At 28.8% G+C, this 56,413-nt stretch overlaps 5 protein-coding genes across 10 annotated transcripts; 3 read left to right on the forward strand and 2 right to left on the reverse strand.

The window, feature by feature from the left end:
* Positions 1 to 26,898: 26,898 nt before the first annotated feature.
* On the reverse strand, positions 26,899 to 28,334 carry LOC111317980 (uncharacterized). Of its 4 annotated transcripts, none has more exons than XM_022920564.2 (2): positions 28,182 to 28,334; positions 26,899 to 28,068 (listed from the first exon to the last, which is right to left on the reverse strand). In XM_022920564.2, exon 2 carries the CDS (start codon positions 27,592 to 27,594, stop codon positions 27,043 to 27,045), a length of 552 nt encoding a protein of 183 aa, XP_022776299.1. In that variant the 5' UTR covers positions 27,595 to 28,068; positions 28,182 to 28,334; the 3' UTR covers positions 26,899 to 27,042. The 4 variants fall into 4 exon arrangements, with proteins under 4 accessions (XP_022776299.1, XP_022776316.1, XP_022776291.1 ...); XM_022920581.2 differs by having other exon boundaries at positions 26,899 to 27,772; positions 28,182 to 28,332; XM_022920556.2 differs by having other exon boundaries at positions 28,165 to 28,329.
* Positions 28,335 to 38,540: 10,206 nt separating this feature from the next.
* Positions 38,541 to 40,125, forward strand: LOC111317997 (protein TAPETUM DETERMINANT 1-like). The gene is made up of 3 exons (XM_022920594.2): positions 38,541 to 38,651; positions 38,901 to 39,008; positions 39,672 to 40,125. Exons 1-3 carry the CDS (start codon positions 38,573 to 38,575, stop codon positions 40,013 to 40,015), a joined length of 531 nt encoding a protein of 176 aa, XP_022776329.2. The 5' UTR covers positions 38,541 to 38,572; the 3' UTR covers positions 40,016 to 40,125.
* A 105-nt stretch (positions 40,126 to 40,230) lies between these two features.
* Positions 40,231 to 41,541, forward strand: LOC111314011 (glutamate-1-semialdehyde 2,1-aminomutase 2, chloroplastic). Its single transcript, XM_089766103.1, has one exon. It carries the CDS (start codon positions 40,378 to 40,380, stop codon positions 41,419 to 41,421), a length of 1,044 nt encoding a protein of 347 aa, XP_089622229.1. The 5' UTR covers positions 40,231 to 40,377; the 3' UTR covers positions 41,422 to 41,541.
* A 137-nt stretch (positions 41,542 to 41,678) lies between these two features.
* On the reverse strand, positions 41,679 to 44,353 carry LOC111314031 (membrane-anchored ubiquitin-fold protein 3). 2 transcript variants are annotated; one of them, XM_022915009.2, is made up of 4 exons: positions 44,197 to 44,353; positions 43,877 to 44,063; positions 42,591 to 42,761; positions 41,679 to 42,031 (listed from the first exon to the last, which is right to left on the reverse strand). In XM_022915009.2, the coding sequence occupies exons 2-4, from the start codon at positions 44,004 to 44,006 to the stop codon at positions 41,976 to 41,978; spliced, it is 357 nt and encodes a 118-aa protein (XP_022770744.1). In that variant the 5' UTR covers positions 44,007 to 44,063; positions 44,197 to 44,353; the 3' UTR covers positions 41,679 to 41,975. The 2 variants fall into 2 exon arrangements, with proteins under 2 accessions (XP_022770744.1, XP_089622230.1); XM_089766104.1 differs by having other exon boundaries at positions 43,877 to 44,117; positions 44,197 to 44,302.
* Positions 44,354 to 44,462: 109 nt separating this feature from the next.
* On the forward strand, positions 44,463 to 51,261 carry LOC111314018 (RNA pseudouridine synthase 7-like). Of its 2 annotated transcripts, XM_022914977.2 has the most exons (12): positions 44,475 to 44,646; positions 44,745 to 44,788; positions 44,925 to 45,002; positions 45,085 to 45,185; positions 45,424 to 45,511; positions 45,692 to 45,770; positions 45,927 to 46,009; positions 46,532 to 46,597; positions 47,390 to 47,446; positions 48,075 to 48,200; positions 48,615 to 48,847; positions 50,931 to 51,261. In XM_022914977.2, exons 1-12 carry the CDS (start codon positions 44,532 to 44,534, stop codon positions 51,031 to 51,033), a joined length of 1,173 nt encoding a protein of 390 aa, XP_022770712.2. In that variant the 5' UTR covers positions 44,475 to 44,531; the 3' UTR covers positions 51,034 to 51,261. The 2 variants fall into 2 exon arrangements, with proteins under 2 accessions (XP_022770722.2, XP_022770712.2); XM_022914987.2 differs by lacking the exon at positions 48,075 to 48,200 and having other exon boundaries at positions 44,463 to 44,646.
* Positions 51,262 to 56,413: the final 5,152 nt, after the last annotated feature.

The raw sequence follows: 56,413 nt of genomic DNA on the forward strand, positions 1-56,413 counted from the left end.
ATTGACGATTTATTATTAAATTATGACTGAGTAGCAATGAAATTATTAATAATTTATTATTAAATTACTAATAATTTATTATTAAATTATAATTGATTTACTATTAATTTATCAATGATTTAATATAAAATTATTAATAGTTAATTAATTTACTATAAATTATCAATAATTTATTACTATATTATTATATATTTACCACTATGTTATTATTTATTTACTACTTAATTATTGATTATTTATTACAAAATTATTACAAATTAAATTTGTTATTAAATTATCCATCACTATCAAGTTATTATTGATTTATATTTAATTATCAATAATTTATTATTAAGTTATCATTGATTAATTATTAAATTATCAATTATTTATTACTAAATTATATTGATTTACTTTTAAATTTTCAATGATTAACTACTAAATTATCATTGATATACTACTAAGTTATTTATGATTTTTTAAGTTTATCAATTAATTACTATTAAACTGAAATTGATTTACTGTTAAGTTATCATTAATTTACTATTAATTTATCATTAATTTATTATTAATTTATTAATAATTAACCATTTAATTATTATTTTTAAAAATTACTAAATTATCACTTATTTTTATTAAGCTATCATTGATTTATTAATATGTTATTATTTATTTACAACTATAAAATATAAAATTTAAAAAGTCCACTAACAATATATAAGATAATTTTTTATATAATAATATTATTACTTTATTCAAATTTAGATTTTTTTTATTGAATAGGTTCATGATAAATTTATCCTCATACTCTAATATTAAAGTTTTGACTTTGTTTTTACAAATAACCGATGTTTAATCCTTAGCAACTGTAAGTATAAAAAAGATTATCATGATTAACAATTAAGTTATTATCGATTTACAACTATGTTATTAATGATTTACTATTATGCTATGAGTGATTTACTATTAAATTATCAATTTACTATTAATTTACAAATGATTTGTTATTAAGTTATGAATGATTTATTATTAAATTACGAATGATTAACTGTTAAGTCGTCACTAATTAAATATTAAGTTATTGATGATTTACTACTAAATTATACTAATTTATTTTTAAAATTTCAATTATTAACTACTAAATTATTAATTATTTATTATTAAGTTATCATTTATTTATCACTAAATTATTTATAATTTACTACTATAAATTAATTACTATTAAATCAAAACTGATTTACTATTAAATTTACTATTAATCTATTATTAATTTATTACTAAGTTATCAATGATTAACTATTACGTTATCACTTATTTTTTTAATAAGTTATTATTAATTTACTAGTATATTGTTATGCATTTACAACTATAATATAATTGATTTACTACTAAATTATTATACATTTGTTATTATGTTATTGTTGATTTACTACTAAGTTATCGATATTTGACTACTAAATTATTATTCATTTATTATTAAGTTATCACTGATTTACTATTAAGTTATCACTTATTAACTATTAAGCTATTGATAATTACTAGTAAATTATACCTATTACTTTTATAATTGATTACTAAATTATCAATTGTTTATTATTATGTTATTATTTATTTACGTATATCCAAAAAAATAAACACAATGTATGTTAAATGATATTATTTGTAAAGTACAAAAAGAAAATAGAAAAAGTTCAAGTATAAACAATTTAAAAAGCAATTTGTAAATATTCTTAATTTGTTATAAGTAGTTTAACGCATAATAATAAATTAAAATCATATGTTTTATTATAATACAAGTATAAAAAATAATTAAATAAATTTATACAATATATATTGAGTTAATATTTCTAAGATATTTTTCACATTTTTAATTCATAGTAAATTAGTACATACTAAGATAAATTTTATTAATGATTTGATTAAATAATTAATATATGTATTTTTATCTCTGTAAACGAAAAATAGTTGCATATAAAAAAATCAAAATTTTTTCAAGTTTTTGCCAACATTGAAAGTAATAAACTTTGCCCTATATTTATTATTTCAATGACTCAATTATAAACAAATATACTTCATTGACTATCCCTTTGATAAGTTGTCATGTCATTGGAGCTGGTACTTAAATGTTGTAGGTTTAAAAGAGTTTAGGTGCGTAATATTCTCTTCAGCTACGTATGCAGTAGGTAAGAAAGTTTAAGGGTAGATTAAAAATTTTTTTAAAAGAAAAAACTTCAATGATTTAATTATTATTATTTTTAATGAATTTATTTATCAATATAAATTACATGTGCAATTATTTTTATAACACTAAAGAAACAAATATTATATAATTGTTTTATTCCTATGAACTCTAATAAGTTTTGATATAATTATATTTGTATTTTTCTTTGATGTGAAAATCATATTTTTTGTCTCAATATAACAATATAAAATTTTATTTAAATTAAAATTTATAAAGAATTTACTAATGGTATTTTACTCAATCACTTTAATATTTTTTAAATTAAAATTTTAATAAATGTATTTTAATAAATTATTTTTTAGTAGTTTTGAATCTAATTATAAAAGAGTCTATTAATAAAAAGTTCATTTAAATTAAAATTTATAAAAAAATTTACTTAAGATATTTTAATCAATCACTTTTAACATTTTTAGAATTAAAATTTTTAAAACTTTAAATAATTTATTTCACATAATCTCTATTTTTAATTTTAGTTGATTTAAATTAAATTTAAATAAATTAGTAAAACTTATACATTTAAAGATAAATTTATTAATTAAAAAATTTATAAAAATATTTTAATCGATCACTTTTAACATTTTTAAAATTTACTCTCTTGCATAGATTAGAATATGTAATAATTTATATTTAAAGTGATTAGAAATGTGGTTTCCAAGAAGAATGATTTTCTCTTCATTTAATCTTTTCATAAGTCAATGTTTACATATTGATGAGAATTGTTATGTTAATTTTGTCCCATTTTATACTTTTATCTTTTTATCATTTAAATTTGATATAAGATCAATTTATTCCCAATCTAAAAATATAATAAAACTCCACTAAATTGTTAATATGATAATATCTTCCAAGCAGGCTTTTTCATGGTGGATTTGATGGGCTATGCACCCTTGATCCAATCAATATAATTTTGCTGGTTTTGGGTCCAAAAATTTTCAAAACCATGCCAGAGTCTTGGCCCGCTGGGTTCTTACATATTATCCAAGCATACTCAAAGCATGAAACAGGTCTGAGATTGAGCTCCTCACGAGGTAATGAGAATAAAGAGGCCATGGAAAATTATTTTGAAAAGACTAAAGAGGTCTTCAAATTAAAAATCTGTGATATTCCAAGGATATTTTAAAAATTTGTTATGATATATAAATTAAAATTTATAAAATATTTTTTATAAAATAAAATTATAAAATTTTTGAAATAAAAACATATAATATTTCACATGTTAAACCTTAGTATCTACAAGAAAATTTTCCATTCGAGTTTACAGGTTTCTGCTATGAAAAATTTTGAAGATCTGATGCAAATTTAAATATCAATGGCTCAATGTATTTGGAAATAGGTTAAGCATATACTTCGATCAAGTATTTCTCATGCATTTTGCTGAATTCATGTATAAAAAAAACCAGCGAGTTACCAATTAATGACGACATACTTCCAACCCCAGAAGGTGTTGAAGTTGAAATTACAAGCGAAAAAGACAAAAAATTCTGATTTCTGAAGCAAGCTTAGCTGGTGGATAATGGGGATTAATCCATAGACAGCTGACCAACTCTTGCGACTGATCAATTTCAATCTCGAAGCAATGCTATCTAGTTCACAGACGGTAATGCACCATCTTCTCCTTAAATGGTTAAAGGGCGAGATGTAGCCCCATAACCAGGGGGAATTTCTCTCATGTCAGAATGGCAAGAGATGTTATCTAGAAGCTTAAAACCCCCCATGCTGTTCGTCTTTAGAATTAAAATTAGGGCAGCCCAGCCTTTGGCAAGTTATGCCAAAGACACAAACATGAAAACAAAAGATCTCTCCAACTTTCCTGTCCTTTCACTTTTGCCCATTCTTCTGCTCTCGAACATAATCCTCTCAAAGTTCCAAATAAGCTGTCTCTAATTAGATATACAAAATTCGAGTATGAACGTCAACAATCACGTGTTCGATTGATGGAATGTTAAATTTTTTTTCAATGTTTCAAATAAATTATCTCTAATTAGATATGCAAAATTCGAGTATGAATACCAACAATCACGTGCTCAATTGGTAAAATGTTGAATTTTTTGACTTTGCTATCATGACATTCGAACGTGAGCTTTCTTTCATTTAAGAGGTTTAGGTCTTTAGTTATTTATTTTTAATGTTTAGCAGCATTTATAAATGTTATTAAAAGATTTATGATGTTTACAAAAAAACTATTAAAAGTGTTGGTTATACACATGTCGAGGAAAATAATGACATTTTATATAAAACGTCACTATTTTAGTAGTATTTATATCTGAAAAATGCTGTTAATTTAGTGATATTTATACCCAAAAAATGCTTCTAATATGGTTGCGTTTATATCATAAGATGTTGTTAAATTAGCGGCATTTTTTAGGACAAACGCTGAAAAATTAGCAGTGTTTGTATCATAAAAATGCCCTAATTAAGTAGCATTTTTATGATAGGAACGCCGTTACTTTTAGTAACGTTTTATGGTACAAACGCTACTAAATTTAGAATTTAGTTGCATTCTTGAACGTGATGTCACGAAATTAAAAAATTTACTTTTTTTTAAAAATTTCTTTTAATATTTATTATTTTCATTAAGAAGAGACGTTAAAAGAAAAAAAAAACTAAAATTCAGAAACTAAAATTAATAAATACTGAATTCACATTCAAATATACATGTAATTAACATAAAGTTTAATAATTAGTATAATAACGTTCAAATTCTTTTAATACATTAACTTCAAAATTTAAAATGTATAAAATTGATAACTGCATAGATTTGGAAGACTATCATTTGATGAAGGAATTTTTTCATCTTGGTTACTAGCGTGCTTAAGAACCTATTGAATAATATCATACAAGTTTTAACACTTATTTTTTATATTTAAAAAATATAAATATTTACTAAATATAATACTTGAGTTGGTGGACCACCAAGATTAGTGCCTGAAAATTATTGTTGCACAAAATTCATAAGATGATCGAATCGATTATGTAACTGCTAAAATTTTGCAAGCTCTTGGTCCATTCTAGCATGTTCTTCTTCAATGTTGGCATGTTTTTATTCTCTTTCTGCTTCTATTTGCTGGAAACGTTGTTGCATAGTTTGCAACTCTTCTCTTAATATGAAAATATCTTGCGAAGAGTGATTTGCTAAAAATATAAAATGCTGATAGCTACGTCCATAGTAGGTAGATGGTGTTGGACTCAATCCAAAGCCTCAGACCTGTCTATGCCTTTCTTTTCAAGCAACTTTTGTGAAAATCTGATTTTTCAATTCTTGCATGTTGATAGAACCATCAAATGCTAATTCAATCTTAGCAGCCATTTTTTCTTTCGCTTTTTCCTGTAAATCAATAAGATAAAACTATTAAGTTTAATGATTAATTCATAATATGATAAAAATAGTAAATATTTACTTTCTGTTAAAATAGATATTACAAATTATTACAATTTTTTGTGTTTTGACATTCAGGTAAGATCTATATTTTTTTTTTGTGTGTTAAGCAAAAAAGTTTCACACATTTAATTTTACCACCCATATTAATCTCTTATATAAAAATATATGTTATTGTTAAATTCATATGAACTGTAACTTATTTATGCATATCAAGCCTGTCAATCAAGTTCAAAATTTTGAATAAGTTTAATATCATGTATTTAATCTATCTAAATTGTTAAAATAGAAATATAACCATAAAATTATATTTTGACCCTTTAACAACATAATAGTCTTAAACAGACGTAAACAACAAAAGCATTTTGGTCTTTCATACATATCAATCATGGAAGCCAAATTCAGTTATTTGGACAAGTTTAATATCATGGATTGAAGCCATCCAAAAGTTTGATTTGTATTTTTGCCTTTAAAAGGCAAAATTAGTCCCAATTAGATATAAATGACAACTTTTTCACACATATCATCCGTAGAAACCAAGTTCCGTCATTCGAATAAGTTTAATATCATGTATTGAAGCTATCCAAACTGTTAAAATAGAACAATAATAATAATTTTGCATTTTTACCTATTAACGACATAAAAGTCCTAAATAGATGTAAACAATAACTTTTTCATACATATCAATCGTAGAAACTAAGTTCAATACTTTGGATAAATTTAATATCATGTATTGAAACTATCAAAACTATTAAAATAGAATATAATTGTTAATTTATATTTTTACCTTTTAACGACATAAAAAGTTCATTCATTTGAATAAGTTTAAAATCATAAACTTACTAGTTCTTTTTGCTTTCTTGTAAAATTTTTTGATCCACTTGTGTGGCTATATTTCTATTGCTTTTTCTACCAATCCCAATCTGTTCTCTTTTCTATCATAAAAAATAATTGTGTATATGGTGGAAATACAAATATTATCAACTTAAAGCATCAAAAACTTTTATTATTTAAAACTAATATACAAAGTTATAAATTAGTACCTCTCATGTTCTTGAGAATCAAAATCTAATTAATTGTTCATATTGCCATCTAATCACATTACGTGATAGATTTTTCATTGTGGCATCTACAGTAGTATTTCGATCGAAATGCTTATTCTTCAAATTATGCTTATAGTATTTCCATTTCTTTCCTAATGACTTAAGCATAAATGAAGTTGGTATTTCAAGTACAAATCTTGACTGTAATAATACAATAAGAAAAGTTTGAATCAATAAATGAAATGTAAAAAAATTATATTTTTATATGTAATTAATTATACTAATACCTCAATAAAGTTTAAAGCATCGACCTTAACTTTTGCTGAAACTTTATGTCATGTTTTATAATGAATAGGCAATTTCATTCCATTACGGGCAAGCATGCCTAAAAATTCAACTAATAGTTGAGCCTCTTTACCAATTAGTTGCCTATCAGAGTTTACAGACACTACAATATGCTCGTTCGGAGGAATGCAAACAATTTCTTTAAAGTTGTCTAGCCTCTGGTCTTTTGTTGACCATTGTTATCAACTACAAAAAATAAAAAATCAATTTGTAAAATGCCAATACTTTAATCATTATAATTGAATTCTAAACATGGGATATATGATACCTGCATTCAAATTTAAAATAGAATCAAGTGAAGGGATACTATCTAAACTTGAACCTCCCGTATTGCTTGATCCAATAACAGTTGAATGGTTAGAAGTGACTAAGTTAAAATCGATAGTACGTTCATTCCCCTCCAAAAGATTCAGTCCATAGCTAATATCAACAAGTGCCACAGATGGTTCTGAATTAATATATTTGATATGTATTCATTTTAATCTACTCATTTGCATTGTAGTCTATTTGTATCATAAAAGTGAATATATAAAAGATATTAGTTTATAACATATAAAAGGACATTGAGAAATTAAGAAATCATAACCAATGATATATAAAGAACATATTGATTTAATTAAATCAAAAGATAATATATGATTTACAATACAATAAATATACAATAGTGAATGCGATATTAATTACATAAAGCATTTATTACAATATGTCATAAACACTCGAATTATAAAATATAGATGATCTATCATGGTTCATAAATGTCTTTATTAACATATTTTCGGACCTACTGAGCAGAGGTACTGGAGATGTTTTCATCTAAGTTTTGTTTAGCAAAAAGATAACATTCAGTTCCATGTTCAACATTATCTCTGGTATCTAACCCCATATCAAATAAGTCTCTAAGTGTGTTTTGAAGAACAATAAACCAACTTAATTTTTTAGGTCTTCAAGATAAAAAACTTGTTTGACTTGAGATGAAAAACATATAAGGTTCATTGATGAGCTATTGTCCAGTGTGAATTAATAAAAAAAAATTCACAAGTGTAAATCCATACTGATCTTTCTTAATATCTTTTACACTATTCATATCAACCTAATCACATCGAAATAAGATAACTTTTCACTTGCCATAATAAGTCAACTCAATGATGTCATTAATTATGCCATAATAGTCAACATTTTTCTTTAAAGGGTTTGTGTCCCTAGCACTAGCATAGCTAGTAGTTGATGAAGTAATAACAAGTTTTGAATTTTGTATACTTCTAAATCTCTCATGAGATTTAGTGTGAAAGCTAAATCCATTGATGATGAAACTTTTGTATCGTTTCACAATTTTGTTCGGACTTTGTGAAAGACACTTCACCTCTTCACTAACAAGCCTTCCACCTAAACCTACAAAGGTAGAATAAATATATATATGTTATTAATATTAGTTATACTGTAAGCATTCTATGTAGATTTCTCATAATGAAAAATATGGCATTACTTACAGTTGCTCCTAACCATTCATAAAAGTTTTCGATGAACAACTTATCAAGTTCTCGAGAGTTTGATCATCAATAATGTGCACAAGTTCTCAAATTATTTTTATACTTACTATAAAACATCATGATAAAGTATTAACAATAACAAAAATTACAATAAATTATGCTTAATGGAATGAATTATTTCTGTCATAACATATAGATCCGTAAATCTATAGCTAGACTTAACAAATAGAGTCGTCACCAATCTTGTTGCCCCTCTTTGCACATTTTTGTGAAACAAAAATTATACAAAGACGTAGACACCCTTCATATTCATATGATCATCCCAACATATTCACCCATTTTTTATTTTTTTTTTATTTTTTTATTTTTTTAAATAAACAAAGCTTCTCTAAATAGAGGCACCATAACTTTGAAAAATAAAATCCTCCTCTAAACAGATGCACCACAACTTTAAAAAATAAATTGCTTCTTTAAACAGAGGCACCACAACTTTGAAAAGTAAAATGCTCATTTAAACAGAGGCATCACAACTTTGAAAAGTAAAATGCTCCTTCAAACAGAGGCACTACAACTTTGAAAAATAAAATGCTCTTCTAAACATAGAAACCATAATTTTGAAAAATAAAATGCTCATTGACAATCTTGTCCAGAGGAGTCATAAATCAGGTTTGATGAAATTTGTAATGGAAACTCAAAAGATTCATAGTTTGAGTTTGAAATTCAAAGGTTCAAATTCGTAAGAACTTTTCAGCTTCACAAGCATTCACTGAAATTTGATTCTTAAAATTCCAATTTCATAAAATTTAAGATCAGATTCGCAAGGCTTTCCAACTTTGCAAGAATTTTGATTAGTAAGATTTCAAGATTCGTATTTGTGAGATTCTTACCCAAAATTTTAATTCAGGGATTCACATGCAAATTCCAAGGCTCACATTGAACATTTAAAGATTCTCATTTGAATTTTGGAGATTCACATCCAAAAGTTTAAAGTTTTTCATTCGGGTTTAATGATTCACTTTCAATAAATTTTAGAATTTGACATCTCAAAGACTCTCATTTAAGGATTTCTTAAAGATTCTCATTTAAGGATGCCTTAAAGATTTCATTTGAAAATGTCTTAAAGATTCTCATTTAAGACTCAAAGGTTCTCATTTGAAAATATCTTAAAAGATTCTTATTTAAGACTCAAAGATTCTCATTTGAGGACGTCTTAAAGAGTCTCATTTAAGACTCAAAGGTTCTCATTCGAGGATTCAAAACTTTATCAAAATATTCAAAATTCTTTTTTCAGATGACTTTTAAACTTTTATCAAAGTCAAAATTTTGTATGTACTAAATGTCATGATCAATGATGCAAATGCTTTTCTAATGATGCAAATGTAACAATCTAGATTCTTACAATGCCATATTCTTAACCATGATTCAAATGTTTACTGCATAATGCAAATGGATAGCCAAACCAAAGTTTAAGATATTTTCTAAATAACAATGTAAATGTAATGCATGTAATGCGGATGTCCATATCATGAAATTCTAATTAATTATGGTAATATGGTTCTCAAGACTCCATCAACTTTTATCTTTTTTTTCTAACTTTCTCAACACTAATCATTTAGAATAAGTTTTGTCAATTGATACTTGACCATAATTCATAGGCCTTTTAGTACTAGCAATTTCAAAATAAATTTTGTCCATTGATCCATACTATTTTCACCATAATTCATAGGCTTCTTAACACTAGTCATTTCAGAATAAATTTTATCAACTAATCTACATTATGTTAATCACTTGATCACCATTCATAAGCTTTTCAGCACTAGCCATTCCAAAATGAATTTCATCCACTGATCCTCATCATTTGATCATAATTCATAAGCTTTTCAACTTTAGCAATTTCATTATAGATTTCATCCATTGATCCATACTATTTTTACCATAATTTATAGGCTTCTTAGCACTAGCCATTTCAGAATAAACTATATCTTTTAATCTACATTATTTTTATCATTTGGCCACAACTCACAAGTTATGTCGATCAATCCATCATCATATCCATTTTTTGATCGTATTCTTTTCAAATTTTTGCTTTTTCTTCATTTGTTGACCAATCCATCATCATATTCATCATTTGATCACACTATGTGTCCTTTCAAATCATCTTTTCAAGTTTTTACACTTTTTATTTTTTTATTTCCTATCATCCTAGATTTTTTTTCAAAAGAATGTAAGAATCTTTTATGCACATTATCATTCAAGCATCATCATTTTAATTTTTAAAAATTATAATGCAATAATACATTTTTTCGATTCATTCTAGGGATGTAAGAATAAGAGAACATAAGATGAATTGAAAGAAAGGCAATCAATGAGAAACGAGTTTGGTACAAAAATAAATGGGGAAAGAAACAAGTTGGATGCATGTCATTGAGATGAATGGTATATCTAAACAATGAATATTCAGATAATTTTGAATATTAATCTAGGATTCTTTTTCAAAAACTCATTTCATTGACTGTTGAAATCATTTTGAGCTCATCAAACTTTGCTCTAACTTTGAAGGATCTTTAGATATCTTTGATCTTTCATATATTTGAACTATTCATTCAACTTTCAGCTCAAAGATTTGTCTACCCAAATCGCCTTTTCGGGTTTTCAATTTAAGTTTTCTTTTTATCCCCTTTTTCATATTTTCTTTTCATCCTTTCATTTTTTTTTTCTTTATTTTTTTTCATTTTTTTCTCTTTTTTTTTCATCCATTAGTGATATCTCTCACCAATCAATCTCTAAAGCAATGTAGTAGGATTTTGCTATTCCATCACAAGCATGCCTTAGCCCAACCTATGATTATTCAATTTACGCACTTACATTTGATCCGAATGAGCTTTTAAATGTTGTAATGTAGGCTATGATAAAGGGTCATGAAAGAAATGAATAAAATAGGCTCAAAACATGTGTTTAAAAGGTTTGGAACCAAAGAATCATTTCTCATCATTTGAAACAACTTGGCATTTTACCCCATTTCACATCATTTCACTACTTTTTCCTTTTTCATTCACCTTATTCCTCACAAAAAAACTCATTACTTTGCCCCAATTCATGTGTGGCATTCATTTTTTCTCTCTATTTTTTCTTTTGTTTTTCTTTCTTTTTTTCTTCTATATTTAAAACCTTTTATGATCTTTTACCTTTTTTTTTTCAAAAATTATCCCTCAATGTGAAATGTGATAATTGGTCGAGGTTCTTTAGAAAAAGAAATCATAATAAACTCAAAGAGGTAGCAATGAATGGTCTTTCAAATGGTAAAAAAAAGATAGCCATTTTTCATCTCAAATGTGAATGATTTTCTTGAACATTATCTATTGATAAAAAATAAGCTCATGGATATTTGCACATCTTTAAGATATATCTATTTCACATTTGCCAACAACTTACTTTTTTTGCTTAAATAATCTCTTCAAATCAATGTAAATAAATTTTTAAATTAAATCTCAGAATTATTGTTATCATTGTCTAAATATTCACCATCCGAAATTTAAGAATGGAAATGAAAGGTAACAAAGCATGGAACAATGGTTAAATGAAAGAAAAAATATAATGAAAGTCATCAACTTGTCTTTTATTAAAATGATAACAAATGAAATCCTATTGCATAAAAGAATTTATAACATTCCTCTAAAAAAAACCCTAGAATAACAAGCAACATTCAATCAACCTTAATATTTTTCTCCAAAATTATGCCTCTGTGCAATCAAGTAAATGATCTTGTCCTCTTGATTTGTCGAAGTTGACCAAGCCTTTCCAAATCAAACTTTGCATTTTATTTTTGAAAGTAGGGCAGGTTTCAATAGAATGACCTACATTTCCATTATGATAATCACAAGTCGCATTAGCATTATACCATTTTGGATAGGGTGGTTCTAGAATAACTGGAAATACCAAGTTATTTTTGATCAGTTTTGGGAATAACTCAGTATATGTCAAAGGATAGGGTCAATTTATGCTCTTTTTTAATTATCCTGAGATCTTTTTAAACCATTCACTTGGTTGTTAGGCTTTGAAGCTGATGTAGTGATATGACTAGAATCATATGTAGGTACTTAAAAGGCTGATTGGTAAGTTGGTGAGTAAATTGATTATGGATATGGTTGGTAAGGGTAAGGTGAGATATTGTTCATAGCAGGATAATATGGAGAGTAACCTTACAGTAGATAGGGTTGATATCCCCTAAACTGTCTATCAAGGCTTATGGCTTGAGTTTCAGTCTCTTTCTTTTTTAGCACCTTTTTGGTTTTTCCTCCTTTCAACTTACCATTTTTAATGGCATTCTTAATGATTCGCTTGAGATCACTATATCAGTAAAATTTTTTATTGTATTTTTTATTATCTTTTCATAATAAAGAGATTTCAAAGTGCTGACAAATAACACAATGATCTTTTTTTTAGTCAAAAGAGGTTGTACTTAAAAAGTAATATCCCTCCACCTCTAGACATATTCTTTAAATGATTCAGTCACTTTTTTTTTTCATATTTTGTAAAAAAAGGTGATCAGGGGTTAAGTTTATAATATGTCGATATTGATTAATGAAGGCATAGTTGTATCGCTTCAAGAACGAATAGAAGTCTTATCCAACTGAATATACCATCTAACAACAGAGCTCGTAAGGTTATCTTGAAATACATACATCAATAGCTTCTCATTATGAGCATGAACAACCATCTTCTGATAGTACATAATAATATGAGTCTTTGAACATTTTGTACCATCATATTTTTTAAATTTTGACACCTTAAATTTTAGAGGAATAATCACATCTAGGACTAAACAGAGCCCAACAACATCCACTTAACCATAAAAACTAACTTTTTTCACTGTTCATAATCTTTCCTCTAACAATTCATCTTCTGTTCAGCTTTTAAGGCTTCTAAAATCTTTTTATCCTTGAGCCTCAGCTTCTCTTTCTCTCTTGGATCGTCCAAATTAGGAATTGGTATTAGTTTTACTACATTCTCGATAAAGACAAGATTTACATAACTCTAATACTGTCCTAGATTTGAAGCTAATGGCATTCAAGGGTATGTATACCCTACAAGATAGGTAAACTGATATGATGGTGGATCTTATGTGGGTTGGGCTTGATGTGGCTTAAAACTATGAGGGTACAATGGGTCATCCACTTCTTGTGAGGGATGGTTTTATTAGCTAGTACTTTTTTTTATACCTTTTCCCTTGTTTAACTTGTTCAAAGCCTTTAAAATCCTATTCAACTCTCTTTCTAGCTTTTCTTGAGCTTTCTCTATCCTTTCGAGATTATTGAAATTTTTTTGTTTCATTTGTCTGGCTTGAGCCCTTGTGTTGTATTGATGAGTTTAGTTCTTGCTTAGAGGAGCTATCTTTGACCTTGAATACCATAATTATGATAAAAAATGTTATGCTTTATGCATGGCATGTTTATTCATGAAATGTACCTTTTCATGGATGAAATAAAAATGATGCAAATGTAGAATGTTACATATGACAATAAAAATGATGCATGATATGGTAATGCAAATGCACAAAACAAAATAGTTAGATTACAAACCATTTCTTCTTGTGTCCTAATTTTGAGATACATTTATCAATGGATAGGAAGGGCTCTATCTTAAAACTGACCCTCTTAGGTGTTAATTATATACAGAGTTAGGTGACTTTGACCATTAAAGGTTTTCAAATTATTTCTTACATCATCGTCCATCACAAACTAGTAAGGCAGTTTAATCCTCACCCATCATAGGCTATCGACAGAAAGAATTCAATTTGAATAAGAGTATTTCACTAACCATTGTGAATATTGTTATCTTATGAGAACTAGGTACTTTACTCTCTCCTAAAAGGGACAGAATCTGGGTATAGAACTCATGTAATGCAAATGCATGTGATAGTGTGTGTGAAGAAACTTATAGGTTTCATGCCCCAAAAATAAAAAACAAAAAAGAAAAAAATGTTAGTAAACAGATAACACAAATCATTACAATTTAAAACTATTAGACCAAAGAATAGGATAAATTTAAAAGTTTATGGCTTGACTCTATAGTTATCTCCAGTGGAGTCACCAAACTATTATAACATATAGATTCGTAATCTATAGCTAGATTTAACAAACGGAGTCGTCACCAATCTTTTTTAACTAGGTGTAATTGATCATCTAATGAATCTATCATCTTAAGGAGCTCCTAAGCTTGATTAAGGGTCCTTAAAAAAATAGGTTCAGGTCTACTAATCAAAACAGGGTTCGAGAGTTCAGTTACATGTGGGGAAGGTTATGACACTCCCACATGCTCATCTAAAAGATGGTATCATTTTATTTTAAATTTATCCTTAGGTTTTGATTTTAATGGTTTTAAGTTTTAATGTTTAAATATTGAAAATAATTTTTAAGATTCTCTCATCAATTTGGTAAAATTCTTAAAAATATTTTTTTACCTCAAGAGTATTCAAGAATCTCATTTGATTTCTTGAAGAGGCTCCGTAATCGGAAAGATTTTTGTTGGTTTTATTTTTTGAGTTTTTTTTTGTTGAAAATATATCTAATCATTCTACCATTTGGGCCAAATTAGAAATATTTTCTTATTTTAAATTCTAAATTCTCCACCATTTGGATGTATTTGGAAATTCTTTTTATTTTATTTTTTATTGAATTTTTAAAATTTTCACCATTTGGGTCAATTTAGAAATATTTTCTTTTTCTTGAAATTTCTAAATTTTTCATCATTGGGGCCTATTTAAAAATTTTTTTTCTTTTTTTTTGTTTTCAGAAAGAAAATAATATGACAATTATTTTTCTTGAAATTTCATTTAAATTTTTTCACAATTTGGGACAAATTTAAAGAAATTTTTTACTTAGAGATTTCTTGAAAATTTACCATTTGAAATTTCTAAGAATATAATTATTGAACAATTGTCATATATTTTCAACCAAAATTTTATTTGAAAAAGAATACAATTACTTTTATTAAAATTTCATCTAAATTATTTCACTATTTAGGATAAATTTAGAGCAAATTTCTTACCTAGAGATTTTTTAGGAATTTACTATTTGAAATTTTGAATAATCTCATCTTTGGGTAATTTGTATTTAATTTCAAAAATTTTATTAATTTTAATATTTTTTATTATTATTATTTTATTTAAAAATAAATATTAATTATTGTTATTGAAACTTTATTTAAATTATTCCACCATTTGGAACAAATTTAGAAAAAAATTTTCACTTAGGAATTTTATAGAAATTTATCATTTAAAATTTCTAAAAAATCCATCATCAGATAATTAATATTTATCTTAAAAAAATTTTTATTTTTATTTTTTATTCTTTTTTTTAAAATTTAATCATGCAAAAATACTAAAAAAAAAATAAATACCAAAAAAACAAAAAAAAAACAAAAAAAATGAAACGGCTTGGTTGGAGCGACTTAACGCGACTTGACTTCAAACACAAAAATGGCTCAGCGACTTGACTCAGAGACAAAAATTGAAAAAAGTCACCAGAATTTGGGAATTTTTTAGATTTAAAAAAAAAAAAAATTTTTTTAAAAACCCCCAAAAAATCTTTGAAAAATTTTTTTTATTATTTTCTCTGATTTCTGCCTCTCTCTTGGATTTTTTTTTATGTAGGCATGTATTTATAAGATTCTGAATTTGATAACTCCAATCCATAAAGGAATATCAATTTTCTTTGAATTTCAACCTTAAACCTAACTTCAACTTCAACTATGTATTTTTTCATTTTTCATTTTTTTATTAGCAAAAATCACAAGTAAACCCTCAGACAAATTGGAGTGTTTACAATTTTCTTCCAAAAAAAACTTATGTGTGAAACGATTTAATTGAGTCATGATGGAAAGAAACATATCGATGTACTTTTACTCAAGATTTATCATTTAACTTCACCATTTCACCTTTGCCTATTGGTTGTCCAAAACTTTTAAAAAGATAACTGTTGGCAAAGTTAGTATGCTGCATACTAATATTTCTTGATGGTCTATTAAATCTCATTTCAACAACTTACAAATAACGAGAACATAATTTTGTCCACTCTTTTGCTAAATATCTTTCAGCAATAGAACTTTTCGGATAACGTTTGTTACGACAATGAGATTTTAACCTTCCCAAAAATCTATGGCATAAAACATTTGTCATATATCTTTTTAACTAGAGTAGCATAATCAACAGCAACAACCAAATCAAGCTATTAACAAATAATACCTTTCGATATGATATATTAATTGACTTTTGCTTCATATGGAAGGTAGATAACCAAATGTATCATAATAGTGAAGAAGTTTAGGAAAAATCTTCTTTAAATAGCATCAAGTAATTGTGGCTCGATCTTCAAGTTTGTCAAGCTCTTTCACATCTGGATATTGCCCATATAAAGCTTTAAATATGTTACTCAATTCAATTACCATATAAGTAACTTGCTTTGACATTGATGAATGTAAAGCAATGAGAATTAAGTGTTGCTTCAAAATATGATAATCATGTGACTTTAATGAAGAAAGTTTTGGCTCTTTCAGATTCATACATCTCTATATATTTAACGTATAGCCATCCGAAACTTTGACATTTTTCAAAACCTTACAAAACACATCTTTCTTAGTTTTAGAAATCCTAAAATAGGTAAAAGGCAATCGATATTTGCCATTAGGAAGCAACTTCGAATGAAGGTCAGGGCGAATCCCTATATCAACTAGGTCAAGCTGACTCTTTAAGTCATCCTTTGCTCTTCTATGCACATTGAGAATTATCCCGATAAAATTTTAGTAAATATTTTTCTCTATGTATATCAAATCAAGGTTATGAGGTAATAAATTATATTCCCAATAAGGCAGCTCAAAAAAGATACTTTTTTTCCACAACTTAGACTTATTAGGGTCATTTTTTTCATTATCTATCTCATCACTTTGAACATCAAAATCATCAACTTGAGTATTAGTATCATCAACTTACGTAATATGAGGCCAGGCACCTTCAAAGATGTCTCTCACTCTTTTTCTTAATAGAGTCATTTTTTCATAAGTAAATTTGATATCTTTTAACTTTGACAAGATATTAGACTTACTAATTGGTAAAGACGATCTCTTTAACTCTTTAGTTCCATTAAAAAAATGTTTTTGAAATATAAATTGATGATTATCATCTAACCATTGACGATGTGCCATATAACAAAAATTTCTACTATTAGGTAACTATTTCGAATATGTCTGCACAACACAACATAGACAAGCATAACAACCTTTTGTACTCTAACCAAATAAATTCGCATAAATAAAAAAATCATTGATAGTCCATAATAAAGTAGCACGTATATTGAAGTTCTTTTTTTTTATGCATTATAGATTTCAACTTTTTTCATAATTACTTTAACTCTTTAATAAAAGGTTGTAAGTAGATGTCTATATCATTATCCAGATCTTTTTTCTCTAGAATTATCATAGACAAGATACATGACTATTACTTCATGACAATCCGTGGTGGCAAATTGTATGGAATCAATATAATTGGCCAAGTACTATAAGAAGTAGTTATAATTTTGAATAGGTTAAATCTATTAAATGCTAGTCCAAGCATAACATTTTGAAGATCAGATGCAAAGTCTAGAAACCTAGAATAAAATAATTTTCATGCTAAATAATCTGCAGGATGCCTCAATGCTCTATCATCTGTTTGCTTTTCATGCTGTCACCTCATTGAATTTACAATTTTGGAAGACATGAAGAGTCGTTGAAGTCTTGATATTAATAAAAAATAATGTAAAACCTTAACAGACTTTTTTTGTACATAGACCTTATCACCATCCTTATTTAACCTTTCATCGGGGTTTTTGTTCACCCAACGAGAAATACCACACAAATGACAAGATTCTTAATTTTTTTTATCACATCAATATAGCATGCAATCATTGAGACAACTATGAATTTTCTCATATTCGAGACCCAAATTCTTGATCATCTTTTTTGATTCTTTACAAGATTCAGAGATTTTTACAAAAGGAAACATTTCTTTCATAAACTCTAATAATAAAGTCAAAGAATTTTCTGTCCATCCATATAAGCATTTCAAGTGAAAAAGACGAATACAGAAAGATAACCTTAAATGCTTTGATCCCTCATAAAGTTCTTCATTCATATCCTCAAGCAACCTATAAAACTTTGATGCTTCTCCTCTAGATTGTTGGTCACCTACACCTATCCCATGTTCACCAAATTCATTCATTAATATGAGACTGATTAAATCCATCATTTTTGGGAGACAAATTATGAAAAATATTGGTTATGAATGTTGAAAGTATCTCGCAACATATCTTTAATATCGTATGCTATAAAAAGATAACGTTACTATTAGAAAGCCATTGAAGTTGAAAAAACTCTAGTGGAAGACCTTGATGGTACAGACTCTTCATGAAAATATCAATTAACATATCCCGAGACAAATCCAATACAAATTAAAAAATTGAAAATAACTTCACGCATTTGCCAATCGATATTAGCACACTTCACACACGTGCATAATATCATATTATCTTTACTTGTATTCTCAAATGCAAAATTAAGAATAATTTTCACTCTATCTCTGTACGCTTGACTTAATTTTAACTTTTACATCTAACTCTTATCCATTTAGTACTTATTACATTATCAGACCAAATTTATATAAATAATTTGTATGAAAACGATCATGTCAAATACTTAAGTTTACTATATTTTAAACAAAAAATAATAACAAGACCAGTACTTACAGAAGACCAGAACTTCTTGTTGTGAAGTGTTTTCTCAGCTATTTGATAAAAAGCATTTAAAACTCTGCTGCTAACCCAGACATCACCCTAGAGTATTTGTAGTTGAGGTTGAAATAAGGTAAAATTGGTTTAGAGAAAATCTTAAAAAAAAAAATGAAAAGAAAAGGGAAAAGGAAGTGGATGATGGGTTCCAAATGGGTATTTGAAAAATGTGGGTTTTTGAGAAAAATTTTAAACCAAAAAGAATATCGAAATTGCAAAAGCTAAAAGAATAGTAGAATGAAGTAAAAACTATAAAAAATAACTAAGGAATAGTCGAAATAGGGTTCTAAAAGACAAAGCTTGAATACTAAAACCTGAAGGAAAAGGAAAGTAAATTGTAGTTAGTTTGGAAAGAGAAATAGTAGATTAATGACGATGAAGCTTGAAGTTGAGGATTGGATGCACTAAGTTTAGGGATAATTTTATTAGAGTTTGTAAGACACACATACATACATCTAACAAATAGAGGCATTTTCAACAAATAAACGCCTTCAATAATTCTCGCAATATTTTTGGATTGGATTATTGAAGGTTTTTTTCAAGAAAAATACCTTTAATAATTTTTTTTAAAATTTTTTTTGAGATTATTAAAGGCGTCTTTTAATAAAAACACCTTCAATAATTTATTATTGAAGGTGTTTTTGACAGAAAATGCCTTCATTTATTTTTTATCACTGAAGGTGATTTTATACCAAAAATGCCTTTGATACTCATAATAAATTTTGACTATAAGATTATTATAGGCATTTTTTACTACAAATACCTTCACTAATTGATTCAAATTTTTAATAGCTTATTTATTAAAATAATTTTTTGCATAATACACATTCAATAATCCCCTTAAATTTTAACGAGATGATTTTTAAAGGTATTTTAACAAAAAATACCTTCAATAATCTCATCTTCAAAATTATTAGAGGCATTTTTTTTTTATAAAATGCCTTTAATAATCCTCGTAATGTTTTTGGGTAGGATTATTGAAGGTATTTTTGGCATAAAATACCTCCAATAAACAAGGTATTGAAAAAATGAATGGAATTATTGAAGTAATTTTTTTTTAGAAAACGCCTTTAATGAATTTCTTTTAAAAATTTTTTGGGATTATTAAAGGCATCTTTTAGTAAAAAATGCCTTCAGTAATCTTTTAGTAAAATTTTAAGAATATTATTGAATGCGTTTTTTATTATAAACGCCTTTACTAATTTTCTTAAGTTTTTGAAGGAATTTATTAAGACATTTTTTGCATAATATGCCTTCAATAATCCCATTCATTTTTTTCAAGAGAATATCAGTAAAGGTGATTTTTTATCAAAAAAGTCTTCAATAATCCACTATAATTTTTTTAAAAAAATTTATTGAAGGTATTTTTTTTGCATAATATGCCTTTAATAATCTCTTTAACTTTTAACAAGAAGATTTTTTGTGACATTTTTGACTAAAAATACCGTCAATAATGTCATCTTCAAAATTATTAGAGGTATTTTTAGCAAAAAATACCTTCAATAAATAATGTATTGAAAAAATAGATCGAATTATTGAAGGTATTTTCTTTCAATAAATTTTTTTTAAATTTTTTTTGAGATTATTAAAGGCATCTTTTAGTAAAAAAACACCTTTAATAATCTTGTAGTAAAATTTTAAGAGGATTATTAAATGTATTTTTTTACTATAAACGCCTTTACTAATTTCTTCAAATTTTTTGAAAGAATTTATTGAAGGCATTTTTTGCATAATACGCCTTCAATAATCCCCTTAAATTTTAATGAGGAGATTTTTGAAGGTGTTTTTTTACTAACAACACCTTCAATAATCTTCTCTTCAAAATTTTTAAAAGAAATTATTTGAGGTATTTTTTTATAAAATGCCTTCAATAATCCTCATAATATTTTTGTACAGAATTACTTAAGGCATTTTCTAAAAAAAAAATACCTTTAATAATTTTATTTTAAAATTTTTTTGGGATTATTAAAGGTGTCTTTTAGTACAAATGCCTTTAATAAGCTGGTAGTCAAGTTTTAACGAGATTATTGAAGGTGTTTGCCAGAAAAATGCCTTCTCTTATAATTTTTATATTCATTCCCTTGTCTTGAACTTCGAAATCACAAACTAGTACAAAGAATAATTAAAAGCTATATTAATCAACCAAATCAAACTTAATAAATATTTTAGTTTGACTTTTGGTTTCTTTATCTCTATCGTCGTCACCGACCTTCAACAACTTAATGTCGCACAGCTCTCTGTTTATTGATATGTCCTTATTTTTTTGTTTATTGTATTATTTATATTCTTCGATAAAGGTATTTTTTTCGATTCTTTGCTATTTACATTTGCATTATATTTTTATTCATTTCACCATAACCTTAGTTGTCTAAATACCTTTCATTGCATGTATGGTGTTTTCGTGTAATTTGGTTTAAATATTATGGTTTGCTGAATGGTATTGTATGATATTATTTTGATGAATGGTATTGTATGATATTGGTTTGCTGAATGGTTTCCTGAATGGTGTTTCTAAATGCATTACTGATTGGTATGCTAAATGGTGTTTCTGTATATAGTATGATGTTGGTTGTATTTTATTACGTACAGTGTTAAATTTAGATAGTCAATTTGGTGTATTTCATATAATTATGATCAAAATCACAGGTATTATGGATTGCAAACAACATACTTATTTTTTTACTAAACATGCATAAGACACACCTATAGACCAAAAAGGAAAAAGAAGGGGACAAAATAAACAAATTAAAGTGAGTTACATAAAAATTCATGTAGACTTCAATCAAAGTAGACAGCCTGTGTCTGATGAAACTACTAAGTTAGCTACTCATATTGGTGTCGTCATTCGTAGTAGCATTTCAATTACATACACCAATTGACGATGAGTTTCTAATGATCTAAAATATGTTATATGGTAGTTGGTTGTGGTATGTTTATTCAACTATTTCATAAAATTTGTTAAATGATCATTTAATTGAAATTCAATGTGTTCATACTAATTATGTTAAATTATTTAGGAATGGTTCGACATCCCAATTGATTGTAAAAAGCTTGTGTTACAATCTGTTGGAAAAGTATTCAGAGACTTTAAAAGCAAATTGACAACCCAATATATTTTATCGCTCGCTGATCAAAGTGATGTATTGGCTGTTTCACCTACATCATATGCAGATGTTATAAGTGTTAAAGATTGAAGAAATTTTGTTTGAGATTGGCTATCAGAAGATTTCTCAGTACACAAACCCATTACCAAAAAAATTGTTTATAAGATTTTATGCAATATATTCGATATTTTTATATGTGATTTATGTAATTTTTCTTTTTTAGAAAATCAAAGAAAACCAAAGGAATATTCAGGCTAAACAAATATATCACCATCGGACAGCGAGAATAAGATACGCAAATGTCAAGTATGAGCTTATAAGTATTCACACATTTGTTTTATACTCATAAATAAATATTTATGAACATTCATTTCATAGATTTTGATTCTATATTATGATAATTTATTAGGAATCAGCGAGCTTTGGCACTAAAGTTTTTAGATAAGATGTTTGAAAATAAAGACATCTGTAGAAGGATGGATCATTTACAGATGAACCAACTGAAAAATTGGCTAAAAAGATTGTATGTATAACTGTTCATTAAATCACATATGATTGGCATTTTAGTTGTGTGCGTGACTCTATTCTAGCTTGTATAGATTTGTTGTTACTCTTATTATTATCTTTTAGAATGATTATGCTGCCAAAGTTAAATCCGGTAAACTAGCAACCTAGTATGGCAAAGATCCATTGTCTTTAGCATTATGAGCTAAAGAAAGGCCTAGTGAGTTCATGGGATTGGTAAATTTGTGTTGCCATCAAAGTTTTTAAATAATAAACCTAAAACCCCTCGAATGATAAATGCACAATATGAAGCAATTATTAAGCAACAATAGCAATGACTTGATGACCAGGAGCAATGCTTCAATAAGCAACAACAAAGACTCATTGCTTTAGGGGTTATGTTGGTAGCAATACAACATAGCATGCTTGTAGGCCAGTCAAATAGCATCATCCACCTAGGACAAGCTTTCGTTGCAAGTTAGGCAAGGAACCCAACCTTTGCTACCAGCCATGAAGTATGATTTTGTTTATAAGTTTAATATTAATTTATTTATTATATTTATTGATTTGGTTTTAATACTTATATTTCATTATATATTGTAGTAGAAATTTAGGACTTAGAGTATGATCCTTGCTAAAGCTATTATGGATGAGTTATCTAATTATTCACTCGATCATTTATTTGGAGAAAACTGCATAACCATTGAGTCTGAAGAAGGGTTATTTGATAAACCATTATTTTTTTACATTGATGTGGATGAGGTTAAAGAATTTTATGAACTAGATGAAATATCAGCTGTTGATATTGTTGCTTATATGAGGTTAGCTTATAAATACAATATAAAAACTCAATATGTATTAATCTATATTATGGTGTATTACTAACTAGTATTGTTGATTATTATCATGCAACTTTCTATATAAAGAGGTCAAGGTGAGATAAACAACCAACAGATTTAGATTTATTGACCTCAACTTTATTAGTGAACAGAGTGGCACAGTCGCTTTTCATGCTAATCATGTGATTGAATGTATGAAAAAATGAGTTGATTATTATTTGCTCCCATATAATGTGCAGTAAGTTATATTCATACAAATAATTATTTTAACCTTACCCGAATCTGATATGATACCTAATCTGAGTATATCATTCCTATTATTTTACAATCGTCATTGGCAGCTTATTGTGATTGATACCAATTTCTTAACGCCATACTTAATTTAGCTCAACCAACAGCGATGCCTAACCTCAAAATTAAAACTTTTATAAAGATGTATTATATGTTATTATATTATAAATCTTTTATTCTTCATAAGTAATTTTATTTATGTATTAAGTAATTTTTTTCTTTTCAATTTAGCGTAATAACTGCATTTGATAAAAAGGCAAGATAAACTGGGTGTAATTACTGATAAATGTGAAATTTATTCTTTTATGCTGAGTTTGTGTAGATAAATATTTTTTAAACCCACTAAATTTAATTTTCAGCTACCTCATCAACCTGGATATACTGAATATGGATATTATGTCCTTCGTTTTATGCGAAAGATAGTTTTATATGATTTTATAACCACACCATTCAATGTTAGTATAAATTTCATAAAGTTGTTATATTTTCAAAAAAAAAAGAAGAAGCTAAATTATGTTATTGTTTATTAACATTTACTTCTGATTTTTTTTAGTGGAAGAGTAAAGAAAGCTTCACGGTAGAAGAACTTGATGAAGTCCGTAAAGAGTGGTGTGAGTATGTATTATCATTTATTGATAAACCTTGAGGTTGGACATTGTTGGTTGAATGTAAATATATGAGGATCATTTGTTGTAATATTTTTAACATGCCATGTTGTATAGATAATTTAATTTTGTAGATTGGGATATTGATTTAATATTATTGGTATAAATTTGTTTTATATGAATACACATATATTAAGTATGATTATTTAAGAAAAGTATATTTATATGACAACGTTATCTGTTTTAAATTCAGATGTGTGGTTAATTTATTGAAATATAACAATGTTCATAATATAAATTCCAAAATGTAATTCGTAGTATCATATATATAAACCAAATGTTTTCTAGGCATAAACCTAAAACAGACTTCACATATATAATTAAATCAAAATTTTTTTGATGGGATTACTGAAGGCGTTTTTACTTAGAAAATGTCTTGAATAATCCCTAACAAAATGTTATTGAAGGTATTTTTGATCAAAATCGCCTTCAATAATTCTCATAAAGATTTATTAAATGAATTATTGAAGGCGTTTTGGGCCAAAAACGCCTTCAAGAATCTGTTTCAATTTTTTGTATCAATTATTGAAGGCGTTTTTGACCAAAATTGTCTTCAATAATTTCTTATAAAAATTTATTGATTAGATTATTGAAGGCATTTTTGACCAAAAACACTTTAAAAAATTCATTTCAAAATTTTTCTATGGATTATTGAATGCATTTTTTTATCGAAAATGCCTTCAATATTCTCTCTTCAAAAATTTTTAAATGGATTAGTGAAGACATTTTGACCCAAAAAATACATTGAATAATCCCTTGCAAATAATCTCTTCAAAAACTTGAAAAAAGCTAAAGGGAGGGATCAAACCTACAACCTTATGCTTAACAACCGTATGATCCTTAAAATTTGATAGGATATTTATTGAAGTTGTTTCTTGCAGAAAATGCCTTCAATAATCGTCAATATTTTTTTATGAGGAGATTATTCAATGCGTTATTTGTCAAAAATACCTTCAGTAATCCCCTATATATTTCTACAATGGGATTATACAAGGTATTTCATGTAAAAAATGTCTTTAGTAATCATTTGAATTTTTTACAAAGAATTATTCAAGACGTTTTAGTCGATAAACGCTGCTAATTTTTGTTTTAGGTAACGTTTATAAATAAAAACATCGCTATTTAAATATTTAGTAGCGTTTTAATAATAAATGCCTTAAATTTTATAAAAATATGAAAGCTAGCGATATTTGTAAATAAAATACCGCTATAAAATTATTACAAATCTTTTATTTTCTTGTAATATTTTTTGTCTTTGCATCCATTTTTTGGTCTTATTTTCTACACTTGTTTTGTACAGCTTGGTTTAAACCAAGGCCTGGCTATTTTTTTTGGTTATAAATGCCTTGACTATCAAATTTTCACTTCGTTGAACTTGAGTTACAGCCATAAAATAATTGCTCATGCATTTTTGTACTTTTCTGGTTGGGTCATAGTGGTCAGTATAGCTGACGGGTGTAAAATTATGAATGACAATGGATAGGCTATAAATGGGTTTGGATAAGATACGCTAGTAAACTTAAAGTTATTTATTATTTGAATTTGATTATAATTTATATTTTTTATATTTATGAGAAACCAAAAGAAAATGTAGTGAGTTTAATTTGAGAAAGCATTTTGAAACTACTTCCAAATTGAATTATAATTGGTAATTCGTTAGATGTCAAACAAAAAACAAATTATTATATAAATTAAGCTTTTAAAAAAAGGAAATTCATTTACTTCAAACATGTAAAAATAATTTACTCAAACAGTTTAATTCGCGTTCTAAACATATTCGTGCGTGATTTCATTCCCCATATTAAAAGAAAAAAAAAAAAAAAAACAGAGAAGATAAAATTAGCTAGGTTGGTTTTATATGGAAAATTTGTAAGTATTCTTATTCTCTCTTTTTTGGGTTTCTTCGTATAATTTTTTGGTATGAAAAATTCAAAATAGATAGATTTATTTAATTCTTCAAATCAAAATAAAATATATTTTATCAGATAATTTAAAATAAATAACTGTAAGTCGTACATTTAAAATAATTTTAATAAATGATTATTAATAAAACTCGACCTAAAGCCTCTTGATCAAGAAAGATTAACCTTAACTATAATGCCAACCACTTGTCGGTCTTTTTCATCCGTTTTGATCTTTATCTTCCCCTTCAAAGTTTTTTATTTAAAAAAAAGGGATTCGAATCTTGCTTTTATGCTCGGACATAGACATTAAGTGTACTAATATTTTTAGTATATGCACTAAATTATGAAAACAAAACACCACTTTGAATTACATTGATGTATGTGCAAGATCTTCCCAAATCCAATCCTAGTTTATAAAAGAATGGGAAAATTTTGTAAACGGTAGTTTAATAACTATTCAATTTAAGCATTCGAGATGGAGTAAAAAGTTTATATGATCCATAGCCTTCATTGATACTAGAACTCTGGCGACGAGAAGGGGTGCAAATGATTAATGGACTGTAAGCAAAGCTGCAAACGGGAGTGCTTATTTCTTCTCCACTGTCCATCTCTGCCAAAACTTTGTAGAACAGATCAACATCGCAAGGAAGCTGAAGGGGACCTTCACTGCTGAAACCATATTCAAGTTCAGCGTCTTCTAGCAACATCTTGAACAATGGATGGTTGGCAAACTCGGTCTTGATCACGAATCTTTGTCTTTGGGGTCCAACATAGACAGAAAAGCAGCCTTCTGGAGCTACCTGACACTTGTTTTTCCCTTTATGATCTTCTTCCAGGGAAGACGATGATCTTGTTGTACAGCAGTGCCATGACTTGCTCTTCTTCAATGCGTCACAAGAAGTTCCTGATGACTTCTTGCTGCCAGTTCCAAGCGACCAGCATCTTTCCCAGGCCCTGACAATCACGTTTTTCTTCCATTTCATCTTCAAAACATCCATTCACAAAAGAAGCCTGTTTTGATTCACCAATGCGAAAATTGAACGCCCCTTCTTTTTTGCCTGTTTTTGTTCACAAAATTCAACGGAACCTGAAAACGAAGTCTTGATCACCAGAAATAATAGAAGCCAGAGAAGAAGAGAGGGTGAATCTTGTTCCCGGATAAAACCATCCAGTAACCTTAAGAATCCAAGCAAAGAAAAAGAGATGAGAAGGTTAAGAGTAGAAGAAAACAGCACGAGATATGATTTGAGGCAGGGGTTTTATTAGCGGATAATCATTATAAACCAATCCTGGGATATCAGTTGGCACTGTTTTATAGCCCCATACCCCAAATACAGACTCCAACAAATAAATATTGCATTATTAATTGTACTTGTCAACGCACAAACGCTGCTGGATTTTGAATATAAATAACAAAGGTCAATATGGAAACAAAAGAGGCCACTAGTTGTTGTCTTCAACGCCCCTGCCTCCTAGTGGAGAAATATGATAACAAAAGCAAATCAATTCAAACATGAACTGAACATATGATAACAATAATTAAATAAAACAACTAATTAAACAGAAACCTGGTGAGAGATATGACCTCTTGTTGCTATTGGGGATATGTTGTTGTCATTAGCACATGGAGAAGAAGACATTGTAAAGTGGGAGTAGGTTAGGTGAATTTCTGGGAAGGCTTCACTTCACCTTTTGTCTTCTTCAAATTTCCCCTCATTTTTCCTTTATGTGAGTGTTTGGAAACAAAGTGAAAGGAAATTAAGCAAAGGATAATTATTATGGTGACGACAGCCTTCATTTACGTAGGCTAATTGGTAAGATTAATTCTAAATCATCTTAAACCAAGTTTCAACAACTTTGTACATATAAGACCAAAAAAGACAAGAAAATGTTGGATGCATATGATGGTTCATCACCTGATTATGATGTTGTCTCTCTGATGTGCATAGCTGTTATCTCACCTTCTGGTTTTATTTTATGCATGGATTTTTATTCAGATTTTTTCTGATAACAAATTTTGATATGTAATATTTTTACGATATCGAATTAACAATTAAGTTTTAAATTTGGATAATTTCAAATATTAAAAAATATATATTTATTTATTTGTTTTCGAATAGAACTTGTCAATTGTGTCATTGTCAACTCTCTTTAAAGTAAAATTTGCAACAATAATTGGACTAAAAAATATATACATCCTACAATTATTGATTCTAAAACGATTTACCAACAAATCAAAGTAGTGACATAGTTTAATTTTTTGACTGGGTGGTATTTAGTTTAAGTTATCCTTTTGTGCATTTGGGGGCATTGGTTTTACCATTTCATTTTCCCATTCCAATCCGATTACAGATGATACCTTCACCATGTAGTAACTCCCAAGCATATGAAGTTGACAAATGGGGGAAAAATTAAAGAATTTGAAGGTGGCAGCCATTGGAAATCCATTGCTGGTGGAGCATAACTTTATAGAAAATTAATACTAGTGGCTAGCTTTGTTTTTGGCTGCGCCAAGATTGCATGAATATTGGGTTAAGTTCCTGCCCATCAATTCTACCCATGACGAGTTTAAACGTGTTTGAATCAAACTCTTTAGTAATTCTTGAATTTGATAATTCGTATATTTATATTATATTAAATTTTAATAATTTATGTATTTATATTATATTTTATAAAAAAATATGTATTATAATTTATATTAATATAAAAATATAAGATAAATTTTTTATTTAATTTAATTTATTTATAATTTTTATTAAAAATTTAAATTATATTATTTCTTATCTTTTATTTTTATTATTTTTATATTATATTACCGTTTAAGATTCTCAAGTTCCCTTTAGCACAGACCAGTGATCGACAAGATGTTAAAGTTCGATGATTTGGCAGCAAATTTCTCCCACCCTCTCTGCGACTTGACTGCTAGCACTCGCCATGGTCAAGTTTCCCTTGACATTTTTAGCATGAATAAGCCTAATTTCTCAAATTTGACTTTAAACAAGGGCCATTAATTACTTCATATCTCTTATCATATTTAATTTGATTAAATAAATATCATTTTATGATTAAATTCATAAAAATTTCTTCCATCACATATATTAAAAAAAATTCCTTTAATATTAAAGTGCAATAATTTATCACATTTTTTATATTTTAAAAAATTAAATTAAATCAAATGAAAATCGATTTTAATCTAATTCAACCATTTGGCTAAATTATCGGACCAGGGACAATTTTTTTGGATGCTTGAATTGTCCTAAACTTGGGGCAGATTTGTGATAGCAAGATGGATGAAGACGTCTGAATGGGCAAAATAATGGAGGCGCCACCATCCGTTTCCATTATCCATAGTTAATTTCTTCTTTCCACATGTGTTGAAGTCTATGGCTTTAAATAGGACTAGGTACCATGTACCATGTAACAGCACGACCCACCTCGTAATCATTACCAATAAGTCAAAACAATGATTCCCACTTTGGAAGTTAAGTGAGGAGGATCCAGATGTCCCACCGTGGAAACGAAAATATGAATTCGGAGGGCTAAGCTTAGTCAAATGACATGTGATCAATAGGATAATTTTCAGTTAAAAAAATAATGAAGCCTAGGAAATATAGCCGCTTTAACCATCAACAGCCATACAACTTGTCAGCTTTTGCTATTGTTTTTTATTTGAGGCCTGAGGATGATTGTTGAAGAGTCACCTTTCTTCCGGAAATCACCTGCCAATTTCCGAAAAGAATAAAATTGTAGAAGCATCCCAACTTTTGATTTGATTCAATAGTTCATAATAAGGGATAGATTTAGATAAATTTTTAAATAAGATTCATAAAATTTTTTATTAAAAATAATTAAGAATTAAAAATTTTCATTGCATAAATTTAATGTGTAAATTTTTAAAAAAATTTAATGAATTTTGATATATATTTTGATATAGATATTTTTATTAAAAATATTAATAAAATTTTTATTATTGAATAAGTATCAATCAAATTTGAATTATAAATAATATTTTTTATAATTTTTTATATATTATTAATTTTTACATTAAATTTTGTTAATCTATCTATTATAATTTTTTTTATTAATGTTTTTGTTAATTCATTTAAAAAAAATTCATAAATTTTACCTAAAGAACTTTATTTAAGGTTTGTAGGTTCAAATTTCTCGTTTTTTAAATACGAATGAAAAATAAAAAATAAAAAAATAATGTTTACCATGATGCAATTTAGTAATTTAAAATTTTTTGACATTTTATGATTATAATTAATTTTCTTTAAAATTTAAATTTTAATTCGATTAATATTCAATAACTCTAAAAGGACCATTAAACATGTATAACACTAGTAATAATTGTGTCCTAATATCATTTCCAATATAACCTTGAGTGGAACAATTTTGCTACAAATTACAAGAGTCTTGTAATTGATAATCTGTAGAAAATATATGAACAAATACATATAATAATTCACATGTTGCTTTCTCTGATTTTATTAAAAGAGGACCAAACAAAACGTGAAAGCTGACATCATTATATGTTGTTCATGATTGAGGAATAATATGAAATATATAAATTAATATTATTCAACAATAAAACATGCCAAAAAAATTCAAACTCCTTTAAAAAAATACTACAAATAATAAAGTTGATATAAAATATAATCTATCAATTAAACCTGTAATTTTTTCTAATATAATTATATAAAATAATAGTGCATGTTGGTACACAATTTTTATTTTTTTTAATGAACATTGGCACGTCGCATTGATAAATATGATCTCAAAAAATTAATATAATATATCTATGTTGATTATCCAAAGTAGTGTTATAAGTTTTGTCTTTTTTAGAAAGAAAAGCTTTTACTTAATTTTTAATATTAAATTTTAAAGAATTCCAATTTTAACTTAAATAATTAAAATTTAATCTTTAAATATTATAAATAAATCTAAATAGTATAGCATATGTCATAAGTAGGCCCCTAGCCTAAAGTAGGTGGGCCAAATATGGGGTCTCATATATAACAATTGGGTTTAGATAAGTCGGCCTCTTGTCAATCTGTGGCAAGTATAGGGTCTCATGACTCGTATATAACAATTGGGCTCAGAACTTGAAAGAAAAATACGATTATTTGACACTATAAGCTAACATAATATTAATATAATGTAATAATATAATATTAATTTGATACAAAAAATAAAAAATAATATAATTTAAAATTTTAATAAGAATTATATATGTATTTAATAAAATAAAAAAAATATTTTATGTTTTATGTTTTATATTTTCGTATTGATATAAATTATGACGAATAATATTTTTATAAAACATGATATAAATATATTAATTTTAAAATTTTATATGATAAAAATATATGAATCATCAAATCTACTTTGATTGCATCACTTACTGTTGTTATTGCAGTTTCTTGCATGTATTTTCTCATTTGAAGTTTTCTTCCTCTCATCCAATTTTTTTTCTAGAATTTACTTAGAAATGGAGCTGAGCCCTGTGAGTGATTGTTGAGGACTTACTTTCTTTTGGAAATCGCTTGCCAATTTCCAAAAAGAATAAAGTTGTAGAACAATCCCAACATTTGATTTGATTCAATGGTTCATGATGGAGGGTTCAAATTTCTTATTTTTTAAATAAGAATGGAAAATAAAAAAAGTAAAAGAATGTTTGTTAGGAAGCCATTTAGCAATTTACTTTTTTAAAAAAGAATTTTATGAGTATAATAATTTTTTAAAAAAAATTTAAAATTTAATTTGATTAATTCATATAATCATCATTCAAAAAGTGACATTCAATAAATTTAAAAAGACAATTAAACTTATATAATACTAGTAATAATTGTATTATAATATCATTTCGAGTATTCCCTTGATTGGAATAATTTTGCTACAAATTACAAGGATTTTACCAAAATGATAAAAAAAATCCTATGAAAATTTTCAATATTTGACTAATTAAATTTAATTTAAAATAAAATTTTTTTAATTAAGATCAATTTAGGATAACATAAAGTTATTTTTCAAATATATTTGTTTATATAATTTGTAAATAATTAATTTTCATAATTAATAAAATGTGATTATATTAATATTAATACCTATTAAAATATAAAAATAAAAATAAAAATTAATTAAATAAATAATTATTTAAATAGTATAATTTAAAATTTTATTTTATTCAACAAAAATTTATCAATATTAAAAAAAATTTCTTCCACAAAACAAGTGCATGAATCTAGCACATGTGACAATGCACATGTTGCTTTCTCCAATTTTATTAGAAGAGGGCCAAGCAAACGTGAAAGCTGACATCATTATATTTTGCTCATGATTGAGGAATGATATGAAATATATAAATTAATATTATTCAACAATAAAGCATGCCAAAAAAATTCAAACCCCTTTAAAAAATTACTACAAATAATAAAGTTAAATATAAAATATAATCTATCAATGAAACCTGTAATTTTTGCTAATATAAGTATATAAAATAATAGAGCATGCTAGTACAAAATTTTTATTTTTTTAATGAATGTTGGCACGTTGCATTGATAAATGTGATCTAAAAAAAATAATATGGTATATCTATGTTGATTATCTAAAGTAATGTTCCAAGTTTTGTCTTTTTTGGAAAGAAAAGATTTTCTTTAATTTTTAATATCAAATTTTAATGAGTTCGAAATTTAAATTAAATAATTGAATTCTCAAAAATTGAGATTTAATTTTTAATATTTACAAAATCTTTGTTCATAATTTTCGAGTTTTTATTTTTTGAAATTCTTAATCAATTCTTAAATATTTTTTTATCCTATTACTTATTTAATTAAAAAAAATATAACACATATAAAATTTTTTGAATTCATAATTTTTAAATATTAACTCTAATAATATATTAAATGATATAAGAGATAATCGAAAAAATTTTCGAGTTTTAAGATCAAAATAGTATCGCTTATCTCATAAGAAGGCTCGTAGCCTAAAGTAGATGGGCCAGATACAGGGTCTCATATGTAACAATTGGGTTCAGATAAGTCGGCCTATTTTCCATCTGTCGCAAACATAGGGTCTCATGACTTTATAACATTGGGCTCAGAAATTGAGAAAAAAAAAATGGCTAAAGCTTCTATTGCACCCGCTTACTATTTATTATTATTGCAGTTTCTTGAATGTATTTTCTCATTTGAAGTTTTTTTCCTCTCATCCAATTTTCTTGTTAGAACTAGTTTTAAGTTGTGCGATGTACGGATATACAATTAACTCAATTATATATAATATAATTAATAAATTTTATGTAAGAAAATAAAAAATTTCAATGTAAAACAATAGATAAATAAAAATAATATAAATCAATATGTACTTATATAATATAAAGAAAAATGCTTTGTATCATATCTTATCTAATAGTAATATTTATATAAAATTAAATAATGTTTGATTTTAAAGATAGAAATTTATTCCATTTAAAATCAATTTTTTGTAGAAATTGTTGCTTGGTGTTGCCCCTTGCTTTGGTGTAAGACATCTAGAACTCACAATAACAATTACAAACCCTTGGCTAGATGGTGTCCATCCTTGCATTATATTCACAAAAGTCAAAGTAGTTCAAATTGAATTTTCATTTTTTGTTCTAAATTTAACTAAAAAATTTCACCTTGTTCGCATCCATTATTAGTCATGAAGGAAAATCTGAAAAAATCTTCAAAAACTAAAAATTGAAAAGAGATAAAATATTTGAAATTATTCTATTCAAAAGTTAAAAAAAAAATTATATTGAAAATGGAGGGATAAATGGAGTATAAACATGCATAAAAAAATTGAATAAAAGAGAAATAAAATCTATTGACAAACATGATAAAGAAAAAAGTTTATTAACATAAAAAAAATGTAACTTGATAATTAAAATTTTCTTGATCATAATAAAATCAATACATTTGGAGGCTTTTCAATAATAACCTCTGACTATTCTTAGGATAGAAGTTCTCTATTTATAACAAGAATTTGAGATACTTTTATAAATTGAGAGTAATTTATGCATAAAATTATAATGGGTTATTAATTATTTATGTAATATAGCTTTTATTTTGGAAAGTGTACACTTAATTAGACCTATTCATGGGTCGGGCTAAGTTGGGTTTGGGTCGAACCTGGTATGATATTCTAACATTTTAAGTAAGTCCAAGCTTGGTCCGACCTGATTTTTTAGGCTTTATTTTCTATCTAAGCCTGTTCCTACATGTAATAATAAAATCCAAACTCATCAAAAATATTAGTATTTAAAATTAGAGAAAAGAGTTTTTTTTTTTGTAACTTATTAATTTAACTAATTTAATTAATTTTAATTGATTTTATGAGTCAAATGAGTTTAATTTAATTTTGTTAAATGCAATTTAAAATTAGATCATTGTTTTGTATAAAAAAAAAATGGGTTTTATCATATTATAACTAATAAAGCATATAAGTCTTATCCATTATAAAAAAATAAAACAAATGGGGTTTGTCCCATTATAATAAAAAATATTTTTTAATTTTTAGGTTGGATCACGTCGAGCTCGAGCCTTAAATAATGAAACCCAAACTCGATCTTATTTTTTGATCAAGCCTTATTTATTTGTCTAGATCTATTTAATGGGTTTAATATTTATGTTCAAGTCTTTCAAAATTTCAAATAGATTTTCATATTCGGGTGGATCACCCGACCTATGAGCAGGTCTACACTTAATATTTTGAAAATTTTTTGTACAACAATAAATTATACCAATTGTAATTAATATTTATAAGAAATAAATATGAAAATATGTTTTCAACTAATTAGATTTTTATTTTAGGTTTGAATCATTAGCATTATATGCCTTCTATATTCATTTAGTTTAATAAATATATAAATTATTTCTTAATTAAATACTAAAATCAAAGTCATTAAATAGTTAGTGCTTTCAAAGCATATTTTTTATTTGTAATTCACATGTTTGATATTTAAAATTAATAATTGAATTTGATTAAAAATGATTTAAGATAATTTAATTGTAATACATTTATAAAAGGCAAGAATATTAGATATTTAAAAGAAAATAAATAACCTAACTTAATCAAATAAATTTCTTTTAAATTAATAAAATGTTTATAAAGTCAAAACAAAATAATTAAATGCAGAATACGCGGCGACTGTTTAAAGCAATTCATGTGTCGAAAAAATAGATTATTTACATTGAATTATTTTCTTTTATACCAAAAGTTTTGATTTTTATATATTTATAAAAGATTTACTTGAGAACGGAGCTGAAATTTCATTATAGACTTCTTTGTTCCCCCACCTCTCTATGGCTAAAACACACGTCCACCTCTCTGATGACTTACTCATTTTTTCCGGATGGGAAACTCATCAATATTGAGAATGGTTGACACTGTTGGAAGCATCTAAATACCATATTCATGTGTTGCTTGACAAAGTTAAGTTGCTGGAGAAGATGAAATTTTCTGATGACTTCAAGCGTGATGGTCGATAGCCCTTATAGCATTAATTTTGGTCGCTAAGCAACCAGAATGTAGATTCATGAATTTTGTCATCTGAAGCAGTGTTGGGATCAACAGCAATTCTTCTTTGTAACTTTGGCTAGGGACAGCCCGATATATGAATAGATATGTAGAATCATTGTCCATGATTGTAGTTAGTGCTTGTGACTTGTCGTCTGATGTAAACATGGAAATTCTGAGGCCTAGATGCACCAATTGTAAATGTCTTGTAAGTTCATGTGTATTTCTCTTTTGAAAATATATCTGAACCTAAAACAATTCAACTCCAGGTCTCCAACAAAGATGCAAAGGGACTTCTTCTTCTTTTTTTTTTTTTTTCATTTATTGCTTATGAAAGTTCTTCCCCATTACTCTGGACTCTCAGCAATGATCGTCAACTCATTCGCAGCATTCTGCCATTATAATGGTGGTGGTACATAGCATATAGGAAGCATGGTTTGTCGTGAAGTTGGGCTATTTGTAAGAGGCCTGACCGAGGCAATAAAACAGCAGCAGCAAGAGGGGGTCGCTAGTGGCAGGGCTTCTCTCTTTTCATTGGATGTTTTGACCAATGTGTCTTAATCTGGTGTCCAGGCAAGCTTCCAGGACCCCCACCTACTTCGACAGCAACATGCAGAGGTCTCAAAAGAGAAAAATAACACAGCGTTTGTATTCGTAAAATTTTAATCTCATGCAAAAAGAAAATCCCCAAACCCCAAGTTTCTCCCATTTTCCATTCCTGGTCCCCATAAAATATGATTGTGGAAATCCTCTTGGTGTTGACCTTTTTTCTTTCCTTTCTCGTGGAACATCATACATTCTAACATGGGTGTTTTTTATTATTATTATTATTTCTAATTGGACCATCTCCTAACCTCTTTTTGATGATGCAATTTTCTATATAAAAATCATGAAAATGAATATTTACAAACTATCATTCGAAAAGACTTGCTCATCCTTTTGCTAAAATTAGCAGCGCATTATCTTTATCTATAATTTGATCAGAAACATATACATTTAAAAAAAAAAATTTGGTGTTGAAAAGATAAAAAATAAATATATTATTTATTACTCAAATCAACATAACATATGTTATATTTAATAATTAAAAAAATAATGATGATAAATCATATATTTGAAATGATATTAATTTAAAATCATCATCTAAACTCAAACTCAAAATGATTTACAATAAAAAAAATCATATCAATTAAGTTAATTTCTTGATACATTTTAAAAAAATTGTTATGACATGCAAGTCCCTAATTTTTTTGAAAACATTAGAAGTAACCAACGGATCGAAAAAGCCAAAAATTATAGTTTTTTCCTTTTTAATTTAACAACATTCCTTCATAATGTAACGAATCTCTTAACCCTAATTAAAGATTCTATCCATAAAAATGTAAGAAATAATAAATTCTTTGTTTGGCCGCACGTGACTATGTCCACTGAAATTATCAGACTCTAGAGTCTATCTTGCCTGGTCTCTTCTGCGTCGCTGTTGCATTGTTTGTGTACTGTACTCCCTGCTTTGTCGACTGCTCACTAAATTCCATTACCCTTTATCTTTCACTTGAATTCATTTTATATGCTTACTTTGGTTTCACTTTCACCATTTTTTTTTTGTTTTGGGTTTCTCTTTGCCCTTTCGTTGCAAACATTTCTTTCGTTTCTCTCAAGAACTGCCACTTTTAGCAACAAAAAATCTCTTCGTTTCTTGAGAGACAGGAAAACAGGAAGAAACCAACCCAAAAAAAAAAAAAAAAACATTGAAATGAAAATGGGTTTTGGAAACTCATTGTTTAGAGATGACTGGTACGAATCGCCGTCGTTTGGGGTTACTGTTTTGGAACCTAAAGTGTAGCTCGTGAAACCTAGTTGGCTTTTGTAGACTTTCTTTTTGGTTCTAGTCAAATCTGAACCGCCTACTTCTGAGTTGTTTTTTCATTTTTGTTATTTTGAGGGATGTATTAACAGGCTATATCAATAGACGAAAATGGAAAATATCTATTACGAGACAAATTTAGAAAATAAAATATAAAAAAATCTTAATTTTCATATCATATTAACGAAGAAGACGATGGAAATTTTTGTTTTAATTGTTTGTATTTTACAATAAAAGTCAAAATTTATTTATATAAAAGTAAAATATTATAAAATAAAAATATAATAAATACAAATAATGATTAAATTATTTTTTATAATCAATTAAATTAATATTTAATATTTTTAAAATTAATATTAAATTAATTTAAAATATTACTAAATCAATATTTAATATTTTTTAAATGAAAATTAAATAAATTTAAGATATTATTAAAATAATTGAAATCACTTTAAAATATTTCCAAAAATATTACCATAATATCATGTATATATATCTTGGTTTTCCGAGACAGAAGAGTAGAAGAGAATCTGATTAGGGTTTTCAATTTTTGTGTCACTTTGCTTTCACCGATGAATCGCCGATTCCTTTTGGCACTATCCTCGTTATCCTTCGCCGTATTTTTCCTCTTTCTCGTCTTGCCTTTCTCAGGTGCGTGATTTGCATGCATAAATACTCTTTTTATTTTGCTTTATTAGTTTAATATTTTATGTTTCCTTTATCAAAGTGGATGAAGCCACTCTTTCACGTACATGGGGCTTCTCCATGTTTCCTTTTAAAGTCCTTGTGATCTTCCTGTTTGTCTCTTTCTGTTCATTATTATAGTATAAAAGGATCTTCTTTTAACTAATTCCTTTCATTTTATACTCATTTTTGTTTGTTTTTGGGATTTTGTTGCAGGAAATGGTAAAAGCATCGGTGGTTCATTCGGTTTGAAGCCGCTGATGAGGCTGAGGATCAAGCAAGGGAACAACGCACTTTCTACTCCACATCGAAAGCTTCTTCATGGTAAATGAAAAAAAGAGAATTGACCCACTTTTTTCTTCATAATAAAATGCCAAAAAAACTAGGATTTGAAGTTTTTGTTCTGGGTTTTTGTTATTGTTATTGAATGTGGGGTCTTCTGGGATGACAGGTTTTTTATGAAAATATTTTTTATCCAATACCTAAGCGTACGGTTCAAACTATGGCCGTCGTGTCTCGCCGTTGATGATACAGTTACTGTTGATAGTACCTTTAAAATGGGGTCCTAATAGCCCATCAAAGTTTTATGAACCTCTTTTAGCCTTCTTCGTAATTGAATGCCTAGGGCGCAATTTAGCACAACCTTTTTATGATAGCCCTTGCTTTTAGAGTTAACTAAAAGCTTTGTTTGAATTTTCATTTTCAATTAAGGTCCAAACTCTAAAGCAATTGGCAATGTGTCCACCCTTATACCAAGTAACCAAGCCTTTTAAATTTTGTCTCATTCTTTTCCCTTCAATTCCTCTGAATCATCCTCCAAACAAGTGAATTTTGTTTGTAGACGTTTCACATTATTGGTTGGGTTGGTGGTTTTTTTTTTTCACTTTACGTTTGTTTTGTTTATTGATTTGCTATAATGTAAAGTGGACCATATTTTAAGGCTTAGGCTTTCACTATCTGAATTTTTTTTTTCCGTTTGGTACCCAGGAACAGCAATGGAGGAACCCATCCGAAGTTCGGGAGACAAGTGTACCAAGGCTGATATTGTGATCAACCAGGGACCTACAGCCCCACTCCCAAGTGGCATACCAACCTATACTGTTGAGATCGCGAACGAGTGTGCCACTGGCTGTGACATCTCTGATATTCACCTAAATTGTGGCTGGTTTAGCTCGGCTCACCTCATCAACCCCAAAATATTCAAGCGCCTTGGCTACAATGACTGCCTTGTTAACGATGGCAAGCCCTTAATCCATGGTGGGACAATCTCATTTCAATATGCCAATACCTTCCTTTACCCTCTTTCAGTCTCCAGTCTGGTCTGTTCTTAGCAGGATTGGTCACTGGTTAGATACCCTTGTGATCTTTCTGGTTTTAGGGGATTTTCTTTCAGCTTTATGTCATTAGCGGATTGAGTCCTTTCGGGAAATTGACTGATTGAAGGTTTTTGATATATACCTTAATAAAGTTCTCTTGTGAAATTTGCATGATGGCTTTCATGGGCTTTTGGGCAGGAATGCCCATGTCGGAGCCCGATCAACACAAAACTGAACTTGGATTAAATGTCCATAAAAAACCAATACAATGTCCATTTTCAGACATAGAAGAACTGGCCCACAGAATTTTGACTTTTAACGGTCTCCCCGTTTAAAGAGGAAAAATTTTGACTATTGACCCACTAAATTTTGAAACGATGAAGAAAGGAACCAGCTTTGGGGCTCCTTGTCTTCTTGAGAATGTTTTGGCAGAGATGGTAATCTCAGCTGTTCCTAGCATTGAAATGGTTCGATTTGTGAACTCCGGTACAGAAGCATGCATGGGTGTGCTCCGCCTTGCCCGCGCCTTTACTGGCCGAGAAAAGATCATCAAATTTGAGGGTTGTTACCATGGCCATGCTGATCCATTTCTTGTCAAGGCAGGTAGTGGTGTTGCTACCCTAGGGCTGCCCGACTCTCCTGGTGTTCCCAAGGCAGCAACTTTTGAAACTCTAACTGCTCCATTCAAAGACATATCAGCTGTGGAAAATATCTTTAACAGTAACAAAGGAGAACTTGCAGCAATTATTCTTGAGCCTGTTGTTGGGAACTCTGGCTTCATTCCACCTAAACCTGACTTCCTTGAAGCCATACGTCGCCTAACCAGGGAAAATGGTGCTCTCCTCGTCTTTGATGAAGTGATGACTGGATTTCGCTTGTCTTATGGCGGGGCTCAGAAGTACTTTGGCATAACTCCTGATTTAACAACCCTAGGGAAGATAATTGGTGGTGGTCTGCCTGTTGGTGCATATGGAGGAAGGAGGGAGATTATGGAGATGGTGGCACCAGCAGGGCCAATGTACCAGGCCGGGACCTTGAGTGGGAACCCATTGGCAATGACAGCTGGAATACAGACTCTTAAGCGGTTGAAGGAGCCAGGAACATACGAATACTTGGATAAGATCACCGGAGAACTTGTTCAAGGCATTCTAGATGCTGGAAAGAAGACAGGGCATGCAATTTGTGGAGGGTATATTAGTGGGATGTTTGGATTTTTCTTCATAGAAGGGCCTGTTCACAACTTTGATGATGCAAAGAAGAGTGATACAGCAAAATTTGCCAGGTTTTACAGGGGAATGCTGGAGGAAGGTGTGTACCTTGCACCTTCACAGTTTGAAGCTGGATTTACAAGCTTGACTCATTCTTCTGAAGACATCCAAAAGACAATTGCAGCAGCTGAGAAAGTTCTTAGCAAGATTTAAGGTATCTATAGCAGTGTCTTGATTACTATTTTGTGATCCTTTTATCTTTCCTGTCCTTTTGTTCTCCCTTTCCTCTTGCACGATTGTCAATTTTGCTATCAAATTAATGGTTCTTTTGTTGTCAGTTTTTTAGATCAAGATTTGTAGTCTTTTCTTGTTACTCAGAATCTGTATTTGTCACTTATTAAACCTTTTGTATCTTGGTAATTTATGAGATAATTATCTGCTTTAAAGCTCGTTTAACAAGATTTGTAAGATTTGTGTTTAAGTAGTAACATATGGCATTTATACGAAGGCATATCTGCTTACAATTTGGTATACATTTAGTCTTTACATGGAGTAGTCTATACAAGTTAACAAATGATTCAAGCTAGTATTTGGAAACAACGAAACTAAGGAACCAAAGAAAAGAAAAATGCACTTCATCATCACTCTATTAAGAACTTGCATAGATGGACTTTGCAATGAACATACAAGGGATACTCAGAGACAATGTTTACCTTCCTAAACATTGTTACCAGCATAAACATGTTTCCAACTCTACAAGTTCGCCTTCATAAAATAGAACACGAACATACAATCTTTCTGGGCGAATCATCAATCTTCTTTTCTGTTCAGATGGGAAATCAAGCTTAAGTTGACAAGTCAAAGTATGAAATTTTTAGTAATTGTACACTGTCATTGACTCAGATTATTGACCTTAAGGACAAAATGCAATCCCATGGCTGGTAGCTTCTGGAGTTTAATGGATCTTATCACTGTGTGAAGAAATGTAGAAAGATGCAAAAGTGGCTAGGAGGATCTCTTAGTAATGATAAAGGAAAAGGGAAAGATGGCCTCTAGTAGGTTCATCATAACTCAAGCAGTGTGGTTATCGATGATCAATGATGAAGTTAAACAACAGTTCTCACTTCCACATTTTTCTCTCAAAATGCACATACACATCGAATTAGTTTTTAAAATCTTTATGCAAAAATAGAAAATCCTCCATCGGAAAAATCGATTACATATCATTTGGCTATCACTACTAGTTCAAGTGCAGATATATGTCAAAGAGCTGGACATCCTGATGTCCACTTCAGTGAGCAAGCTAAGCTTAAATGCCAATAAGAAAGAGTTCTTGACATTGGAGGAGCAAAGTTCTACATGAAGATAAAGATGGAGAATACCTGTTTTAGTTTTTGCAAGAGATGGCTGTACTACAACGTGCATGATGATAACCCCACCTGCAACTTCACCAAAGGGTTCTTTACACTGACCAACAGTCTTGTCGTTCTCCAAAATTTTACCAGAGCTTATCAGTTTGACTTCATTCACTGCCTTTGGAATAATTGTCTTACCTATGGAAGGGCAGAAACAGCATTTAAGAAAATTAAAACAAAATAGTTCAAACTATTAGCCTATATGGATGCTTCCTTCTGGTTCTTATGATAAAAAAATATGAAGATTGTTGACAGATGCAGGCAACAAGACAATGGAGCAAAAGTTGATGCATTCTTTGAGGATACTTGAAATAAAATCATGATCATTCTCTTTGCAATCCACATATCACTTGTTTTTTAAAAGTCAGGATGAAGATCACATCAACGGAAGATTCCAATAACAAATCCAACGATTCAAAACATGTATTTACAATTTACACAGCCAAATTTAGCCTTCTCTCTGAATATACATTCATAAGAACATCTTGCAATTCTTATCAATTGTTCACATCAACAACACACCAAATGTACCAACAATGTAGGTACAACCATATTGAAAGATGATCTCCTCTCTTTGTTAGGCCATCGATAGCTATTCCATGAAGCTAAGGACACCATTTTGCAGCGAAAAGTTAGAACCCAAGTTCCTAAACCTATCTACCATAAAACTCTGCAATTACCGTGTGCTATAAAATAGTCCTTTCTTATTGCATTCCATGACTAAACCTATAAACCTACAGCTTTTTTCATTTGTCTTCACAATAACTAGGTTCAAACTCCAATCTGGAGTAGGGATAGAAACGAACAGAATGTTCAACAAACATTTTAGGATTAGTTAATTAAATGAATAAATCACAAATATGGTAAAATTTATTAATGTTTGATTCGTTTATACTCATGGAGTAAACTTTAATGAATAATTCATGAACTAAGCTGATTTTTATTTATTAAAGTTAACAAATAACCCGATTCGTTTATTAAAATTAACAAATGATCACGAACATCATTTTAATATTTGTTAATTACACGTACAAACCAAGAACAAAGTTCGTTCATATTCGGTTGTTACACCCCTGAACGGAATCACCTATGCTGTATTATAAACTATATATGCCAAAACATTTCTTCCAAATTTAACGGAAATTCCCCATAAATCTTACAACAAATGTAGAAACGTCATAATTAAACAAAACCCAACAGCAAAAACTTCATAAGCAATTAGAAAAGAAATGAAACAAATGAAAAGAGGAAACCTTTGGGCCAATCAGAGACAATTCTTTGCTTAAGCATGTCTACCGTGGATGTGGCGGAGTAACGAAATGGCCCGATATCCGACCCGTCATAAAGCCTGAATTTTATATCCACCAAATTCTCCTCCGGCATTTCCGCTCACTTCTCCTTCTCTTACCCACCAACCACCTCCTTCCCCGTGTTCAATTCCTGCACAAATAGATTCACCACCGTCGGGTTCGGCTCATTAAATCATCCCGCCGCCTAAATTTCCATAAATTAAAGCCAAAACTGAAAATTCAACTAAAATCAGAACTTAAATAAAGAGGACCAAAATTCAAACCTGAATTTTTGTGTAGCAATTGATGAATTTGAAGCTCAAGTTTTGTTTTTGCTTTTGTTTTGTTTTTTTTTTTTTTTCTTATGTTTTTGAAAGATTGTCGTTTGGTGAACTGAACAAGACAAACAAGTCCTGCCATCCCCCAAAAACCCCAAACACTCCACCAAAACGAGGTCGTTTAGGTTGCGGTTTCATTGCGAAAGCAGTAGAAACGTCGTTGTCTTTACGATTGTAGTACGCCGTCGTTTTATGTCGAGTTCCCTTCCCCCTTCCTTTGTCTACTTCTCCACCGTCGATAATTAAAAAAAAAAAATCCAGCCGAAAAACGGAACAAAAAGATGAAAAGAAACAGAGAAGAAGAGAAAGAGGAAGAGAAAAACAAAAAGAAAATGGAGATTGTTTGGCAAAATCCAACTTATCCTGCTCAGAAAGAAGATTATATTTTTCACAACGGTAATTGAAATTTACAAAAAAATTTACAATCAACTCCTTTTAATCAGATCAACAAAAAAAAAATCAAGAAAGCTCATCTTTTGGCGGGAAATTTACAGGGAAACGCCATGTAAGACCGTACTACTTCGAGTTCGTCTCTCATGTTAGTTTCTTTCTCTTTATCTCTCTGTTTGTTGGTTTTTCTGAATTAAATTGTTAACGAATCTGTTAAACCCTAATTAAACCCTAACACTGCTTCTTCATAAAAAAGTACGATTTGAATTGTTGATTTTGCACAGGTTAATAAGCGATGGGAGGGTAAAACAATCGTGGATTTGTTCGCTCAAGAGTTCCGAGGCCGATCGAAAGATTACTATGTGATTTGCCTTACTCTTTCTAATTTTGGTTTTGAGCTGAAATCTTCCATTTACCTTTTCGGTTATTTTGGAAATATTGTAGGTTAGTGCTGTCAAATGTGGACGTATCCAAGTGGATGGAGAGAACATACCTGTTTCGTACATAGTCAAACGATGCCAGAAGATAAGCCACTTCTTACACAGGTTCATTACATTGGCATTCAATGCTGCTCTCATGGAAATTCACTAAATCTTTAGAAGAAAATGCTTTTTTGTTAGAATAATATTGTATGTAAGTGTTCTTTTTTGGTTCATACATACGTTGATAGGAAAATCTTTTAATGTTTCAAATTTATTGACTTCTCTATGATTTTTGTTTGCATTGTTTCATGATTTTGCTTTGAAGTTATAAAACTTGTAATTGATGTTGCAAAGGTTGTAGGCATGAACCGCCAGTGATGGCTTGGAATGTTGCAATTCTTCAAAATGAACCTGATGTACTGACAGTTTGCAAACCAGCATCTGTTCCTGTAAGTCTTTGGTAAAGCATACTTCTTTCAACGTTATGGTTGTTGGAGTGTCTAAATAATATGGTTATTCATTGGATGAGGAGAGTGGGAACCTTTCTTCACTCTTACAATCCGATGTCAATGACTCTGTGTCCTTTTTTACTTTTGTTGGGGTTAAATTCATTTCCTAATGTTTTGTAGGTACATCCATGTGGTCAATATCGTAAAAACACAGTTTTGGGCATTCTCCAAGCAGAACATGGGTTGGCTCCTTTGTATCGTATCCAAACTTAGCTCCATATGTTGCAAATATTTAACCGTACATGAAGGCTACTTTTGTACTTTCTGTATGAAAATTAAATCTGTTTGCAGTTTTCTCTTTGGTGAAATTCTGAAAGCAGGGTTTTCTGCATTTTCCTTGACATAATCATGTCAGCCATTCATCGACTAGATCGTCTGGTCTCGGGACTTCTTATCATGACCAAAAATCCAGCTAGAGCTGACATTTTTAGGCAACATGTAAGTCTTCCATGACTTTTTTTTCTACAGGTTGAGTGGAAGTGAAACAATAATAGAATAAAATCTTTAGGCATTTTGCTTAAAACTTTAACTTGGTATTAAAAATAAATTTTCGTAATATGGAATCACATATGATTGGCATAAATTTCCATTAGGTATGCCTACATAAAATCCTTTTAGTTGTGCTGTATTGCATACTTTGTTAGAATGATATCTTCGGACATTAGCTGTTCTGTCTATCAAAGATAAAAATTGCATTGCTTTATCAATATGCTTGATATGGAAACTTAGCGACATGGCTACTTTTTGTGCTGTATTGCATGATTTGTAGAATGATATCTTGGGACACTAGCTGTTCGGTCTATCGAAGAGAAGAATTGCATGGCTTTATCAATTTGCTTCATATGGAAATTAGGACTTTTTACTAACAGATTAGCATGGCTCTCTGTATTTTTTGGCTTTTGTTAACTAAATTAAACTTCTGTTCATTTGAATCTAAACATGATGGACTGATGGTTGCAGATTGAAGCTGGACTTGTGCAGAAACAGTATGTTGCAAAGGTCGTTGGAGTATTTCCGGAGGGTGAGGTATATGATCTTGTTTAAGCAAGATGGTTCATGTAATTTGTGTTCAAATTTGAATTATTCTGCTTGTTCAAATTCTTTTAAGTGCATAGATGATTGGATGGTTTACTATATATGTACTTTTTATTTTTTGGTTACATTGGAAAAACTACCAATCTTGTTTGACCTTTTTTTCTGTCTTTTGTTTTTTACATAACAAACAGTGACAAGGATTAGCTTGATAACGTAAATATTTGTATTATGAGAATGTAGTTTCACACTGATCTTCTTTAAGGCTTAGATCTCCATCTATGAAATTTCAGTATTTTGTAGAAGAAGCATCTGGTTTTTCTTTCTTTTCCTATTTCAGAACAGTTGCAACTCATTCAAGGAAAAAAAATGCACCTTGTGTATGGACTTTCTTTTGTCTGCATTATAGTGTTCTAGATCTTCTTCTAACCCAACCCTCCTTTTATTTTTTATGTTTTAACATGCTATCTTGAAGGAACCATGTTCAGAAACTTTTCACTTTATTCTTGCAACAATTTACTTGACATTTTTTAAATCAAGTGTAAAGCTCAGAAGATATATACCTCATGTGGCAAAGTAATGGCTCTCATATGCTAGGCTGCAAGTAGTCTGAAAAGTAATTTTTTGTCGAAACCAAAATCTAGGTCATTCAATTGCATATTAATGTTTTACTGAGGTCTGGTGTGACAGTGAATGAATACAGGTAGTTGTTAAATACTACTGCACTAACATGTAACGATGGACAAAATTTTCCCATTTGACATCTGTCAAGATTTTCTCTGTCAGCAAGTTGTTGATGCCAATGTAGATTACAATGCTAGAGAGGGAAGGAGCACTGCATTGGTAAGTGTGTTTTTTCTACACCTATTTATAGGATTATAGCTGTCTTCTACACTTATATGATTATAATAGACGTAAACCACGTGTGAGAAGAGGCAGATTGAAAGGAAAGTGAGATCTATTGTGTTATGAATTTGCACTTGTACATTCAGTGCAAGCTGACAACTTTGCAGCTCACACCATCCTGTCTTTAATGATGAATTGGAACATAAGATATATTGTGGCCCAGAATGATGCAAAATATTTGGTGTTTAAATCATGTTCAAAACTAAAAGCTGCCCTTTTTAGTGATTTTCTTTTAATGGGATGCAACTTTTGCCATAAGTTTAATTTGTTTTAATATTCAGTTTAATTCAATTATATTGGTGTTTCTCATTATTGTTAATCAAACTGAATCTCCATGCTTTGCTACTAGTAGTATTGCTTTCAATCACTGGTAAGGCTGTTGGTCATCCATAAATCTTTGAAGTGCTAGTTATGCAGGGACTTTTCTTTCTCCAAGGTTAAAAATTCATTACGTTTGCCAGGATGTTTCTTATTCATTAGTTAATGATCTAATCAGAGATTTATCCAATTAGAAGAAAGTGGCATTGGCTATGCTGAATCATAGAGCATGTTCCTTTTTATGCAGGTTGGCATCCCTAATGGTGATACTGCCTTGAAGGGAAAGGCTGCTTGTACAAAGTTTACTAGGATTAGTACCAATGGGATTCATAGCATTGTCTTGTGTGAACCAGTTACTGGCCGAACTCATCAAGTAAGATAATGCACGGCAAACATTAAGTAACTTTTGCAACACCATTAAAGAGATGTATTTAGTTGTTTTAATGGACAGGCGATGCTTTTGGATATCTCTTGTTCGTGTAATGATATTTTTGGGTTACTTATAAATTATGTTGCATGCAGTTGTCTTCTGTTATTTTAGTATTCTCAACCAGCTTTTGAACTTTAAACTTTTTTCTATGAATTTGTGTCTCTGAAGGACTCTTAAATTGGTTTTCTGACAATTAAGAAATTGCTTGTCTTTGTCTGTGCTATGGTGAACTTGTTTTGCATTTATGTGTTCTTCTGGACAAGTAATACATGTACTTCCTATTGCTAAGGTTTTGTCAGTCAGTAAATCTACTATATTCCTGCATATTTTTCTGACACTAAATTTTCTTGGTGGTAGATTCGTGTGCATTTGCAATATACAGGCCATCCAATAGCCAATGACATGCTTTACCTTTCAGTCAATGTTGTTGGTCGTTCTACTTTAGGGACAACTGCTGATAGAGCTGCAGCTCTTTCTGGCAGCTCTCCAGCAACCAGTTGTGAGAATCATAATGAGGAATACAAGTACTGCAATCAAGATTTGACCATTGATCCTATGTGTACACACTGTCCTAATTTAGCTCCAAATGGGTAAGACACCTTTTATTGTGATTACATATGTTCAATATAGATGAAATATATTTAATTCTGTTCTCAGATTCAATTTTCTCTCGTTACAACTATATCTATGCTTGTCAATGAGCAGTTAATTGTAATTTTATAATGCAGTTTTATCATAGTCATTTTGTATAATTATTTAAAAATATTCAGACATTTTCTGCTTGATACTGGTTTTTTCATCCATGCCATAACAACAAGATAGGACTCAATATAAATTTCTCTGCTATCATTGGGTAAAGTTCAAAGTGTAAATAAAGTAAACAATATAACAGTCTCTGGTTTGTTCATACAAAGAATCTGCTGTATGGCATGTAACCATGACAAAAATATTGTTCTTCAGGGCATCTGTTATTCCTTTTGTACTACCACTGCTAAGATATCCATTTATCATGTGTGGAAAATTCAAGATTGACAATTACTTGATATTTAATAATTGTAAATTACATTGTCCATAACTCTGTTGTATATAGAAAATGAAAGTTGAAAAGGAAAAAAAGAGAAGCTTCAGCCACTTCAGACAATCTACTATTGGCATGTGTTATTATTCTTTCATAAAACTTATATCAATTTGTTCTACATTAGAACAGCATAAACCTTAATTTACTTTCCTTATCTATGACAATCATAAGTTAGGTGATAAAGGAACTATGAACAGGAAAGAAAATGATTGTTAAGTAACAAATAGGAAAATTGCAATTAGCCTATTAACCACTTTATATACTTTGAAAACCCTTTTCTTATGTAATTTATTTGAGAATGATGCCAAATAAAAAAATCTGCTAGTGATGAAATTAGTACACATATTTGTGGGATTGCAATTTACCTAAATTTTATGGCAGTAGTCCAATTTTAATTATTAAAATGACAGTTTACTTTTATATCTTCTTTTTTTTTTTTTTTTTTCACTATAAAGATTCATTTTCATTGTAGTTTAGGAAGATTGAAAATAAGAAAATATGTGTTAGTCAATTAAAGTTAGAAGGTCACATGTTATGATAGTGTATTTAGCCCATTAATAGGGTAGAAAGCCCAAAACTGAAGCCAAGCTTCAAATAACCAAAAGTTCCTATTGATTCCTCCAGTGCTTGTTTCTTTTGAGATGAGATTCGTACTTTAAACAGCAATAACTATTAAATTTATTAGTTATTCATGGTAAACTTCGATCAAAGTTTATGTAATAATTGAATTGGAAAGCTCTATCAGAAGATTTGCCTTCATTTGCTTTGCTTTGTTTTGCTTTGATGTCTTCATATCACTTCCCCCTACCAAAAGAAAATTCTGCTTGCAAAGTCTCCTTACTAATTGCATCTATTTAGAAACAGGGTCAGATACACATTTGAAGAAAAACGTCAGATAGAAATCACTAGAATTTTATTACAAGCTTTTGCCAGCTAGTTACAAACAGAAGAAAGATGCAAAAAAAGAAAAAGAACAGTGAAAGCAAGAAATAGAGAAAGATGTGAAGTCACCTATCCTTGACTCATTTTTTAGTCCCTGTAGATTTTATTCTAGGTAGGTATTACATGTAGGAGAAAAGGAAGATGGTGGATTAATTTGGTGAATATGTTTTCTTTCATTCAAATCTTTCTTTATTAGGCTGCTACTTGCCGTTAAATTGTAATTTAGAAGGTTCTTTGTTTCAATCAAAGATGTTAGTGCATTGGCTTAAGGTGTCAACTTTTATCCCACCTTCAGGTCAAGGTGGTTTGCCTTAACTATATATCATTCTTGTTTAAATCTGAATCAATGTTAATAAAAGTCATTGTCTTAGGAAATTAGGTTGTGTTTTACCAAGCAGCAGCTCCTGTAGAAACATTTAAGATACAGGGTGAGGATGTAAATTTTCAATTGTTAAGTAGCTGAAGTATAGTTATTAAAGTTATATTTGCCCTACCTTGGAAGATGATTAGCATTCTACCCTATAATTTTACGGGCAAAACAGTCTTTTTTTTTCTGCATTTACAATAATCTACAGTTATGACAATCTTATTTAAGTAGAGAATCTAATAGCTGCACTTTCAACTCTTTTTGATTATTGTTGCCCTTATGGCAGATATGATGAACATGAAGAGGGATTATGGCTACATTGTGTTCGGTACTCTGGACCGGAATGGGTTTATGAATGCCCATATCCTGATTGGGCATCACTCAGTTAATTTTATTCTTAGTTCTTTTTTTTTTTTTTTATTTTTGTTCTGAGAAAATGTAGTGCTCTCATTCTTATAATTTGCTGAAAGTTGTAGAATTCATCCATTTGGCTAGTAGGTAATTAGTTTGTCAGTCAAGGAAACAATGTCCTTGCGGAAAAAATGTTGTAAGTGAAAATGTCCGATAAATTAAACAAGTTTAATTGATGCAGTAGTTTCTAACCGTTCATAAGAATATATGCTGAGCTGAAGCCTGCTTTACATTATCAAAATTGATACTTAATGTTATCAGCTGTTGATCTCGGATAATTAAAACTAAGAGTCTAGTATTTGACAAACAGATCGGCTGTGGTTAGCTTTACTGTATTTATCTTCTCTTTACAATACTTATCTTCTCTTCTTTCATAATCTATCAATTTTAGCATGATTATTAACTGGTCAAATACTTCTACTTCAATCTGGCATTTTCAGCTGGATATTCGTCGAATTGAGACGGATCAAGTTCACCATGTGAGAAATTGACTGTGCAAAAAAATAATAATAAAAAAAAAAAAAAAACCTTTATGTCGATATCGTCTCCTTTTTTTTTGTCATCCGACAAAAATTGTGGTTGGACTTGAGCATGTGGTTTTGAATTTGTGCACTTTTTATGATTGAATAAAAAGACGATGAAAAGTCATTACCTTATGTCATCAAGCAAGTAGTGTGACAGTCAAAAATCAGATATAAAGAAAAGAAAAAAAAAAGAAAAACATTGTTGCCTAATCTCAGGATGAATGGACGAGGATAACGCATACACGTTGATGAACAAAGGCACTCAAACGAACAGGGAGACAGTAAGTGAAATAGGTACTCCCCGGATAGAGATGCACTTTAAGGCCAGAAAAAGAGGTCTGGAAATGGAACTTTTGCTTATGTAAGAATCATCTTATCGTCTCAACTAAAGGAAAAAAGAGCTCTTTCATGACGTATGTTTTGCTACCTTGTCTTAAATCTTCTTCAAGCTTTTTGTAAATCATGGAAGCAAAAATTTAAATGCACCTTTTTTTTTTTTTAATTTTTTATAAATAAAATTATTTAAATATTCTTCTTATGAGTCTTAAATTAAGTGTAACGAAAAATGTTATTATTAAAAAAAATCATAAATTTTAAAATTAATAAAAAATTATTTTTATTATTTTTACCTTAAAGAAAGAATAGTATTTTATAAGACCTTAATTAAATTAAAGATAAAATAATAAATATAATTTGTCATTTTTAATAAAAAAATTGTCTCAATTATTAAAATTTTATAATAGTTTTAATTAAACTGAATTTTTCAAAAAAAACTCTCCATCTACTTATCACGATGAGTTTCTCCAATTAACATATTAGATTTTAGTAAAATTAGTTAGTATTTAATAGTATTACTTTTATAGTTTTAATTAATGAGTTTCAATTCTTATATGTTGATCAAACCTAATAGTTGTTTCATCACTCTTTCTAATATCAAGAAATAAAATTTTAATTATGACATCACAAGAATTTATTATTTCTCTAAAATCAAAATAGTAAAAGTAGCTTTTTTTTTTATTAATTTTAAAATTTATATTTTTTTAATAATAACTTTTTTATTACACTAATTTATAAATAATTTTAACAAAATTTTTTTTGATAAATTTTCATAAAATTTCATTTTTCTAAAAGTGTTATGATTTCTCTAAATACATGCAAAAATTTTTCTTTTGTGCATGAGAAATTTGCTATGATTGAAATCTAGTTGGGATGGAAGCAATCATGATTTTACTTAGTTGATTTGTTCAGCAATTTTAAAAGATAACACTCAACAAATTTAATATTTAAATTTTAATAATTGTACCTCTTTTGTAAAAGAAAATTTTGGTTTGGGAGAGCTAAACTTGAAGTACTGACCCATGTATCTTATCTTGTATTAAAAAAGGAAATTAAGAAGCAGATATATTGCCTACCATTCATGGATGCCAATCTCAATTATTAGAATCCTTTTGTTAATTTGATCACTGAGAATCGACAGAAAAAGGGGAAAATCATAAAGAAGTACGTATGCATGACGTGCTGCCTCCACTTCCAGGCAATAGAGATAAGAGCTGTTATACCTCATCTTATCCCTCAGAAACTAAAAAGAAAATAAAGAAGCACAAATTGTAAGTTCAGTGCCTTCTAATCAAAAAATCAAGAACAAAATCAGGAGATAAATATATGCTAATTCATGTTAATCTGGATTAGTTTGATTACTGGATTATAAAAGAAAGTGGATATTATTGGGGGGAAAAGGGGAAAAAGGGGGTCCTGATCGTCTGCTGTTGCTGGCAATGCAAAAGTCTATCAAATATTTCCTCCTTATCTTGAGAGCTGAGGTTCAAAATCCTAAAGAAATGAGTATGCTCAACGTGCCTCTTAGTCTATCCTTGAGTCATCACTCATCATATAAAGGAAAATGTGTCATTAGGACTTGACTTTGCTGAGGTAGCTAAATAGCAATATTGTGGAAGATAAGAACATATGTATCGTAATTTCTGAGTTTGGCAAATTTAATTACTTAAAAAATTAATTTAAAATTGAATCAAATCTCCACGTAACAAGACTTAAATCTAAAAACGAAAAATTTTTAAATTTCTTTCTTATCCTCATCAATCATTAGCCATTATATATATTTAAAAATGATATTTAGTAAATTTGAGATTCGAATGTTAGTACCTATGATACCTTTTCTTTGCATAAAAGAAAAAAACTAAAAGTGCAAAAGCTAAATATTTCGTAAGCACATTAATCTCAATGCAAAAGAGAAACATTTCATCAACTGGGATCGCCATGCTACCTGTTGTTACAGCACATTCCCCACTCTCCACTCAGCTGTCAACTGTAGGTGTAGGTGTAGGGACACCATTCAATCCGGACTGTAAGCTTAATTGGGATCTAAAAGTGCTAAAATTGTTGAAGCAATGAGACCCAATTCTTTCAATTATTCATTAGACAGAAACAAATTGATATAATTACTAAACTAAACCAAGACTGCCTTGGCAAGAAAAATGTTCCTACTTGCATGAAAATTGCCTTAAAACTCAGTGCATTTTCATGAAAAATTCGACAATCATTTTCTCTAGAATGTCCAAATCCCCTCCCCCAAACGTTTTTCTTTTCACCATGCAAGCCTAGAAGTAGAACTGATGTATGGTGGGCCATTTAGACCAACTTGATACTCTACTTTCGAGTCACTGGACACTATGTCTAGAATCTGAGATTCTCCACTATTTAGATTTGGGAGGCTGTCAGTCATTCCTTGTTTGATCTTTGTTTGTAAGGTACTTCTTTACAAAAAAAACCTTCAGGAATCGAAGAATCAATTCAGAAGGTTCTAACTTCAGATTGGCAAAATGTGGTTAGTGGGATGATCAGCTTGGCCAAAAAAGTTACCCTAAATAAACGTCTTATTATATTTTATGCCTACCTGTCCTTTTTACTTATCCTATTGAATAAATATGCATATTTATATATTAACTAACAGTAGTTAATAGTCATGTAATCTATTGGTAGAGTCCTGAAATTTACTTGAATATTTTAGTGCCTATGAATCTCGTTTGTTTTGGCATTAATCATTCAAGTGCGGAGCACTGGGATCTCGGAGGAAAATCCGAAACTGAAGACAATGAGTAATTATACCATATGCTTGGAAGTGCTCAGTTTAGCATTAGCGAAATAAGCTAAAGAGTGAGGCATTGATCTTGTTTGTGGGCCTTAAATGCAACATTTGAAACAAACAAAAACAAATAATAAGTCAATAATAATAATAAGGAAAAGTCTACTAGGCGGTTGGTAAGGGAAAAGCCTTTAATTTCTTGTCATCCATAATTCGGTTTTTGTGAGAAATATTTTGAAAGTAAAATTTTAAATATATTAAATCAATGTAAAGGAGTCAAAGAGTGCGTTTTTAAAATTATCCAAAAAATTAAATCCAAACAAAACTTAAAAATATGTCTGACCGTATTATCAAACAAATAATAATAATAATAATAATAATAATAAGAAAAGAAAGGAAACTTCTTTAGCTCATTGAATGTTCATTCACTATGTGGAAGAGCCAATACTAAAAGTGGTAAATTGAAATGATGGAGTATGAAGGGTGGATTGGCCTGCATTGAGAAAATGCCATGCAACCTTTTATTCTTGCTCTTCACATATCCCATTTTAGGAACCAGAAATTGTTGTTGTTATTAGCAATCAAATAGCACTAGTGAAAGCAAGCTTTGGCTCATGAATTTCCATTTCCTAATCAAAAATTAAAAAATACATAGAATCAGTTGAATTTCTAGTTGCAAAGATTCCATTTAGAACTTGAGACTTTTTTATTATCCACTTTGGGTGTTTTGCTCATTTTGGGCATTGCGTTACCTTCTTCAGGTTCGATATGGGAGGTGGCCACTTCTTTCTTTGTGAAAGAAAAACAACTTTAATTGCTTTTCATACAAAATGGTTACCATTTGATTCTATGCTACTTTTCCAGGTCGCTTCTTGTTTTCTTTAATAATTAAAACATCATGACTTGAATTGGATGCATTTATCAAAAATGGCAAAACCCAATTAGCATAAGTATAACTTTGTGGTAAAGTGATTAAAGGGTTTTTCATGCGGCCGAAATTAATAATTAATTAAAGGGTTTTTATATGGCCGAAATTAATTAAAGGGTTTAGGTATATCATTTAATTAAGTGCTTTTTTCTTAATCAAAGCTTTAAGATTCAAAGGGTTTTTCATACGGCCGAAATTAATAATTAATTAAAGGGTTTTTATATGACCGAAATTAATTAAAGGGTAAGTGATTTTTTCTTAATCAAAGCTTTAAGATTCAAAGGGTTTTTCATACGGCCGAAATTAATAATTAATTAAAGGGTTTTTATATGGCCGAAATTAATTAAAGGGTTTAGGTATATTATTTAATTAAGTGCTTTTTTCTTAATCAAAGCTTTAAGATTCAAAGTTTGGTATAATTGAAATATATCAGTCATACCACCTGTATCGAAATTAGATTAACAATCTTGATTCACACAGATGCTCTAATTAAAAACCTTTTACCTTTCCAAAAGAAATAATACCTACAGCTCAATTCCAATAAATTAAAAAAAAATTGGTTAACAGAAAGGAAAAGGAAATTGAAAAAAATATTATATTTCTTGAATTTTTTTATGTAGTTAATGAATCTCATGGAAAATTTATTTTATTGGATACGACAATAAAAAGGTTTAAGTTTTTTTTTAATAAAGTATATCATAATATGAGAATAAAAAAAAAAGCTGTAAATACTAGAATTTGAATATAAAATCTATTAAATATCAATGATGGTATAAATCAATTAAGTTAAATTCTGAATTTAATTA

Source organism: Durio zibethinus, chromosome 9 (genome assembly GCF_047325235.1).
Source record: "Durio zibethinus cultivar Kanyao isolate XHJ-2024 chromosome 9, ASM4732523v1, whole genome shotgun sequence".
NCBI lineage: Eukaryota > Viridiplantae > Streptophyta > Magnoliopsida > Malvales > Malvaceae > Durio > Durio zibethinus.

Bases quoted from the DNA above. Each gene is read 5' to 3' on its own strand.
- LOC111314031 (XM_022915009.2), bottom strand. From the start codon at position 44,006: ATGCCGGAGGAGAATTTGGTGGATATAAAATTCAGGCTTTATGACGGG. The intron at 42,762-43,876 runs GTTTCCTCTTTT...GCCCTTCCATAG, and splicing joins TGTCTCTGATTGGCCCAAAG to GTAAGACAATTATTCCAAAG. The intron at 42,032-42,590 runs GTATTCTCCATC...CCATCTGAACAG, and splicing joins TCTTGCAAAAACTAAAACAG to AAAAGAAGATTGATGATTCG.
- LOC111317997 (XM_022920594.2), top strand. From the start codon at position 38,573: ATGAATCGCCGATTCCTTTTGGCACTATCCTCGTTATCCTTCGCCGTA. The intron at 38,652-38,900 runs GTGCGTGATTTG...ATTTTGTTGCAG, and splicing joins TCTCGTCTTGCCTTTCTCAG to GAAATGGTAAAAGCATCGGT. The intron at 39,009-39,671 runs GTAAATGAAAAA...TTTGGTACCCAG, and splicing joins ACATCGAAAGCTTCTTCATG to GAACAGCAATGGAGGAACCC.
- LOC111314018 (XM_022914977.2), top strand. From the start codon at position 44,532: ATGAAAAGAAACAGAGAAGAAGAGAAAGAGGAAGAGAAAAACAAAAAG. The intron at 45,003-45,084 runs GTGATTTGCCTT...GAAATATTGTAG, and splicing joins GCCGATCGAAAGATTACTAT to GTTAGTGCTGTCAAATGTGG. The intron at 45,186-45,423 runs GTTCATTACATT...CAAAGGTTGTAG, and splicing joins ATAAGCCACTTCTTACACAG to GCATGAACCGCCAGTGATGG.
- LOC111314011 (XM_089766103.1), top strand. From the start codon at position 40,378: ATGAAGAAAGGAACCAGCTTTGGGGCTCCTTGTCTTCTTGAGAATGTT.
- LOC111317980 (XM_022920564.2), bottom strand. From the start codon at position 27,594: ATGGATGTTTTGAAGATGAAATGGAAGAAAAACGTGATTGTCAGGGCC.